Here is a 72,089-nt window from a genome sequence, read left to right as displayed (position 1 = left end):
GAACTTTATCTTCACTATTGATAGAAAAAATATACTTGAGAGAATCCATTTCAGGGTGACACCACAATGAATACATTTCCTATCACCAAAGTATGTGGAAATCTTAATAGTCTCTCTCCTATGACTTCCTTATTATTTTCCTGGTACATTGACTTCATAGTTTGTTGAGCATGAAATGCGAGATGGCCTTCACAATGAAAAGCCAGTTTAATTTCTGATTGGGATCATCCCTGTAGTAATGGGATGAATTATGTTTTGGAAATGAAAGTATAAGAACTCAACATAAAAGTAAACAACGGAAATGATCAGTTAGTCCATACTAAAGAAGAATTATACATAGGTTCGGAAATCGGTTTCTATTGCTAACAAACTATCTCCCCCGTTAACAAATTAATCACTAATATTTGTCTAGAAAAATGTTGAGTATCTAAAGTGACCATATCACAAGTTGAAAAGTCACACCAAAAAACTACTCTAATAGCGCAAATTAAAAAGAACCAAAGTTCATGCTAGGTGTGGTAAGTTCGCATTCCTAAGTAAAAAGAAGAGACTAATAATAGTATTATAAGGAGTTCCCAAGTGAAAAAGAGAGCATCTTTCATAGGATTTGAGTCATCTGAAGTGACTATCTCAGGAGTTGAGAACCTATAGACGGACACTACTCTCATGAAGTGCACACAGAGAGCCAAATGTTCATTACTTTTTTACAAGAAGGGTCAAATATTTTTTATCTGAAAAAGAAGGGTCAAATATTCATACTACTTAGATTTATATGCATGGTTTTGCGTATATCAAATTGGATTAAGGCTAATGCTTCAATGTTCCACCTTTTAACCAAGTGGTGTGCAAAATTATTCATATCTACGATGACTCTAGAATTTCAAGTCGTGGGGATGATATTCTATAATAAGAAAAGTTAACAACATACACTGCCATATAGGTATGTTAGGGGGTGTCATGGAGTCTCGCTTTGTTCCATTTTTACTCAATTTGTTATCACTTATGAGTGATAGACACACGAGATAAACCATTATGACTCATTAGTGGAGTTCACTTAAAAAAAGACCTATCTAACTACCACTTGTGTCTATCTCTATCATAAATGGACAACAAATAAAGCAAAGTAAATGAAGTAAAGCCGAATTGTATTCATGGGCAGAGCCGATGGAGGGGGTGATGGATGACCAGAGTCGAACGAGTACTCTAGGATGTGCATTGCTAAGGAAGAGAATTAGAAAACGCTAAATATTCTTTTAATTCCAGTGATAGTTAATGAAGATTTTCTATATATCAACAAAATACTTTTTAGCACTACATATTATTTATCAAATACATCAATGTTTACCGACTCGTAACTCTTGCTAAAAAGATTTGAGAAAGTGTTGTTTTAAGATTTTAATTGTGTCGATCAAAACTGTTTACACAAGTTTTGCATTAATGATACCAAACATAGAAGTACAGAGACAGTTGCCCAATAATTTGTCGACTAGATACACAATAAGTGGAGTTGAATCATCTCTAAAAATCAGGTTATTTCGTTTAGGCTCGTTTTTCTTTGGAAAATAATCATATTTGACGACGTATTTGATATCAAAATTTTGATGTGAATATATCATTTTCTACTTAACTAATGCTACAAGTCACTATATAGGATTTGCAACAAGAAAATGACTCATATAAAGTTGAATAGCAAAAGGGATTGGGTTATCAAAGATGTGGAAAACAATCATACCTTAATCTTTCTTTTTTCTTCTAATGAAAATGGCTCATTTAAAGTTGAATGGCAAAAGGGATTGGATTATCAAAGATGTGGAAAACAATCATACCTTAATCTTTCTTTTTCTTCTAATAATAAAGCCTATTTCTATTGGCCTTTTTTTTTTTTTTTTTTCTTTCTCATTTAAGGCAATTATTAAATAAAATACATGACCCAAAACTGATGTTTCTCTAAATTGAATCCTAACTGAAAAGAACACGGATACCGTGTGAAAAGAGAATCACACTTGAATTCAAAGGTTAGATTAATGCACAAAAATCCCTCTTGAGCTCCCAAGATGACAGCACCTCGACAAATATATAGATGTCCTAGCCTCAAAATTTCTACTCTTCGTCTTCATCGTCATCTTCGGGAGCCTCTTTTAGCCACTACAGACAAGAATAAATAAATGACTTACATAAGAAAGTAATGCATCTCATGGGATAGTTGAGAAGATGCAAGTAACATAATATTAGTTTTGTACGTGTGTAAAAATAGACGAAGATACTCACTTGAATTAATGGTTGAGCTTGGTTAACAAATACTTTATCCGCCTCATCCGCGCCTTTCTTCTCATCTTCCCAACTCAAAATAGCATCTTCTTCAATAATATCCTCGTTATACATGTAGTGCAATATCTGAAAGCAGTTAAGGAGTCAAAACACGAAGGAAAAGAGAGTCCAATGTAGTGTGAGAATATGAATCTATTGACTCCAATCATTTTACAAGTATTGTATATAGACAGCATGAAAATGGGAGATCTCAGTATAACAAAATAACTCTACTTTCTGTCAGCAAAGCAAGTAGGCGAGCGTGAAAATTTGTTGGAACTTCAATTGTGTTAGGCGAGCGTGAAAATTTGTTGGACCTTCAATTGTGTTAAAATTCATTTCACAACATTATTAACTCACTGGCTTTAGTTGTGATTCATCTTATAAGTATTTTCCTATGACCAGAGGATATAACACTGTCTAAAGTTGAGTCCATGTTATAGTTTTTCTTTCTGAGGTGCATAAAAACATCACGCATTAAGAAGCTTAATTCATGAAATATATAAAATTATTTTTAATAGTAACAGATGATATACAGCAACTTCATACTTAGATAACCTTTCTGACATGCTACCAACTGAATAAGGACAACTCAATAACCTAACCAGTAAAAGATAAAAATACCTTTGTGAACAATGGAGCAAACTCCTTCGCAGATTCCAAACACATTTCTTCAAATTTTAGAATCACTTCGATCTGGAGCAAAAAAATTGGACGTATGAGTTTATTTACAAAAGATAGTTTTTTTTCTTCACAAGCCTTATAATGAACATTGGATGATGTCATGATGATGAAATCACAATAAAAGAAGAGTGGCATAATCTCAAAAAAGATCCAGATTAAACTAAAAAATAATGCAATTGGTAATTCTTCAAATTAAAGAACACTACGCATATGAACATGAGTAACTTCAACAAGGAGAAAGAATTAACAGATGTACCTGCTCGTCCGTATCATTCAGATAGGATGCAAGAACCTTTTTCCACTTGGTAAGTACAACATGAACATTCTGAACCAAGCCATCTGAAAAATTAATCCCAGAGGCAATAATATAAATTAATCTCAAAGGCAATAATAAAATCATCAAGCAAACCCCTGAGAGTTCAAAATATAACTATATGACCAACATATATACATGTTGGAAAGTAAGATTGGGCATGAACCACTTAGCATTACCCCACTAGGAGGAGTCAGCTCCATGGATACTAACACCAATGTACTTGTCATAAACCAAAATTTCAGTAAAACCATATAGAGCAAGCGCTATTACAGTGGTTTCAGAGAACTCAAGAATGAGATAAAACTTGAAAAGAATAGAAGTGCATTTCTGCACTCAATCCTCGAATGAATATGATACAGGTAGGATGTAAGAACCTTTTTGCATTCTGTAAGTGATTTAGCTAAAAACTTATGCCAGTGGCACACAGTTCAGCACTTAGTTGAATGACTAAACTATAGATAATACAGTAGTTACAGTTAAATTATACTCTGATAGTGGTTTCTCTTTATATTTAATTAGGTATCCCTCTACCCCTTTCAATTTCAGTATCTTCTATTTGATTCAACACTTTCCTCACTAGAGACTCCCAGTTAATTCATGTAACCTGAACATTCTGCATAATTTGTTACTAAATATATCTGATAGGTTTTTCCCAAGATGCCAAGTTTTCCAACCATATCCCTCAAAAAAAAAAAAAATTCCAACCATATTCTATGCCTGATAAAAAATAAACGGGAAAGATTAAAAAGACTCTAACAACAGGAATATGGATGAAAGCTCACCAGCTGAACTATGGGGCAAGTCTACAGCATACTTCATCATTGCATAAAATAAAGCTCCAGCACAATCAGCAGCTATCTTGTTGTATGACAACCTAACACAAATAAAAATGTTTCTACAAATTAGTTCCTAGCGAATGCAGATTCAAAGTGTCATTAAATAAAAACAATCAACACATATGACGAGAACACCAGAGTCAAAGAATTGCAGTTCCAGAAAAATAATAGTTATGAATACACTCCATGAAGATGGCATAGCTTCTAGACAAAATTGAACACTGGTTCTTTAATATATTTAGATAGGGTCAGTTGAGGTTGGATGGTCTATGACTAGAGTAATGTGTGACTGTATGTAGTAAGTTTTGACTAGTGCCTGTGTTACAGTTATTGTGCACTAGGTTTCTGTTCTGTTTCTTTTTTTGAAGGGAGGTTTCTGCAATGTTATGTACCATAGTTCTGTTGTTTGTATCTAGTCTATTTTAAGAAAGTTAATATGTATCTATAGGATATTCTAACTCCGTTGAGTCGGTTAGTAGAATAACTGTCAACTTTGACAGTTATTATAAGTCTGTTAGCTGCTTGCACTGCCAGCTTTATCATGTTATTATTAGTTCGGACATGAAAACTGAAGGAAACTCAAGTATTTTATACCAAGTATATGATGCATGCATGAGAAATATGAAAACAACTTACTTTTAAAGGTTTAACACATTCAAAAATATGTTTAACATCCAAAATACAGAGGGATGCCAGATATATATCGAACACACATATTTTGATGCATGAAAATCAAAATAATAGACTCAATTTCAAATAATAGACATAAGTGTATTACATACTTCAAAGAATTGACTTCTAAAGTCAAATGGTTTTCTTGTATGTTTTCAAGCACAGCCCTCAGAAAAGTTGCTTCAACCTGCAAATGACAGAATATTAAAAAATGAATATCCACAAAATGCAACCGATGTAAGTTTATATGTCAAAAAACTCACCTCTTTGTCAAAGTCATCTCTTAAATCATCATTATCATCGTCATCTGAATCATTAGGATTAGGTAACAGCTCCCCAGAAGGTGGAAGAATACTGCCATCATGAATTAACTCCAGTTCATCTTCCATAGCTTTCACTGCCTCCAAAATTTTATCTTCAGTAATAGGTGCCACTGAATGCCTCCACTCTTCCTCATGACCTCCTTCACATTTTGGCCAAACATAACCAGCCCCACCAAAACCTAGCTGATTAAAAAAAGAAAGTAAAATAAGAAACAGTGAATTCCCTTTAAAATGAAAATTCTATCAATCAAATCTTAGTGTAACTAAACAGAACATCTCTATCACAGCATGTATCCACTACAATCATTTGCATGGTCCAGATGAATTGTTCACTAAGAAACACAAAGTATCAGTAAATTACTAGGTTGGAGTTAAGCAATCTCCAGATATATTGTTTATACACTACCAACGATACTTGAAAAATCAGATAAGATAATATATTGCGAATAAGTTTGTCGGTGCTCAGAAGAAAGACGTCTCTCATATATCAGCTTCAAACTTCAATCTATATGTCCTTGTGAGCTTAGCTCGGTTGGTAGGGACAATGCATAATATATGCAAGGTCCGGGGTTCAAACCACGGCCACCACCAAAAAAAAAAAAACTTCAATCTATATACTCATGATGAAAGAAAAAAAAAACAGGGATCACATGACAAAATCAACAAAGAGTTGAATTACAACAAGCACAGGGTGAAATTAAAGCTAGAGGTACTCCTATCCTGTGTAGATCTGTTAGTTTAAGTGCAACAGTCATAAACTAGCCCATCTCCCTCTCACATCAATGAAGAAAACAATGACCGAATAGAACACAGTTCTAACACAAACAGTTACTTAGTATCTTCAGGCTGGACAACTCAACCAAATAGATTTCAATCAAAAAAAAAAAAATTGCATTTGAACAGACAACATTTATCCAATGTTAAATGTAAATTAAATTCTACAATTTGGTTGACGGAACCAGAAAACTTACATCTCTAAAATGTTATTTGGCAGTAACAATTATATTAAATATCAACAGAAACAATATGACAGCAGTAAAGCTAAACAATGGTCAACAACATAAATTAAGAAGTTTTCCGGAACAAACCTCTGAAGCAGGGTTAAAATGTCCATCCAATAATTCAGAAGCAGTTTCTCCATCTGACTTATCCACTGTGCTGGTGATGGCTGCATAAATGAAAATGGTAACTGAAAGCTATATATATGCATTTAACCTATCTACATACAAAAAACATATCCACATCCACACATAGTATAAAGAAAATAAATTTACTTGCAACTCAATGGAGGATAGCATGAAAATCAAGTAATGTATTTTTTTAGGACCTAAATTTTTATCAAATACCAGTTACAGTTAAGGACCTCAACTTTATTAAATTTAAAATATATTTTTATAAATTAAATGATGAAAAGACAAAAATATCAAACTTGATAAATGAAAATGGTTTATAATAACAAAATACATGGTATATATGTCCTCCAATTCCCATTCTTTTTTTAAATGATAAATATTTTTTAAATGTTTATGCACTTATCGAGGATCTGAACACTTTTTCCACAGAAAAACTAGAGAAAGAGGAAGACTAAGAAAAATTGTGTGAGACCGTTCATTCAAAAGGACTCGAATCTATACAGCCTCTCTAAATTGGATTTTGAAAACCATACAAGAGAGGTTGACCCATGTACTCAAGCCAACAAAGTTAGAAAATGTTTCAATAGTGACTATTGCACTTTCAAAAACATACTGACTAGCCAGAATTAGCTAAACAATTACATCTCATTCAACAACAGTTTGACCAAAACACTTAAATACTAATGCAATAATCCAATTCTTTGCAAGAGAAAAATCTTTAGGCAAGCTGATAGAACCCATAAATTTGAAGGTAACTCTGTATTATTTAACTGGAAAATGATGAGCTCAAAGCTCTTACAAAGATGAAAACAGAAAACTGAGAGGATAAACCAGAGTTCAAAGAACTCCTACCAGAGTTAAGCTCCTAGATCAGAGAGAACTTCTCTCCTACACAACTCTCAGCAAACTTTCTGACTGCTTCACCGTCTAGGATTCCCTCTGTTTAATAACTGAAATTCTCCCTTGATTCCAATAATTATTCTAACTGTTTGTGTTCCCTCCCACAGCTTCTACAGGCTTCTAGAAGCTGTACTTGTGTGGTTTGGGCCCAGTAATTGGGCCAACACATGTACAGGAATTCAGGGTTCTCACACAAGCATTAAAGAAATTTATTCCAATCCAAAATATTTATAAAAGATTCAGTGTATGCACCTCGGTATCTCTTTTATATTATTAGAATTAAACAAATCAAGTCTTCTTTAAAACCAAAACATCTAATCAAGCTCAAAATACATATTTGAAGAATTAAATACCACCAATTCATTCAGTTCTAAGGAAAGAAAATTTTCCTCACTATCAGCCAGGCAATATTTCATATGCTAGCAGCAATATCTCATTTCCAATTGCTAATAATGTAATTCAATAATAATAGGGCACAGTTAAAAGCTTTATGAAAATTCGGCAATACCACTAGTACTATCAGCATATTCGAGCTCTTCGTCGCTATCTTCCTCAACCGGCTGCTGTAGTAGAGATACTTGTGAATAAGGAGGAACAACAAACTCCTGCCCAACTACAACCTGGAAACATGAAAGACAACTAAGTCCCTATATTTCCATCTTACGAAGAATAACTGGAAAAAAGTATCTATATTCCCATCTAATGAGAAAAAAAAACAGAAATAAACAAGCACAGAGAATTTCACAAACATCTTACATACACTTAGGATCATCAAACATGAAATAAATCACTACATTGTTATATGTACAGCAGCATAAGAAAGAAAATTATGACCACTACTAATGGTTAATATATTATAATAATACTAAAATACTAAACACACAAATTAAAGGCTTCAATTATTCTCAAGCATCAACTAAAGCATATAGTTTAAATACTTAGATTTAGTGACCACCTGAATATTGTGGTGAAGTGTGAAAAATTTCAAAGCAGTCCAAACATATGAGAAACATGAAGGATGGAAGTATGGGTACTAAAATTGTATCAAACCTTAAAAGACAGCACAACACCAGGTTCCAGAGCAGATCCTGATTTCATAATCACCCCCTCACATACAATGGCATGCCTAAGTTCACAGCCATCTTCTATGGTGACATTGTCCCATATATAGCATCCCTCTATGTGTACGGTTGACCCGATTTTGCATCCTACTCCGACGACGGAATTTAAAATCTTCGTGTTCTTGCCAATTTTGGTGCCAGATCCTATAACAGAGAACGGGCCAACAACAGCTGATTGTGCTTGCGAAATATCTGATAGGGGAGAAAAGAATTTGTCAAAACTTCATACATTCAATTAATGGAAACAACACAATAGGTAAAATTAGTTTTGACCCAGCAATCTACAAGGGTGATACGATAATTACTTTCATTATGAAATAATACAATAATTACTTGCTGACTTAATCATTCAAAAAAATGAAGTTTATATATAATGAACAGCATGAATTAAGCAAACAGGCAAACATATAACTGGAAACTAGAGCCAATATAAGCTTGCCATTTTATCATTTAATGTTACAAACTTTTCACCAACACACCCAATTAGCACCAAAACTTTCATCCATACCTGAGCCACGGTATATTCCCTGTCTTTCAAGCTTCGTAGCTGTGTTGCCAAAATTCATAACATCTGGTACCAGTGGATATGTCCATCTATGAATTATATCCTTGCTGACAGTGTCATAACTTCGGAAATTATCAATCCTTGCAGCATAATCTGCGCGGATTTCATGAACAAAAATTTTGTATCCCATTATCTGAAAGAAATATAAGGTAATGTTGATGAGGTGCATACAGAATGCTAAAATCAAGAATAAGTGCCACAAAAGAATATATTGGAAACATAAATGATGAGCTTTAGGACATGTGCAAAAAACAAAATATATTTTCTAAGTCTAAATGTCCAATGCAAGTCCATAAACTGTTGAAGTGTTTCAGTACTGATGTACAGTTTATCAATATGAAAGAGCATTCAATTTTTTAAATGTTCTCAACAAACAGGGCACCTCAGACGAAATGTAGGTCTGCCTGTAAGAGATAAACAAGTAGATCTTTTTTCACGCAAAAAAAAAAAAATGATTCAAAAGGATAAGCTTTTTCCATCTATTAAAAAGGATAAGCTGATTCAAAAGGACTTAAGAACTTCTGAAACAATAATTCATGACAGTTCAACATGTGGAAGAGAAATTACATCATCAAGAAGCAGTCCCTTGACAAAATGACGCCGAAGATGTTGGTAGTCAAAATTGTCTGTAAATAGGCTAAGGACTTCCGGCGAGCAGATGTCAATGTAACAATCCTGCAGAAAAGAAATCATTCACTTAATGACCTCAGAAAGTTTCATAGCTTCTCAGGAGAGAGATATGACCAAACAAAGTAGCATTAATAATAACAGTAACTAGCTCTGCAATCAACTGACAATAAACTTCAAATAGTAATAAATCATTGATTCATTTGGGAATCAAACAATCATTTCCTAGCATAGCCCAATCATGAGGTTGAAATGACAATAAACATCACAGGTATTTTTTTTTAGGAGAAAACATCACAGTTATTCGTGGTCATGAATATCTAAAAATAAATAAATACATGCATTTTGTCCGATAATAATTCGTTTACGAGCACGTAGCTGCAAACCAATTTCTCTTTAGTGTGAAGTTAACCTGAAAGCAAAGCAGAAAGATAGGAAAAAAGGGGCTCAACCTGCTTGTCATGGTGCAGAGAGAGGGAAGGATTATCAGCAAGCAATGAATTTTCAAGATGTAGAGTGCCTTTTGAGAAGTCTGCTTTATCCTCGTAATACAAAAGTTGCTTGGTATTAGGATCAATAGCCATGAAAATTTCATCGGTACCAAGTCGAGACTGATGGATAGCTGGATGAGTTTTTGACCGTTTAATAACCATGGTCATTACAGCATTACTATCTTTCTTCTTCCTTTCTTTATGTTCTAAAAGTGCCTGAGTAAGCGACATGTTGCTTACAGTATCTCCACTGATAAGGACAAAGTCTCCTTGTATCTTCAAAATAGAAAATAATCCAATAGTGTTACTACACAAAACTAAATTAGTAAAAGCGTGAAAAGAAACTACATTAATAATCACTACTCAGACAGTCACAAACAACAACAGCATGACGTGTAAACTGTATTAACTATTTTAAATAATGCACCAAATTATAAAAACAAATTACTATGACACATGTAAGGTTCTGATTGCTTCCTTGTTCCTTTAAAGAACCAATAGAACAGAGCATACATAAATTCTCATCATACAGCTATGCTGCTACTACTAATGAAACAAACAACAAGAGGTGAGAATGACTTATTATCTTTTACAAGACCAAAATCTGTTTATTACAAAAACAAAAAAAAGAGAACTCAATTCTAAGAAAGCCATAACCTTATCTAGACTAGGCAATAGCACCAATGGCAATAGCACCTTACAACAACAACCAAAGCCTTATCTCACTAAGTGGGGTCGGCTACATGGATCAAATGACGCCATAGTGTTCTATCAAAAACCATATATGGATTCATTGACCTCTAAATCTTTTCTAATGGTTTCTCTAATGGTTTTCTTAGGTCTTCCTCTACCTCTTCTAACCTGACTCTCCTCCATTTGATCTACTCTTCTTACAACGGCATCTACGGGTCTTCTCTCTACATGTCCAAACCATCTAAGCCTATTTTCTACCAACTTTTCTACTATAGGTGCTACCCCCACTCTCTCTCTAATGGTATCATTCCTAATCCTATCCTGTCTAGTCTTGCCACTCATCCAACGCAACATCCTCATCTCCGCTACGCTTACTTTACTCTCGTGTTGGCTCTTAACCGCCCAACACTCCGTACCATACATCATTGCCGGTCTGACTGTTGTCCGATAGAACTTTCCTTTCGGCTTAAGTGGTACTTTCTTATCGCACAAACTCTGTATCACATTTCAAAAACTCAAACCAAAAACAATGAATTCATAAATTCAACCAAAAATAATGAATAAACGCATCAAAATTCAACAATTCAAACAAAAAATAACAAATTCATGTTTATGAATGAACATTGCAAGAATCAACAAAAAAATAGAAATTACCTTGGGGCGTTCAAGAGTGATAGGTCTAAACTTGGTAGTAAAACTATCAGCCAACATAATCGCCTGTAACGGAACACGAACAAGCTCATCGTGGTCCTCTGAAACCCTAGCAGCGCTTTTCTTCGGTGCTCCCATTTTCTTGGTAATAAATATAAGTGACCCAATTAAAAATTTTAAAAGTTACATACCAAACCTAAACTAAAAAATAAGATAAGAGACAAAAAAAAATTATTTTAACCAAACTACAACTTTATTGCATAACTCTAGATATCAACTAAATAATTAAAACCAACACATCCTTAATCAAGAACATAGTCACATAATTCGTCGGTAAAGTGGAGAACCGCGAATTGGTTCGTGCGAACCGGTTCGCGGTTCTTTCGCGTATTGGTTCGCCCAAATTCGTTCACGAATTCGCAGAAACAAGCGCACCGCAGAACCCGCAAAAAAAATCTGGAAAAAAAACATACCGGTAAACCGAGGTTTTGTTTTATGAAGATGAAGAGAAGAAATAGATCCAAATCTCAAGTGGTGGTGAGAGTTTAGAGGCTTGAAATCGATTTTGTAATAGCAATGAAGTGTGGCATGTATATCTTTTCATCCTTCCATGTTACCCGTCTGGCCTTCTGTATCTGCGTTTTCTTCCTGCGGCTGCACGTGTTGCTAGGTTGAAGAAGAGAGTTGATTGGGCTGGGCTGCACATTTTCTGACCCGACCCATTTAATTGACTCTTTATGTTGGCCTTTTTTTTATTGTTTCTTTTCAACCATCAAAAAAAATTTGACCCACCAAAAACCATTAATCAAGTTGCACTTTATTTTTATTTTTTTTAAAATAATAATTTTATTTTTGAAATACTTATTTCAATCATTTACTTATATTTAGAGATTAGTAATAAATTTTAAATTTTGTTTAAAATTCTAGTAAAAAATAATATATTTTTTAAATTTATTGATAGTTTAGTATACTTAATTGGATAGTAATAGTACTACGAACCGACGCGAACCGAAGCTCTATACCCCAGACGTACCGAATTCTTCTGATGTCGCGTACCGCGAACCCGTACCCGTACCGCGTACCAAAGCGAATTGCGAATTGTGTGACTATGATCAAGAATAAAACTCATGCACTCAGTGTTAAAGCAGCTATCAAATTATATAATGTAAAGGCAGTGACGAATCCAGGAATTTTGGAAAGTGGGGCACCACGTATATATAAATTTGAAACATTAAATAAACATATATATATATATATATATATTTCATTTATATATATATATATATATATATATAGAGGATGTATATTATGAGAATGACTATTTTATATGAGAATGATGAGGATGATTATCAACCATTAGATCTGAAATAGATGGTTGAGATTAAAAATGGACACATGCACCTTAGCTTATCATATCAATTCTCATAAACTCATTTCCCTTTTCATCTTCTTCTCCCTACAACCCTTGACTCTCTTCTTCTTCGTTCATATCCCTTTCTTCTTATAAACACTATCAACATTATGTGCAATATCCACTAAACCGATTCCAGATTATAGAATACATTTATTTAGATCTAAACATTTATTTGGGAATTCTAATATTTTACCTTTCCAGATCTAACCTAATTTACCCCTTTTTGATATTTCTTCCTGTTGAATTGGAAGTGTATATGTTAGATATACTTGATGTGACCATTGAAGAAGAATGACGAAAACCTTTCCGAATTTTATACTCATAATTAATTAATTATCATTGTCTCGTTTTATGGTACAATTGTTCTTGCTTGACCTGTTTCCAGCATTAATTCAATTAACCTATGATAAGAGATGATTCACATGAATATATATAGGATGAAGCGGCCTTGGAAGGAATAAGAAACAAAAGGGTTAACAAAGAAGTGAGAAGAAGGTGGGATTCGTTTGCAATTCTCCAGGAGGATATAGGATATGTGATAGACTACATCAAAACATAATTATTAATTAAATGGAGTTTTTAATCTCAACCATCTATTTTTAATCTAATGTTTGATAATCATTCTCATCATTCTCATATAAAATAGCCATTCTCATAATATACATCCTCTATATATATATATATATATATATATATATATATATATATATATATATATATATATATATATATATATATATATATATATATATATATATATATATATTTCATTTTTAATAGCATAAATATACAATCTTCTTTTCAAAAATCTTTCCATTGCTTAGTGCTAGAAATCAAATAAAAATACCACAATTAAAATTTTGTGATCATTTAGTAAACTCATGTACAATAACGAATAACCCCAAATTCCTTAAAAAAAAAAAAACGAATAATCCCAAATAAATACTAACAAACCCTAACAATGGAATTTCCACCATTAAACAAAAATTCAAGACCAATAAATGAAATAAACAAATTAAAAACTACAAATGAACAAGATTGAAAATATAAAATAAGGGGGCTTACCTATTAGAATATTAACTATGGAGGTTGAAGAAAACAGTGGCAGAAAACTGAATAAGGGAATGGAGTGCAGCAAGTATGATGGGGTTGTCCTTGTTATCAGTGTGTTCTATTCGATTGGAAACATGCGGTATCAGATTCATGGATTTGTGAGTGAGGGAGGGTGATGGAAAAAATGCTGAGAAATGAATGACGAGAGAGAGAAGACAATTGAAATTGGTAAAGCATACAAAGATTGGAAACATGTGGGTCTCACTTCTTCTATCTACCCTCACGTTTCTTCCACTCCTTTCTTATTATACTATTTAATTATACTATTTTTTTATTTTTTTAATTGGAAATGGTTGTGTATGTGATGTTATGTTAAAGTGTGTGTTTATGTGTGGGTCAATAGAAAAGTGTTGTGTATTTTTGTGTGGGCCATTTAGTCAACATTTCAACTATAATTATATATTACTATATTTCTACCACCAAAAAAAAATTTCAAAATTTAGTGCAGGCACAAGCCCACACAGTCTTGTGCTTGCATCCGTCCCTGTGTAAAGGTCTAATCTAAAATCTAAACTCCATAAAAACATTAAAAAAAAAAAAACTTTATCACTGAGTGAGAGGCTTACGAAATGGAAGTGAGATTGGGAAGAGAGAGAGAGTGAGGATGGAATCGGAGAGAGAAGCAGCAAGAGAGAGAGAGAGAAAGAGGTTGGTGATTGAAGAAGAGTCAATAGGGAGGTGTTTGGAACCAAAAACGCTTAAAGCTTCCAGCGTTGTAGCCACTAGAATCGATTATGGGCTTTTGGGTCTACTATTTAGATTAGAGTATTACTTTCCCCACCCTATAGGTTTCTCGCGCGCCCTACATTTTTTCCAAAAATGCCCTTGTGCATTCCGGATTTTAAAATCTGGACAATTCTTATGTATAATCAACCATCAGACTCTCACATTTCAGCAGTTTTGATTTTTGCTTTTAAAAACAACAAAAAAACTAAGTAAAAATGCTAAAAACCTGTCAAATAAAATCATAAAAATATAAAAATAGCATCAAAAAATTCTAAAAATCAAATAAAACTAATGCAAATTTTTTCGAATTTTTCTGAGAATGTGAAAAATTAAAAAAAATTAAAAATGGGTCTAAACGATGAAATTTTGGATTTTGAGGGGCGGAGTCCCGTAAGAAGTCTCTTCTAAGGGAGTCATGGTCCTTGAATTTTTTCTGATTTTATGGGAAAGCTTCGGAGCAATCCGATCAAGTAGCCCGAAAACACGATTTTTGACTAAGAACAGGTAACAATGACCCAAAAACAGAATGATGAGAGTTAGGAAGATTAATATTGTCTCTAAAATGACTATCCATGTTACAAACATTTTTAGAACTTGTGCTGATACAGTTCGGATTATATAATCCGAACTGTTTTACCTTAAAAAAGGGTGTTTATGGGGTTTCCGGGTTATGTAATCCGGAAACATCATGTAACGCGCCCTATTTTTTGAAGTTTCCGGATTAAAAAATCCGGAAAAATCCGTAACTCCATTTTTCACCCTATAACAAAGGAAAACACCATTCCGGATTATGAAATCCGGAAACCTCAAGGGCATTTTTGGAAAAAACGCAGGGCGCGCGAGAAACCTGTAGGGTGGGAAAAGTAACAAATTATTGATTACATCCTCCTCTCAAAAGTCATAGCCATAAGATACAACAAATTATTGATTACATCCTCCTCTCAAAAGTCATTGTCATACGATACAACAAAACTCATACCAAAAGAAAAACACTTGAGAAAAAAAAGATAAGCATGCACAAGTTAATATTATATGGGAAAACTCAAGTTAATATTTCCGAAAATCAATTTTAACCTGTTTTCGAAATCAAATAACAGTATAACTGTAACTCTGTAACAGTAGAACAGTATAGCTTAGCAGACAGTTTATTTCCCATTCTCAAAATCACTCTCAAAATCAAGGCTGGATGATGATGCATTACATGTCTCACCCTTATGAAAAATCCAAACTAACATAGAAATAAGATCAACTGAACAGTGTAATTTGCAAAAGGGTTTATTAGGGTCATTTGGAAATTGAATGTGAAACCAAATCAAAAATCAAATTATTACCAGACAATAACAATAAGAGAAACATCATCAACAACAACAACAAACCAACAAATGGATTCAGGATTCTAAAATCGAAACGAAAAAGGAAAATCAAATGAGGAGATTGAAAAATAACTTACAATTAGGGTTTGTGGTTGTGCAACCGTGACGGACGGAGAGAGATGGATACAGAGAGAAGATGAGTAAGTATATGGTGAGCTTCGATGGAGAGATGGAGGGCGCCGCCGTGCCGGATTAGTTCAGAGAGAAGAAGGTCGAACTCACGCCAGACCAGATAGAAGAGAGAAGAGTGTTTCAGGAAAAAGTGACGGTGGCATGGTTGTAAATTTCATATTAACCCAAGGATATTTTGGCAATTTCCAAAAAAATAATGGCGGGGCCATGGCCATCCCCTGCCCCCACGTGGCTCCGCCAATGCAGTGTCAATCAATTAAGAATGAATTCTGGAAATTTTTTTATTTCTACCCTACTTTATCCACAAAAATACAAATTTACCCTACTTTTTCAAAAATTTCCAAAAATACCCTACTTTTTCAGAATTTTTTCTGATTTTCTGGGAAAGTTTCGAAGCAATCAGATCAAGTATCCCGAAAACACGATTTTTGACTAAGAACAGGTAACAATGACCCAAAAACAGAAGGATGAGAGTTAGGAAGATTAATATTGTCTCTAAAATGACTATCCATGTTACAAACATTTTTAGAACTTGTGCTGATACAGTTCGGATTATATAATCCGAACTGTTTTACCTTAAAAAAGGGTGTTTATGGGGTTTCCGGATTATGTAATCCGGAAACATCATGTAACACGCCCTATTTTTTGAAGTTTCCGGATTAAAAAATCCGGAAAAATCCGTAACTCCATTTTTCACCCTATAACAAAGGAAAACACCATTCCGGATTATGAAATCCGGAAACCTCAAGGGCATTTTTGGAAAAAACGCAGGGCGCGCGAGAAACCTGTAGGGTGGGAAAAGTAACAAATTATTGATTACATCCTCCTCTCAAAAGTCATTGCCATACTGTCATACCCCAAATTTTGACCATTTGATTACACCGACACGTGTCCTTTGACCCTGATTAGTCTTTGACTTTTCAGTCGAATTTTTGGCAAAGAGGTATTTTAAAATACCTCATATGTTGGTTCCGAGTCGGGCCCTCTTCTCTCAATTGTTTTTTTATTTTTAATTTCCATCTTTTATTTAAATACTTTTTAGTTTAAATAACTTTAGTATTTTTATTTTAGTTCGTTTTCGTTTTTCAGTTGCTTTTTTGATTTATTATTATTATTATTATTATTATTATTATTATTATTATTATTATTATTATTATTATTATTATTATTATTATTGTTATTATTAGTATAGTATTTTTAGGTCCATCCTTTGTTTTCCTTGTCCCTCATGCTAATCTATCTCCCAAACATTTGTCTGCCACGCCTCCTCCACTGAGTCTGCAAACTCACGCCTCTGCCCATGCTCAACCCATACCCCCACAAACGATGCTCATGCTTCACATTCCCACAGACAAGTTCACATGGGATGCACTTTGAAGTCAGCAAACAATTTCGTTGAGAAAGGACTTTTCTTGCTGCTTATAAGGACATCAATATACAGTTTCAAGGGGACGAATTTTTACACACACAGAGAAAACCACACAAAAAAACCTGCATCAAAATTCAAGTCACTATAACCAAACGAAACACCCCAATATCAAACCCCAAATGAAATCAATTCTAACACAACCGCACAGCAGACATAAACATCACAGACACAACCTTTTACGCACAATACACACAGCCATGCCATAATATAAACCAATCACAAATCAGTAACAATTTCAGCCAACAATCTCATAAACACACAAAGTTCATTCATAAACCAACATCAACAATACCAACCGAAAATCCTTCCTAAAATCAACCCACCAAACCGATTCAAAACATAGCAAAGAGGTAGTTTGTTTCTTTTGTTTGTTAGATCTAAGGTTTAATTTAGTTTTTATTTTGTTTTGTTTGTACAAAAAAGGGGAAACAAAAGAAAAAGAAGGAAGATGTAGGAAGAAGTAGAAAGAATAACGAGAGCAGGAAAAGAGAAACGTATGTGAAAATGAAGAAGAAAACCAGCCCATAAGCTTATATGTACATGTCAAACCGGTTCGGTTCACCTTGAACCAACCCAGGTTTGAACCGAACCGGCTCACTTCAGGCCCAGCAGCGCCTTCTCCCTTAAGCCCAAACCCATTTTATTTCCTGCATATCCTACCTTTTGATTGGACCCTGCATTGCATTCTTATTTTAGTTCATGCATTACTTTTCCCACCCTATGGCCTTCTCGCGCGCCCTATTTTTTTTTACCAAAATACCCTTTATCCGGATAATATATTCCGGACAATATTCGGAATGTATAATCCGGACCGTTTGAAAATCACCCTGTCTCGTGAGGACTTGCGAAACTTGGGGTTGGTCAGTTGAAATACAATCCGGATAACATAATCCGGACATAACAGTTGTATTCCGGAGAAGATATTCCGCACGCCCTGTATTCAAAACGAGCGGGAAAAAGTAGACGTTTTTTTTCCCGGAATATGTAATCCGGATAGCTAGGTTATATATAGTTCTCCAGAACCTAGCTGAAGTAGACCACCTTTATAAAAAAACACTCCCTACACCTCTAAAAAACACTCCATTTGGGCGAAATCTTGGTTTGGAGCAGCAATCTGGCCATCAAAGGGTGTTAACATCATCATTTTCGTCTGAATGCAAAGGGAATGTGTATATAAACCTTTCCCTAGTCGATTTTTAGGCGATTAAGATTTGATCACGTTGTATGATCTTCACTGTACTTCTCCGGAATACGTAATCCGGACTGTATTCATGCATTCCGGATAACATTTTCCGGAAACCAGCAGTACAGAAACTGTGTTCATTTTCTGACTCTGTTTTGCACTGTTTTCAGTTATGGTTGTTCCTGTTGATCCCCCGAATGATGATGTACCTCAGAATGAACCTCCTGTTGTGGAAGAGCTTCTTTTACTTGAATATGCGCATGATTCCGGAGATGCCAAATCCGAGAATCCCCCACCACCACCCCCGAAAGTAGTGGATGCTCCTCCTCCTATTCCTCCTGTTGTACCACCTCCAGTTGTTGCTGTTTGTATTGACCAGTGAGAACATTTTACCACCAAACACAAGTTTGCAACACGGAATGATTTGTTGGAGTGGGTTCGGGAGAAAGCTAGGAAGCTTGGGTTTTCCACTGTTATTGGTAAATCCGATAACGGTGGCAACGGAAGAAATGCATTTGTTACTTTGATATGTGAAAGGGGAGGTTCATACACTGAGTACAAGAGAAAGAGTCGGCGTGAGATAGCTGGTTCGGTTAAATGTGAGTGTCCATTTAGGCTGAGAGGTTACTTGTTGACTGGTGGTGAGTGGAGCCTCAAAGCTGCATCTGCACACGCTCGGTTGAAAAAGTATCTGAGTAGTAGTATGGGTGATTTGAGCACAAACTGGAAATCCGTTCATGCCATGCTAGAGCTGCAACATACCGCAATACATGCTTCGTTTCAGACGAGCATTATCATGCTTGAACATCGGTTCAAAGACAAGGTGATGTGGTCTAGGTTGATCCGGAACATTTCAAGGGAAGCTTTGCATCATCTCGTAGTGGAGTACAATAAAGCACTTGAAATTGGTACGGATAAATCAAGATGTGGTTGTTTGAGTTTGATCACATACGGGTTACCGTGTGCATGTATGCTAGCTTTGAAGATCAAGAACGGCACCGCCATTCGTTTGGAAGAAATTCACACCCACTGGAAGAGGTTGGGGTTCGAGTACGAGGTTGACCCGAAGCTTAAAAAAGAAGACATCTCTCTATTGCCAGAATGGGATATTCTCCAGGTATTTTGTTCAAAACTGTCTCTGTTTATGTTCTGCCCAGGATTTCTGTTTCTGTATTCTGTACTGGTGCAATCCAGATTACATAATTCGGACATAACAGTTGTATTCCGGAATATGTAATCCGGATAAGTAGCATTTACGCCCCATGCAAGTGCATTTAAGGCTCATGCAAAGGGTGTATCGGGAAGTTCCGGATTATACAATCCGGATTAGCTTGTCTATTTCGGATTGTATAATCCGGAAGTCACTAGTAGTAACAGAATGGCATGTTTCTGACTGGTTTTCCTCTGACTGTTTTGTTACACATTGTAGGCGCGGTTCAAGGACGCCGATTACAACATGAAAGTGCATTTGAAAGAACAATTCCGGCAATTTGTTTTACCGGAGACCACCTCTATGCGTCCACCGCCAAATAAGGTCACCACCAAAGGAGCTCCAAAGAAAGATAAGCAAAGCATTCGATCAACAAGGCGGTCCCCTTCCCTATGGGAGATTGTTGACTCCCAAGAGCAAGAAACACAGGGTTCATAGACACGGTCAACAGGGACAAGTAGAAAGAGAGCACGGAAAAGCAACATGTCTCCTACTCCTCCTAAGCCAATTCCAAAAAATCCCAAGAAGCCAACACCCGTTGAGGTCCACATACCAAACAAAGACCAAATCCCAATTTGGATGCATGGCTTTATTGAAAAGGTTACGGATGTACCCGGTGATGGCCATTGTGGGTTCCGAGCAGTTGCGGTCCTACGTAACTTGACTGTTGATGATCACGTATTAGTCCGGTACAACCTTTACAAAGAGCTTATCGGTGTAGAAAATGACCGCTATCGGAGGATGATTAATGATGATAGGCGGTATAAAGAGGTCTTGGACGCTCTATCCTACTCCGGTATTGGCAATGCACCACCGGATAAATGGATGACAATGCCGGATATGGGGTTCCTCATCGCACAGAAATTCAACCAAACTGTTGTTATGTTGTCTATTGGAAAATCAGAAACCTTTTTCCCTCTATGTGGTCCACCGCCGCCTCCAACTATCGATCCGTTGATATGTCTAGCATATGTGAATGACAACCATTTTATGGCCTTGAAATTGAAGGATGGTTGTCCGATTCCTCCCACTTCCGCTCTATGGAGACAATACCATCGAGAGGATGTAGACACATGGCCTGATAGATATGTCAGCCGGATGGCAGATTATAATGAGCTAAGTCGGGCGGCGGGTGTTGAGGTCATAGAAGATGATGAAGAGTTGTACGTTGTTGAAAATCTTGATCCCGATGAGAGGGTTGGTGCTGGTCCTGCTCCTGGTGTGAAGGTTGAAGTGGATGATAGTCCCATTGATCTTTCGGCGCCATAGATTAGATATATATCATTAGTTTAGTTGAAATGTATATCATTAGGTGAAATGTGTAATGATATAAATTCAACTTTTTTTTGGTATAATGATATATATATATATATATATATATATATATATAATCATTTTTTGATATAATATTTAAGTTAATTGTCTTTTATACAAACATATATAATGATTTATTGAAGAAAAAAAATGATAAAAACCACAATGACATGAAAATCTGTTTCAGTTCTGTGCACTGCTTCATTCCGGATTATATAATCCGGAAATCCCCGAGGGTAATTTTGGAAAAAAATAGGGCGCGCTAGGAAAGGAATAGGGTGGGAAAAGTAATACTCGCATTTTTATTCCTTTAATGTCTTTTTGTTTTATTTCCTCATGCATTTCATTTAGATTAGGTGTATTATTATTATGTTGTATATTTATCTGTTGCATTATTTATTTATTTATGTCATTTATCTTATTGCAAAAATTAGCATGTATTTAGGTTAAATGTAACACCATAAAAATGAGAAAAATAGTGTGTGTGCGTGTATTTTATTTATCGCTTTATATATTGCTATTAGGGATTTTATAGTGATCCAACGTCACTACAAGTCCACACGTCTTATTTTCAATGCTTCTGTTAGTTTGATTTTCACTCTATATTCAAAAACGACAAAAACATTCAAATATAATCAAAAAATCACAAAAATATTTTCATAAATAAACCTTGATCCTAAATCAAGTGATCGTCTTTTTATTTTACTTTCTTAATCAAATCATCAAATCATTTTAATTCTACTTTGAGTCTATTTTCTTTAATATAAAAAATACAAACAAATTCTAATTTGCCATTTGGTTTTTTCATTTTAAAACATTTTTCAAAACTATTAAAAAAACACAAAACAAATCAAACGTCATTTCAACCCCGAACTACGAGGTTTTGATCCTTCACGGGTACGTAGGCAGAGGATATGCTTCCTTTCAAATCAATAAAAAATGTAGATAATTAGGTCTCCATTTTCTTTATCATTTCAAATTCCATATTTTTTAAAAGCAAGCAAGTTTATAGCACAAAAGTTAAATAAAATCAAGAGGTTCTCGTAGAGTACTACGAATATTTAGCGTGCCTAACACCTTCCCTAAATATAACCAACCCCCGAACCCTTAATCCCTAAAAAACGTGGTATTTGAACCTTTTTCCACTTTCTTTTGAAAAGAATTAAATGTTCAGTCGTGAAATCAAAAGGGGTCTTCGACCGTCCGAAAAATGACGCGACAGAAATGGCGACTTCACTGGGGAATTAAAGTAAGAGGGTTGAGCCTAACTTGGTGTTATTTAAATTTTGTGTTATAAACTTGCTAAAAAAAATAAAAATGTTTTAAATAAAAGATGGAAATATATGTATGTATATTCTCATCTTCTTCTTTCTTCTTTCTTTTAACGTGAGTGGTGAGATAAGTCCTACACCCGGACTTGAGGGAAATTAAGATAGGACCGGGTATAATCATAGTTTCCTTGCCAAGAGTACTCTTCGGTATTGGTACATGTGATAACCCACTCAATGGAGGGATCTTGGAGGTATACTTTTGTCGACGTGAGTACTCGCGTATGGCATGTTACTTTCAAGTGACCGTCGAAGTTGATAACCTTTAGTCACCTTTAACCCATCTTGGCTTTTTAGGACGTAGTGCGGTGGCTAGTCGAGAGTACTCTCGTATTGGTCGTCACGCGATACTACACCCAAACGAGACTAACCGATGAATATTGTTGGAACGAGAGTACTCTCGTCACCTAACAAATATTCGGACGTGGTTGAAAACTTTGGGAACCTTGATAGGACCCTTGATACAAATGCAAATTAAACCATAGTCCTTACCAAATGACGTTGTTACACTTGGCTCCAACATTATGGACTTATACATAACCACGTTTTCACCGTTTGTGTAGCATAATCATGCATACATGCATACATGCATAAAAACTTTTCTCATCAAAACATCGAAGGACTTAGATAAGTTTTGTAAACATCAGAGATATTCTACCTGGTAAAAAGGAACACCAAGAAATACAAACTTTAAAAATCTTAACTAAGTTTTTGCTTTTGTTGAGAACTTCTTCCTTGGTTTCGTTCTTACCTTTTGAAATGTATCATTTGAACAATCATTTAAATGACAATTTTTGGGACACTTATAAATTTACAAAGAAAAATATATACTGACACAAAAATCAAAGCAATAGAGAGAGAGAAAGTAAAAAAAGAATGTGAGTTTGAAAGAGAAAATTGTCACAAAAATTATCAAAAAATGGTTGTACAAATATCATTTCTCTTTAAACTTATGTACGATTTTAAAAAAAATTATTTGTGTTAATTTTAATGGTAAAATTAGTATTATTTACTAAAATACTTTTATTAATTATAGTTAGTTAAAATTTGTTTTTATTTATAAGAAAATGTCACAACTTTTAAAGTATAATTATTGCTTAAGAGACTTTTCTACCCCTAATTTAATATTTGTCTTTTCAATGTTAATGGATGTATTTAATGTTTCGCAACTTTTTATAGGTGTATATTTGTGAAAATATTTAAAAAGTTATAGTAACAATTAATGATTGTATTGGTTTTCATGATTTTTTTTGTTTTTCTTCTTATAATAAGGACCGAAAGGAGTAGTTATTTAAGATTTGTTCACGATTTTTAAGAAAATGATTAATTGTGTTAATTTAAAGGTCTTGTTAACGAGTGCCATCGGGGCACTCTTTAAGGATTCTAAAAGAAGAAATTATATTATAAAAAAGTCAAAGATTTCGATTTCCGATGCATTGATTATACATATTTTTATGATAAGTTATAATTTAAAGCCTTAACCAGTGCCCGTTAACATTTCCCAATAGCAAAAGCTTCTCACCAAACAAAAAACATCCTTACATTTATAAAACAAGAGAGAATTTTGTTGCATGAATTTGAAGATGACTTTGTTTGAAAACTAGCATGAGTTAACTCACGCAGTTGTAAAATCAATTGGGTGACTTAACTCACACCGTGAGTTAAGTGACGCAGATTTAACATTAACATGAGTTAATTTACGGTGGAGTATTTTTGGAATTTCAGTTGGGAACGGGAAAAAACAGCCGGGTAAAGAGCAGAATTCATTCTTAATTGATTGACACTGCATTGGCGGAGCCACGTGGGGGCAGGGGATGGCCATGGCCCCGCCATTATTATTTTTTTGAAATTGCCAAAATATCCTTGGGTTAATATGAAATTTACAACCATGCCACCGTCACTTTTTCCTAAACACTCTTCTCTCTTTTATCTGGTCTCGCGCGAGTTTGACCTTCTTCTCTCTGAACTAATCCGGCACGGCGACGCCCTCCATCTCTCCGTCGAAGCTCACCATACACTTACTCATCTTCTCTCTATATCCATCTCTCTCCATCCGTCACGGTTGCACAACCACAAACCCTAATTGTAAGTTATTTTTCAATCTCCTCATTTGATTTTCCTTTTTCGTTTCGATTTTAGAATCCTGAATCCATTTGTTGGTTTGTTGGTGTTGTTGTTGATGTTTCTCTTATTGTTATTGTCTGGTAATAATTTGATTTTTGATTTGGTTTCACATTCAATTTCCAAATGACCCTAATAAACCCTTTTGCAAATTACCCAGACATGTTACTATTCAGTTGGTATTATTTCATGTTAGTTTGGATTTTTCATAAGGGTGAGACATGTAATGCATCATCATCCAGCCTTGATTTTGAGAATGGGAAATAGACTGTTTGCTAAACTATACTGTTCTACTGTTACAGAGTTACAGTTATACTGTTATTTGATTTCGGAAACAGGTTAAAATTGATTTTCGGAAATATTAACTTGAGTTTTCCCATATAATATTAACTTGTGCATGCTTATCTTTTTTTCTCAAGTGTTTTTCTTTTGGTATGAGTTTTGTTGTATCGTATGGCAATGACTTTTGAGAGGAGGATGTAATCAATAATCCTAAATAATAGACCCAAAAGCCCATAATCGATTCTAGTGGCTACAACCCTGGAAGCGTTAAGCGTTTTTGGTTCCAAACACCTCCCTATTGACTCTTCTTCAATCACCAACCTCTTTCTCTCTCCGATTCCATCCTCACTCTCTCTCTTCCCAATCTCACTTCCATTTCGTAAGCCTCTCACTCAGTGATAAAGTTTTTTTTTTTTTTTAATGTTTTTATGGAGTTTAGATTTTAGATTAGACCTTTACATTATATAATTTGATAGCTGCTTTAACACTGAGTGCATGAGTTTTATTCTTGATTAAGGATGTGTTGGTTTTAATTATTTAGTTGATATCTAGAGTTATGCAATAAAGTTGTAGTTTGGTTAAAATAATTTTTTTTGTCTCTTATCTTATTTTTTAGTTTAGGTTTGGTATGTAACTTTTAAAATTTTTAATTGGGTCACTTATATTTATTACCAAGAAAATGGGAGCACCGAAGAAAAGCGCTGCTAGGGTTTCAGAGGACCACGTGTTCCGTTACAGGCGATTCTGTTGGCTGATAGTTTTACTACCAAGTTTAAACCTATCACTCTTGAACGCCCCAAGCTAATTTCTATTTTTTTTGTTGATTCTTGCAATGTTCATTCATAAACATGAATTTGTTATTTTTTGTTTGAATTGTTGAATTTTGATGCGTTTATTCATTATTTTTGGTTGAATTTATGAATTCATTGTTTTTGGTTTGAGTTTTTGAAATGTGATATATATATATATATATATCGGACCCTGCATATGCGGGAGCTCTAGTGCACCGGGTTGCCCTTTTTTTATATATCTATGAAGCACTGACACTAAACATTGACATTGATATGACACTGGCACGACATCGATAATAATTTGAAAAGAAAATCACGTAATTCATTGTAATCATACGTTTCGGTGATCAAAAGTGTAGGTGCTACATTGTAATATCCCGCAAGTCAGCTAATGGAAATTTTATCTGTTAAATGTATCAGAGGACTAAGATTCATGGAAATTGAGTATGACAAAAATGTTAAGTACGAGGAAAGCTAATATTATGTGATATCAGTCAAGCATGGACTTATGTGTCAGTGTCAGGTAAACACGACTAAGGCGAAGGGCAAAGTGGTAAAACGTCGCAAGTGACTATATAAGGCCACAAGGGCCATTTTCCTTCATTTTTACCAACACTTTCTCTCTCTAGGTTTTGAGAGAAAGGATTTCTCTCCTCCTTCTCTCTAACGCCGCCCCATTCTTCCTTCCTCTAGGCATCAAAGTCTTCCAAAATCATGCAATTGGTGGCTTAGCAAGCAAGAATCAAGTGGAGGAAAGGATTAAAGCAAGGTTTGGTGAAAAGGGTAAAGATCAAGAATGGATCAAAGCTAGGGTTGATGCTTGGAAATTGCAAGGAACATGTTAGGTGAGTTCCATAGATAGATTACCACCCTTTGGGTTGTGTAAATTCATGTTACAAATATAGATTTATGTTTATGAGAGGTTTTTAAACCCTAATGTTCTTTTGATCAATTCTTGTCAATTACTTGTTAGTTTGCCATGAAATATGTTATTTAAAGTCAATATATATTGCTGGATGATTATGGTGCATTGCAGGATCGAATTTGACAAGTTTTGGGTCAAAACTGGAAATTTTGTACCACAGACCCGAAGAACTACGCTATTAGCGAAATCCACGCTAATAGCGAAATTCTTCAGGCATGCCACGCCCCAGGTGCGCTATTAGCGCAGGTCTCTGGATGGGCCAGCATGCTTTTGGCCCGTTGGTCCATTCCAGGGTCCGTGGTGCGTTCTGATGCTTTTCTTTCAACGTTTTACAACTTTATAACCCTAAAACAACATCTAGGCAATGCACATAACATCAAACGATTCTCGAAATGAAAATCATGGCAAACTTAATAGGAATGGCAAGAGTGAATCAAGAGAGTTTAAGCCGATATTACTCGGGTAGCAATGAATTAAGAAAGGGAATGAATGTAGAGCCTCGACATAGTGTTGAGAACTAGCAAGATAACATGAATGATAGGTATGGCAAGTATAGGACATGAATTCCTTGAATGATAAGACGCGAAGTGTATGTTCTTCACATATGATCAAGTATGTAAGCCGTGGATGGACTAGTTAATCTCTCCACCATGATAAGTATGTTTATGACCAAGTATAAGTTACCGCTAATCGGATCGATTAAGGTTCCGAGGTAAATAAGCAAGTATGTATATGTTTAACTTATATGCACGACAAGACCATGATTTAATATGTGTAGGTGACATGTCTCTTGATATCCACATCAGGGGGATACAAGGGGTTCTCATGATGAGAACGATTCAAGCCGTAAGGGACCCGCATGTCACTGAGTAAACAAGACGTAGGTGTTCGTGTCTCTTGTTATCCACGCCAGGGGGATACGGGAGGTTCTCGACCTAAGGGGAACGGTTCAAGCCGCAAGGGACCCGCACGACACCGAGGGAGTCCGATGTACGTACATCGGTCATGTATGGGATTGATCTCGGGGTTACTCCACCCAGGACTATCCGTAAAATGAATCAAGATAATGACTGTTTGTTCAACGCTAACCCAATGAATGAACTTAGATACGACTATGTATGTTATGTTTATGATTATGTTCATGATCAAGCAAGAATGAATCTATGTACGTTTATGTTTAAGAACAAGATCATTAGATGCTACAAGCAAGAACAAGTTATGTATAGAGCAAGTTATGAATATGATACCGATGACGATCTTAGGTTTCCCCTAATCATCCGGTTTAGAATCGTGCCATGATTATGTTATGTTTAGGCCTCGATACATAGAGTGTATTCTTGGCAATGCGGTCTAGGTTCCCTCAGCCGCCATGACACGTATAGGAAGTGAAGCCTATAACAAGTTAAGATAAGATTATGACGGCTCTAGTATGCACTACCGTCTAAGCATGCAAGTCCCCACACACGTATAATCAACCGTCAGGTTGTAATGTAGACACGTGGTGACCGTAGGTTTCCCCTTGAGGTTGCCTATAGCCTAGGATTTAGGGGAACTCACTGAGACATTATGTCTCATCCCAATCCTTATTTGTTTCAGATAAGCAGGATGTTTATGCATGTTCGGAGCCGGATGGATATTACTTCAAGGGTTCGTTCGTAAAGCTGCAGGACGATATGGACATCAAGGATGTATTTTTATGTATGGATGAGTTGTATTGTAATATGATTTATACGAACGTGACTTGATGTAAATATTATTCATTCGTAAAATTTTATGTTGTATATTTTAATGTATCCAGTACTAATATTAATGCACGTGCCAGACTTTCTAGATACGTCTGGTATGGGTGTTACAATTGGTATCAGAGCATGTCGATTCAGACCGTGCCTTGGGTCATTAAAGTACAACTAAGGTAGTGGGACCATTGGGTTCCAGGTAGATGTTCTATTTGTTGTTGTTAGTTGAGCCTGATCAACTCAATTTAGCATTCAACGATTAGAATGGATGCCTGAGAGCTGAATAGGACCCAGGAGGAACGAAGTATGTGATGAAGATGCACTGGAAAGTGTGAACTCAGAAGTAAGAACTCGGATAAGTATTAGTAAGAGTTTGATCGTGCCAAAAGGTGGTCGGTGAACTAATCAAGCACAAGTGAGAATCCTCCGGGAATGTAAGGCATGTTAAGAAAGAACGTTCCGACAAATTCGAGTATGATGTTAGTGATACGTCATGTCCGTAAGTGAAGAAGTTGAATATATATATATATATATATATATATATATATATATATATATATCTAAGCATGACCGAAAGTTTCGGTAGGAGTCGTTGCTAGAATGGAATATATATTCTGGAACATAAGTACAAGACTACAAGTTAAGGATAAGTTGATATGTGTTGATGGAGTTAATAAGCTCTCAGGGATTGAGATATGAGAATGGAAGATAAAGATTTATATGTTCAGCGAGAATAAGGTTCTAACAGTGGATGAAGTTGAAGTCTTATGTGAAAGTTTTATGTTAAGTGAGGTGATGAACAAGATATTAGATTCTAATGTGCCGTGAATTGAATGGATTGGTGTTAATGCTTGCCATGCAACAGTTATGAAATTATTATTTTTTTATGATGACCAGAATGAATGATGTGCACTAGATTACTTGAGAAAATGAGGTTTTTATGCCAAGTATGTTTTCTGGAAAACTAATTTTTAGAAAATACGCCAATAGCGAAAATTTCGCTAATAGCGAAATTACTCCAGAGGATTTCGCTAATAGCGAAACTGGGGCAAAAATTTTCAGTTTTTCCACAAACTGTCATTTCGTCTCTAGGGCCTTAGTAGCTATTGGGGGTTGTTTTCACAATCTTTTATGTAACAAACACTCTCTATAACATCAAGTATCGAATGCACATCACACCCTATGATTTCTAAGGAAGAAAATTCATGGACAACTATTAACGAAATCAATCCGGTTCAAGGTAACATTAGAAGTTAACGTGGCAAGAACTGGCGAAGAGCGTGGGTCAAGAGTTTTAAGGTTTCGACTTATGGAACGGATTAAATGGATGCAAAGGCATGAGATGGAAAGTAAAGTGTTAGAGAATTATGCGATGTCACAAGATTTTCAGGTTTTATGAAGTCATGAATACCCCCGGATCTATGTTTTGCTTAATTGAATTGCTAAAGCCCGTTAAGATGTTGAACTCAAAAGTTTACAAGATTTTAGAAAGGTAGACACATATGGGTGATTGGAGTTGATGTTTATAGATTTTAAAATGGAAATTTTGTAGGTAACGGTCGTTACGACTCACGTGGAGTGGGCTAAACTCACCGGAACTAAGGTTGGAAGACATAGTTGTGTTGTCAACTTATTCCGTGGCTCTAGAGCAACGACTGAGGCCAAATTTATTACATTTTTATATAAAGAGAAATCGTCAACGCCAATGACCCGTATGTTAAATTATGATGTTTTCTTAAAGAAAGAAATTAACGAGCAAGCATTAGTTGATTACGCAAAACATAGTACGCGAGAATACAAGAATACAATGAAGTATGATCAGGGAAAAGTATGTATGAATTTATGAAGAATCCCCTATGGGAATTGAGATGTACTCGAAAACAAGTTAAGCGTGATAAGTATATGTCATAAGGTAAACTCAACCAGTGAGAATGTAAGGTCTATCCCTAAGTAAAATAATATGGTAATGCGACAAGTCTACCATGAGATTCAACCTTGCAAAGTATTGTGAGGTGCATGTTTATGGCAATGGTTGTCATATGAAAGGTTTTGAGAAAGGCTCAAGAAGATGATGCTCATATGGGAAAAAGAATGTGAAGTTCAGCCGTCTCAATGGATTAAAGTATTGGTTAAGGCCAACTGGTGGGAATCAGAGTGGCACAACGAAAGTTAATTGGTGTAGTTGCTAACAGTAATCATGGAACATGGAATGCGATAGTAAGAGCCTTCGTTAGAAGCATTATGAAACAAGCGAGAAGTTCTCGAAATGTTAAGTAAGAAAGGAGACTTATATAATCAGTCATGCAAAAGGTAAAAGTATGTGGATGTGTCTTCATCTAAGTAAGATAGGAAAGGCTAGGGTCACAACAAATGAAGAATATGTACTATGATAAGAAAGATGTACGTAAGGGTATGTGTTATGACAAGAAAAAAATGCAGGTAAGAGTTGGAAGGTTCCTTTTTGTGACTCAAAGTAGAGATTGAATTATTAAAGTGTGGAATCTGTATTAAAAGAAGAAGTGTTATGCATGATAAGGGATAATATGTGATCGTTACCGGATATGATGTTTTGAAAATTCAAGTTTATTGTTCTTAGAATGAGATAAGGTTATGAGGGTCAAGGATCCTATATGATTTATGTTATGCAATTATGTGAGTCTCCCAGATATGTATGTAAGTCAAGGAAGAATACTAAAGAAGTTACTTTTGAAGTTCAAGAATTTCATTATGGATGGAGATAAACCATGAGTTATGCACGAGGAAGTGCATATATACTCTCCTATGTCAAACTTGTTAAATGATCACGATACTTGCTATGAAAATGGCAAACTATGATTTATAACTTTTAAAGTTAAAACGGGTAGTAAGGGACTTTGGAACGATGATTATTTTAAAAACATGATTTCATAATGTTTTCTTTTAAGTTATACAATTATTCGTTCCAAGGACCCAAATACCAAAGTTTAGAAAATTTTCTTAATCAAGATGTTAGAACAAGTATCGTTATTATCTAACAAGATGCGACTCTCGAGAGTATGTAGGACACCATGTAAGGTAAGATTTAATGAAGCAAACATCAGTCTTTCGAAAAGTCTTATGAGACGCACAAGTATATGTTAAGAGTATTCAAATGCAAGAGGTCTAGGTCGGAAGTTTTAAGAGTATGTAAGTTACAAGATGGGTTAATGAATGTTATATGTATAGGTGTAATTAATTTCACCTCTCTACGACAAGTTATATGAGTCATCCATGAATTCGGGTGCAATAAGAATGGTAATGAGATCGAAAGATTTCTTAAGACTCTGAAAAGAGACAAGAGATTAGTAGAATCATCGAGATAAGTAATGTTAGAATGAGCATATGTCTCCGGGTACAATAAGTAAACTAATGTATGAATTATATGTTTACCCGATAAGATTATGTATGCATGAAAAGATGTTTTAAAGTTACAAGTAAGCACTGCAGGGCAAACCTGGGATCTGGTAGGATTCCAGTTAAAAGGCAAATCCTGAGTGTTCATGTTTATGACAAGATACCTTTAGGAATGGTTTATGTTAAGTGGGTAAGTTACGTGTCTGAGACAAGAAGTTATGTGTAGCAAGGTAAGTTCCAAGTCATGATATACTAAGATAACTCTAAGATTGAGCGATATTGAGATCAAGAAGGCTATGTTCAGTTACATGTGGGTTAAGAAACAAGATGAGGACCTGATGCGATAAACCCTTTGGATATGTATGAATGAAAAAAAAATGTTTGACTTAGACCATAGATGATAAGTTTTTGTCATGAGGATTGGTAGTTGATCTCTAAATTTCGAGGACGAAATTTTTTTTTAAGGGGGGTAGAATGTAATATCCCGCTCGTCAGCTAATGGAAATTTTATCTGTTAAATGTATCAGAGGACTAAGATTCATGGAAAGCGAGTATGACAAAAATGTTAAGTACGAGGAAAGCTAATATTATGTGATATCAGTCAAGCATGGACTTATGTGTCAGTGTCAGGTAAACACGACTAAGGCGAAGGGCAAAGTGGTAAAACGTCGCAAGTGACTATATAAGGCCACAAGGGCCATTTTCCTTCATTTTTACCAACACTTTCTCTCTCTAGGTTTTGAGAGAAAGGATTTCTCTCCTCCTTCTCTCTAACGCCGCCCCATTCTTCCTTCCTCTAGGCATCAAAGTCTTCCAAAATCATGCAATTGGTGGCTTAGCAAGCAAGAATCAAGTGGAGGAAAGGATTAAAGCAAGGTTTGGTGAAAAGGGTAAAGATCAAGAATGGATCAAAGCTAGGGTTGATGCTTGGAAATTGCAAGGAACATGTTAGGTGAGTTCCATAGATAGATTACCACCCTTTGGGTTGTGTAAATTCATGTTACAAATATAGATTTATGTTTATGAGAGGTTTTTAAACCCTAATGTTCTTTTGATCAATTCTTGTCAATTACTTGTTAGTTTGCCATGAAATATGTTATTTAAAGTCAATATATATTGCTGGATGATTATGGTGCATTGCAGGATCGAATTTGACAAGTTTTGGGTCAAAACTGGAAATTTTGTACCACAGACCCGAAGAACTACGCTATTAGCGAAATCCACGCTAATAGCGAAATTCTTCAGGCAGGCCACGCCCCAGGTGCGCTATTAGCGCAGGTCTCTGGATGGGCCAGCATGCTTTTGGCCCGTTGGTCCATTCCAGGGTCCGTGGTGCGTTCCGATGCTTTTCTTTCAACGTTTTACAACTTTATAACCCTAACACAACATCTAGGCAATGCACATAACATCAAACGATTCTCGAAATGAAAATCATGGCAAACTTAATAGGAATGGCAAGAGTGAATCAAGAGAGTTTAAGCCGATATTACTCGGGTAGCAATGAATTAAGAAAGGGAATGAATGTAGAGCCTCGACATAATGTTGAGAACTAGCAAGATAGCATGAATGATAGGTATGGCAAGTATAGGATATGAATTCCTAGAATGATAAGACGCGAAGTGTATGTTCTTCGCATATGATCAAGTATGTAAGTCGTGGATGGACTAGTTAATCTCTCCACCATGATAAGTATGTTTATGAACATGTATAAGTTACCGCTAATCGGAGCGATTAAGGTTCCAAGGTAAATAAGCAAGTATGTATATGTTTAACTTATATGCATGACAAGACCATGATTTAATATGTGTAGGTGACATGTCTCTTGATATCCACATCAGGGGGATACAAGGGGTTCTCATGATGAGAACGATTCAAGCCGTAAGGGACCCGCATGTCACTGAGTAAACAAGACGTAGGTGTTCATGTCTCTTGTTATCCACGCCAGGGGGATACGGGAGGTTCTCGACCTAAGGGGAACGGTTCAAGCCGCAAGGGACCCGCACGACACCGAGGGAGTCCGATGTACGTACATCGGTCATGTATGGGATTGATCTCGAGGTTACTCCACCCGGGACTATCCGTAAAATGAATCAAGATAATGACTGTTTGTTCAACGCTAACCCAATGAATGAACTTAGATACGACTATGTATGTTATGTTTATGATTATGTTCATGATCAAGCAAGAATGAATCTATGTACGTTTATGTTTAAGAACAAGAGCATTAGATGCTACAAGCAAGAACAAGTTATGTATAGAGTAAGTTATGAATATGATACCGATGACGATCTTAGGTTTCCCCTAATCATCCGGTTTAGAATCGTGCCATGATTATGTTATGTTTAGGCCTCGATACATAGAGTGTATTCTTGGCAATGCGGTCTAGGTTCCCTCAGCCGCCATGACACGTATAGGAAGTGAAGCCTATAACAAGTTAAGATAAGATTATGACGGCTCTAGTATGCACTACCGTCTAAGCATGCAAGTCCCCACACACGTATAATCAACCGTCAGGTTGTAATGTAGACACGTGGTGACCGTAGGTTTCCCCTTGAGGTTGCCTATAGCCTAGGATTTAGGGGAACTCACTGAGACATTATGTCTCATCCCAATCCTTATTTGTTTCAGATAAGCAGGATGTTTATGCATGTTCGGAGCCGGATGGATATTACTTCAAGGGTTCGTTCGTAAAGCTGCAGGACGATATGGACATCAAGGATGTGTTTTTATGTATGGATGAGTTGTATTGTAATATGATTTATACGAACGTGACTTGATGTAAATATTATTCATTCGTAAAATTTTATGTTGTATATTTTAATGTTGTATATTCGTGCCAGACTTTCTAGATACGTCTGGTATGTGATATAATTATGTATTTGAAATGGAGAAGAGCCTCAGGTGTTTTGTGCGATAAGAAAGTACCACTTAAGCTGAAAGGAAAATTCTATCGGACAGCAGTCAGACCGGCAATGATGTATGGTACGGAGTGTTGGGCGGTTAAGAGCCAACACGAGAGTAAAGTAAGCGTAGCGGAGATGAGGATGTTGCGTTGGATGAGTGGTAAGACTAGAGAGGATAGGATTAGGAATGATACCATTAGAGAGAGAGTGGAGGTAGCACCTATAGTAGAAAAGTTGGTAGAAAATAGGCTTAGATGGTTTGGACATGTAAAGAGAAGACCCGTAGATGCCGTTGTAAGAAGAGTAGATCAAATGGAGGAGAGTCAGGTTAGAAGAGGTAGAGGAAGACCTAAGAAAACCATTAGAGAAACCATTAGAAAAGATTTAGAGGTCAATGAGTTGGATCCAAATATGGTTTTTGATAGAACACTATGGCGTCATTTGATCCATGTAGCTGACCCCACTTAGTGAGATAAGGCTTGGTTGTTGTTGTAAGGTGCTATTGCCATTGGTGATTGTTGCGATGATAAATTTCGCATTGGTTAATTTGAACATTTGTGTGGTAAGACTAGATGCGATAGGATTAGAAATGACAATATTAAAGAGAGAGAGAGAGAGTTGGAGTACCAACTATAGTAGAAAAGGTGGTTGAAAATAGGCATAGGTGGTTTGGGCATGTGGAGATGTCGCTAGGAGAGTAGATCAGATGGAGGATACCGAGAAAAATTATAAGAGAACCTATTAGGAGAGATTTAGAAATTAATAAGTTGGACTGAAATATGGTTTATGATAGAACATTATGGCGTAATTTGATCCATGTAGCCGATCCCGCTTAGTCGGAAAAGCCTTCTTTGTTGTTGTTGTTAGTTTCAACATTCATATTCATATATAAGAACAATTTCAACATTCATATATAAGAACATGGATTTACTTATTTGAGCTTATGTAATGACATAAATTTTGTGAGGCTGTATGGAAGAACTTATGGAAATAACTGATGACATGTTTACAAGCTGTTTTCAGCTTATTTTCATCAGTTCACCATGATAGCTTATGAAAACAGTTTATAGCTTATATAAAAACAATTTAACTTAATTTACTTTTGATATAGAAATAGGTTATACATAAGCGGTTATCATGTTTACTTTTGATATAGAAATAGGTTATACATAAGCGGTTATCATGATAAGCGCTTATGCTATAAGCTGCAAATAAGCTGTTTATCTAAACTAGGCCGTATTTGTTTGTTAATTTAAGGTGCTTTTGCCATTGGTGAATGCTTCGATTATAACTTACTCATTAACATTAATTCATTATTTTTATTTGAATTTTGATATATTTATTTGTTTCTTGATTTAAGGTGCTTTTGCCATTGGCGAATGTTCCAATGATAAATTACACATTGACATGGCTTGAATCAGCTGGTGTAGAAGAGGTTTTTGTTTTCTGCTGTGCTCATGCGAAGCAGGTGATTAACTATTTGGAGAAATCTGAGTGGTTTAATCAACCTAATTTTACTGTAACAACTATTGAGTCTCAAAATTGTGTCAGTGCTGGAGATGCACTGCGTGTTATATACGAGCGCAACGTGGTATGTATTTTCTTCATTTCGTTCTTCAATTTCAACTTATGTCTGAAAATTTCTAGCTATTGTAAATATGCTACATTGGTATTCACATGTATTTTAAGACTTAAAAAGTTGATATTATAATTTGAAGGCTAGTGACATATGTTTTTCACATCTATATCAGAATATATTATTTCTACTATGAATGTGTTGGCTTCGCTGGGTAAGAAATCAGATTTTAGAGAGAAAGAATCAAAGAAACACATGCAGGGATTTTTCTGCAAGGGAGAATTTCCCTTTTCCAACAAAATACAGTTTTTATTATGATCAATCAAAATGAATGGATCCCAAACATGGGGGTAACAGTATTTGTAATCTTCCTTGCTGCTACTAACTACTAATTTCCAGCCTTTCCCTCTCTAACTACTAACTGCTGCATAAACTTAGTGGTCCCTATTCCTTCTAGAGAATTTTGGAATCTCTTGGCTCCTAACAGAATGTGTCACAAAAAGCATACAATTGTGTCTGTATTTAGTATTTAGTAAAAAGTATTAAAGATGTATCTTATCTGGATGGCAATAATGTCTTTAGTTGATAATATGTTTCGAAGATGTACCTGAGGAGTATTGAGGGGAATATTTTTAGTAAGAATAAAAAAATTTGGATACTTTCTGGGTACATATTGTAGGTACATATCGGACCCATATCGGTATTAAATGCATGTTAGGAAACAATACTTTCATTTTTGGAGTATTTGGGCTTCCAAGCTTTTTAAGATGAGGTGTCTTCTTACATGTAAAGAACCCTAGCTACCTCCTAGTCTAGATAAGGTTATGGCTTTCTTAGAATTGAGTTCTCTTTTTTTTGTTTTTGTAATAAACAGATTTTGGTCTTGTAAAAGATAATAAGTCATTCTCACCTCTTGTTGTTTGTTTCATTAGTAGTAGCAACATTGCTGTATGATGAGAATTTATGTATGCTCTGTTCTATTGGTTCTTTAAAGGAACAAGGAAGCAATCAGAACCTTATATGTGTCATAGTAATTTGTTTTTATAATTTGGTGCATTATTTAAAATAGTTAATACAATTTACACATCATGCTGTTGTTGTTTGTGATTGTCTGAGTAGTGATTAGTAATGTAGTTTCTTTTCACGCTTTTACTAATTTAGTTTTGTGTAGTAACACTATTGGATTATTTTCTATTTTGAAGATACAAGGAGACTTTGTCCTTATCAGTGGAGATACTGTAAGCAACATGTCGCTTACTCAGGCACTTTTAGAACATAAAGAAAGGAAGAAGAAAGATAGTAATGCTGTAATGACCATGGTTATTAAACGGTCAAAAACTCATCCAGCTATCCATCAGTCTCGACTTGGTACCGATGAAATTTTCATGGCTATTGATCCTAATACCAAGCAACTTTTGTATTACGAGGATAAAGCAGACTTCTCAAAAGGCACTCTACATCTTGAAAATTCATTGCTTGCTGATAATCCTTCCCTCTCTCTGCACCATGACAAGCAGGTTGAGCCCCTTTTTTCCTATCTTTCTGCTTTGCTTTCAGGTTAACTTCACACTAAAGAGTAATTGGTTTGCAGCTACGTACTCGTAAACGAATTATTATCGGACAAAATGCATGTATTTATTTATTTTTAGATATTCATGACCACGAATAACTGTGATGTTTTCTCCTAAAAAAAATACCTGTGATGTTTATTGTCATTTCAACCTCATGATTGGGCTATGCTAGGAAATGATTGTTTGATTCCCAAATGAATCAATGATTTATTACTATTTGAAGTTTATTGTCAGTTGATTGCAGAGCTAGTTACTGTTATTATTAATGCTACTTTGTTTGGTCATATCTCTCTCCTGAGAAGCTATGAAACTTTCTGAGGTCATTAAGTGAATGATTTCTTTTCTGCAGGATTGTTACATTGACATCTGCTCGCCGGAAGTCCTTAGCCTATTTACAGACAATTTTGACTACCAACATCTTCGGCGTCATTTTGTCAAGGGACTGCTTCTTGATGATGTAATTTCTCTTCCACATGTTGAACTGTCATGAATTATTGTTTTTGAAGTTCTTAAGTCCTTTTGAATCAGCTTATCCTTTTTAATAGATGGAAAAAGCTTATCCTTTTGAATCATTTTTTTTTTGCGTGAAAAAAGATCTACTTGTTTATCTCTTACAGGCAGACCTACATTTCGTCTGAGGTGCCCTGTTTGTTGAGAACATTTAAAAAATTGAATGCTCTTTCATATTGATAACCTGTACATCAGTACTGAAACACTTCAACAGTTTATGGACTTGCATTGGACATTTAGACTTAGAAAATATATTTTGTTTTTTGCACATGTCCTAAAGCTCATCATTTATGTTTCCAATATATTCTTTTGTGGCACTTATTCTTGATTTTAGCATTCTGTATGCACCTCATCAACATTACCTTATATTTCTTTCAGATAATGGGATACAAAATTTTTGTTCATGAAATCCGCGCAGATTATGCTGCAAGGATTGATAATTTCCGAAGTTATGACACTGTCAGCAAGGATATAATTCATAGATGGACATATCCACTGGTACAAGATGTTATGAATTTTGGCAACACAGCTACGAAGCTTGAAAGACAGGGAATATACCGTGGCTCAGGTATGGATGAAAGTTTTGGTGTTGATTGGGTGTGTTGGTGAAAAGTTTGTAACATTAAATGATAAAATGGCAAGCTTATATTGGCTCTAGTTTCCAGTTATATGTTTGCCTGTTTGCTTAATTCATGCTGTTCATTATATATAAACTTCATTTTTTTTGAATGATTTAGTCAGCAAGTAATTATTGTATTATTTCATAATGAAAGTAATTATCGTATCACCCTTGTGGATTGCCTGGTCAAAACTAATTTTACCTATTGTGTTGTTTCCATTAATTGAATGTATGAAGTTTTGACAAATTCTTTTCTCCCCTATCAGATATTTCGCAAGCACAATCACCTGTTGTTGGCCCGTTCTCTGTTATAGGATCTGGCACCAAAATTGGCAAGAACACGAAGATTTTAAATTCCGTCGTCGGAGTAGGATGCAAAATCGGGTCAAATGTACACATAGAGGGATGCTATATATGGGACAATGTCACCATAGAAGATGGCTGTGAACTTAGGCATGCCATTGTATGTGAGGGGGTGATTATGAAATCAGGATCTGCTCTGGAACCTGGTGTGGTGCTGTCTTTTAAGGTTTGATACAATTTTAGTACCCATACTTCCATCCTTCATGTTTCTCATATGTTTGGACTGCTTTGAAATTTTTCACACTTCACCACAATATTCAGGTGGTCACTAAATCTAAGTATTTAAACTATATGCTTTAGTTGATGCTTGAGAATAATTGAAGCCTTTAATTTTTGTGTTTAGTATTTTAGTATTATTATAATATATTAACCATTAGTAGTGGTCATAATTTTCTTTCTTATGCTGCTGTACATATAACAATGTAGTGATTTATTTCATGTTTGATGATCCTAAGTGTATGTAAGATGTTTGTGAAATTCTCTGTGCTTGTTTATTTCTGTTTTTTTTCTCATTAGATGGGAATATAGATACTTTTTTCCAGTTATTCTTCGTAAGATGGAAATATAGGGACTTAGTTGTCTTTCATGTTTCCAGGTTGTAGTTGGGCAGGAGTTTGTTGTTCCTCCTTATTCACAAGTATCTCTACTACAGCAGCCGGTTGAGGAAGATAGCGACGAAGAGCTCGAATATGCTGATAGTACTAGTGGTATTGCCGAATTTTCATAAAGCTTTTAATTGTGCCCTATTATTATTGAATTACATTATTAGCAATTGGAAATGAGATATTGCTGCTAGCATATGAAATATTGCCTGGCTGATAGTGAGGAAAATTTTCTTTCCTTAGAACTGAATGAATTGGTGGTATTTAATTCTTCAAATATGTATTTTGAGCTTGATTAGATGTTTTGGTTTTAAAGAAGACTTGATTTGTTTAATTCTAATAATATAAAAAGAGATACCGAGGTGTGCATACACTGAATCTTTTATAAATATTTTGGATTGTAATAAATTTCTTTAATGCTAGTGTGAGAACCCTGAGTTCCTGTACATGTGTTGGCCAAATTACTGGGCCCAAACCACACAAGTACAGCTTCTAGAAGCCTGTAGAAGCCGTGGGAGGGAACACAAACAGTTAGAATAATTATTGGAATCAAGGAAGAATTTCAGTTATTAAACAGAGGGAATCCTAGACGGTGAAGCAGTCAGAAAGTTTGCTGAGAGTTGTTTAGGAGAGAAGTTCTCTCTGATCTAGGAGCTTAACTCTGGTAGGAGTTCTCTGAACTCTGGTTTATCCTCTCAGTTTTCTGTTTTCATCTTTGTAAGAGCTTTGAGCTCATCATTTTCCAATTAAATAATTTACCTTCAAATTTATGGGTTCTATCAGCTTGCCTAAAGATTTTTTTCTTGCAAAGAATTGGATTATTGCATTACTAAAAGTTCTGAAAAACAATTGCATTTAAGTGTTTTGGTCAAACTGTTGTTGAATGAGATGTAATTGTTTAGCTAATTCTGGCTAGTCAGTATGTTTTTGAAAGTGCAATAGTCACTATTGAAACATTTTCTAACTTTGTTGGCTTGAGTACATGGGTCAACCTCTCTTGTATGGTTTTCAAAATCCAATTTAGAGAGGCTGTATAGATTCGAGTCCTTTTGAATGAACGGTCTCACACAATTTTTCTTAGTCTTCCTCTTTCTCTAGTTTTTCTGTGGAAAAAGTGTTCAGATCCTCGATAAGTGCATAAACATTTAAAAAATATTTATCATTTAAAAAAAGAATGGGAATTGGAGGACATATATACCATGTATTTTGTTATTATAAACCATTTTCATTTATCAAGTTTGATATTTTTGTCTTTTCATCATTTAATTTATAAAAATATATTTTAAATTTAATAAAGTTGAGGTCCTTAACTGTAACTGGTATTTGATAAAAATTTAGGTCCTAAAAAAATACATTACTTGATTTTCATGCTATCCTCCATTGAGTTGCAAGTAAATTTATTTTCTTTATACTATGTGTGGATGTGGATATGTTTTTTGTATGTAGATAGGTTAAATGCATATATATAGCTTTCAGTTACCATTTTCATTTATGCAGCCATCACCAGCACAGTGGATAAGTCAGATGGAGAAACTGCTTCTGAATTATTGGATGGACATTTTAACCCTGCTTCAGAGGTTTGTTCCGAAAAACTTCTTAATTTATGTTGTTGACCATTGTTTAGCTTTACTGCTGTCATATTGTTTCTGTTGATATTTAATATAATTGTTACTGCCAAATAACATTTTAGAGATGTAAGTTTTCTGGTTCCGTCAACCAAATTGTAGAATTTAATTTACATTTAACATTGGATAAATGTTGTCTGTTCAAATGCAATTTTTTTTTTATTGAAATCTATTTGGTTGAGTTGTCCAGCCTGAAGATACTAAGTAACTGTTTGTGTTAGAACTGTGTTCTATTCGGTCATTGTTTTCTTCATTGATGTGAGAGGGAGATGGGCTAGTTTATGACTGTTGCACTTAAACTAACAGATCTACACAGGATAGGAGTACCTCTAGCTTTAATTTCACCCTGTGCTTGTTGTAATTCAACTCTTTGTTGATTTTGTCATGTGATCCCTGTTTTTTTTTTCTTTCATCATGAGTATATAGATTGAAGTTTTTTTTTTTTGGTGGTGGTCGTGGTTTGAACCTTGGACCTTGCATATATTATGCATTGTCCCTACCAACCGAGCTAAGCTCACAAGGACATATAGATTGAAGTTTGAAGCTGATATATGAGAGACGTCTTTCTTCTGAGCACCGACAAACTTATTCGCAATATATTATCTTATCTGATTTTTCAAGTATCGTTGGTAGTGTATAAACAATATATCTGGAGATTGCTTAACTCCAACCTAGTAATTTACTGATACTTTGTGTTTCTTAGTGAACAATTCATCTGGACCATGCAAATGATTGTAGTGGATACATGCTGTGATAGAGATGTTCTGTTTAGTTACACTAAGATTTGATTGATAGAATTTTCATTTTAAAGGGAATTCACTGTTTCTTATTTTACTTTCTTTTTTTAATCAGCTAGGTTTTGGTGGGGCTGGTTATGTTTGGCCAAAATGTGAAGGAGGCCATGAGGAAGAGTGGAGGCATTCAGTGGCACCTATTACTGAAGATAAAATTTTGGAGGCAGTGAAAGCTATGGAAGATGAACTGGAGTTAATTCATGATGGCAGTATTCTTCCACCTTCTGGGGAGCTGTTACCTAATCCTAATGATTCAGATGACGATGATAATGATGATTTAAGAGATGACTTTGACAAAGAGGTGAGTTTTTTGACATATAAACTTACATCGGTTGCATTTTGTGGATATTCATTTTTTAATATTCTGTCATTTGCAGGTTGAAGCAACTTTTCTGAGGGCTGTGCTTGAAAACATACAAGAAAACCATTTGACTTTAGAAGTCAATTCTTTGAAGTATGTAATACACTTATGTCTATTATTTTGATTTTCATGCATCAAAATATGTGTGTTCGATATATATCTGGCATCCCTCTGTATTTTGGTGTTAAACATATTTTTGAATGTGTTAAACCTTTAAAAGTAAGTTCTTTTCATATTTCTCATGCATGCATCATATACTTGGTATAAAATACTTGAGTTTCCTTCAGTTTTCATGTCCGAACTAATAATAACATGATAAAGCTGGCAGTGCAAGCAGCTAACAGACTTATAATAACTGTCAAAGTTGACAGTTATTCTACTAACCGACTCAACGGAGTTAGGATATCCTATAGATACATATTAACTTTCTTAAAATAGACTAGATACAAAGAACAAAACTATGGTACATAACATTGCAGAAACCTCCCTTCAAAAAAAGAAACAGAACAGAAACCTAGTGCACAATAACTGTAACACAGGCACTAGTCAAAACTTACTACATACAGTCACACATTACTCTAGTCATAGACCATCCAACCTCTACTGACCCTATCTAAATATATTAAAGAACCAATGTTCAATTTTGTCTAGAAGCTATGCCATCTTCATGGAGTGTGTTCATAACTATTATTTTTCTGGAACTGCAATTTTTTGACTCCGGTGTTCTCGTCATATGTGTTGATTGTTTTTATTTAATGACACTTTGAATCTGCATTCGCTAGGAACTAATTTGTAGAAACATTGTTTTTATTTGTGTTAGGTTGTCATACAACAAGATAGCTGCTGATTGTGCTGGAGCTTTATTTTATGCAATGATGAAGTATGCTGTAGACTTGCCCCATAGTTCAGCTGGTGAGCTTTCATCCATATTCCTGTTGTTAGAGTCTTTTTAATCTTTCCCGTTTATTTTTTATCAGGCATAGAATATGGTTGGAATTTTTTTTTTTTTGAGGGATATGGTTGGAAAACTTGGCATCTTGGGAAAAACCTATCAGATATATTTAGTAACAAATTATGCAGAATGTTCAGGTTACATGAATTAACTGGGAGTCTCTAGTGAGGAAAGTGTTGAATCAAATAGAAGATACTGAAATTGAAAGGGGTAGAGGGATACCTAAATATAAAGAGAAACCACTATGAGAGTATAACTTAACTGTAACTACTGTATTATCTATAGTTTAGTCATTCAACTAAGTGTTGAACTGTGTGCCACTGGCATAAGTTTTTAGCTAAATCACTTATAGAATGCAAAAAGGTTCTTACATCCTACCTGTATCATATTCATTCGAGGATTGAGTGCAGAAATGCACTTCTATTCTTTTCAAGTTTTATCTCATTCTTGAGTTCTGTGAAACCACTGTAATAGCGCTTGCTCTATATGGTTTTACTGAAATTTTGGTTTATGACAAGTACATTGGTGTTAGTATCCATGGAGCTGACTCCTCCTAGTGGGGTAATGCTAAGTGGTTCATGCCCAATCTTACTTTCCAACATGTATATATGTTGGTCATATAGTTATATTTTGAACTCTCAGGGGTTTGCTTGATGATTTTATTATTGCCTTTGAGATTAATTTATATTATTGCCTCTGGGATTAATTTTTCAGATGCCTTGGTTCAGAATGTTCATGGTGTACTTACCAAGTGGAAAAAGGTTCTTGCATCCTATCTGAATGAAACGGACGAGCAGGTACATCTGTTAATTCTTTCTCCTTGTTGAAGTTACTCCTGTTCATATGCGTAGTGTTCTTTAATTTGAAGAATTACCAATTGCATTATTTTTAAGTTTAATCTGAATCTTTTTTGAGATTATGCCACTCTTCTTTTATTGTGATTTCATCATCATGACATCATCCAATGTTCATTATAAGGCTTGTGAAAAAAAAAACTCTCTTTTGTAAATAAACTCATACGTCCAATTTTTTTGCTCCAGATCGAAGTGATTTTAAAATTTGAAGAAATGTGTTTGGAATCTGCGAAGGAGTTTGCTCCATTGTTCACAAAGGTATTCTTATCTTTTACTGGTTAGGTTATTGAGTTGTCCTTATTCAGTTGGTAGCATGTCAGAAAGGTTATCTAAGTATGAAGTTGCTGTATATCGTCTGTTACTATTAAAAATAATTTTATATATTTCATGAATTAAGCTTCTTAATGCGTGATGTTTTTATGCTCCTCAGAAAGAAAAACTATAACATGGACTCAACTTTAGACAGTGTTATATCCTCTGGTCATAGGAAAATACTTATAAGATGAATCACAACTTATGCACTACTGTTCTGTCTAAAGCCAGTGAGTTAATAATGTTGTGAAATGGATTTTAACACAATTGAAGGTCCAACAAATTTTCACGCTCGCCTAACACAATTGAAGTTCCAACAAATTTTCACGCTCGCCTACTTGCTTTGCTGACAGAAAGTAGAGTTATTTTGTTATACTGAGATCTCCCATTTTCATGCTGTCTATATACAATACTTGTAAAATGATTGGAGTCAATAGATTCATATTCTCACACTACATTGGACTCTCTTTTCCTTCGTGTTTTGACTCCTTAACTGCTTTCAGATATTGCACTACATGTATAACGAGGATATTATTGAAGAAGATGCTATTTTGAGTTGGGAAGATGAGAAGAAAGGCGCGGATGAGGCGGATAAATATTTGTTAATCAAGCTCAACCATTAATTCAAGTGAGTATCTTCGTCTATTTTTACACACGTACAAAACTAATATTATGTTACTTGCATCTTCTCAACTATCCCATGAGATGCATTACTTTCTTATGTAAGTCATTTATTTATTCTTGTCTGTAGTGGCTAAAAGAGGCTCCCGAAGAAGACGATGAAGACGAAGAGTAGAAATTTTTTGAGGCTAGGACATCTATATATTTGTCGAGGTGCTGTCATCTTGGGAGCTCAAGAGGGATTTTTGTGCATTAATCTAACCTTTGAATTCAAGTGTGATTCTCTTTTCACACGGTATCCGTGTTCTTTTCAGTTAGGATTCAATTTAGAGAAACACCATTTTGGGTCATGTATTTTATTTAATAATTGCCTTAAATGAGAAAGAAAAAAAAAAGGCCAATAGAAATAGGCTTTATTATTAGAAGAAAAAGAAAGATTAAGGTATGATTGTTTTCCACATCTTTGATAATCCAATCCCTTTTGACATTCAACTTTAAATGAGCCATTTTCATTAGAAGAAAAAAGAAAGATTAAGGTATGATTGTTTTCCACATCTTTGATAACCCAATCCCTTTTGCTATTCAACTTTATATGAGCCATTTTCATGTTGCAAATCCTATATAGTGACTTGTAGCATTAGTTAATATTAACATGCATAAAGTCAAGAATGAATACATGTTTCGTTATATCCTCGTGAAGACTTGTAGCCTTCTCTTGAAGATCCTCCTTCCAATGCCAGCAGGGAAAAAAGAAGTTAAAATCATCTCCTATATATTTGAGAAAAAAGAAATTCACCACATGTATCATACAACTTACAACAGTTAATTTTGGGAGCAATCCAGTTTTCACTTTTTTCCGTAAATCATCACAATCTTGCTGTAAGTAAAACAACACAATTAATACGTATTCCATGATAATAATATTTTCACTGCAAACTATTTACATGTACCCTTGTGAAATCTTCGTCAGAGAGCTCAGAGATGGAAATAGCTTTAGGCATGAGGGAAACTTGCAAGAGTATTCCATTAGACATTTCATCATGTTCAACACCTAAAAGTTAAACAAGAGAAATGATCAATCATTTAAAGTACATACATAGAACCAAATATTGCAAAATATAAAGTAGCTTTAAAAAGCTAGCAAGATCTATATGCAATTTATTATACCTATGACTCTCACAAGATGATATGAATTCCTTAGCTTATGATCATTGGAGTCTACTCTGGCTCTCACAAAAGTTCCAACCACCTTACTCACAAAGCTTTCAGGCTTTTTCGATAACTCGAACACCAAGCTTCGTTTTACGTAGATAAGCTTGATATTATTGGCATTAATGGGTGCAAAACATCCAGGTTTTATACATATATTACCTTTTCTCAACAGAGGTTGTCCTATTAAGCTGGACAATTGGCTTTCCAGACATGTCTGATCATCGATATCCTTGTCTGTCGAACAATTTGTTTTTTCATCTTGATTTTCCTTTCCAGATGAATCACCTGAATTTTTCGCAATGTGAAACTCGAGTAGAGAATATATCTGAGACTTCAACACAACTTTCTTTTTAAATATAGGAAACAACTTGTCATCAGGGAGGAATTTCTTCTTGTCTTTGGGATGGTAAAGATTTTTCTCCTTAATGTATTCATTTATGAGAGATCTTATTCCCCATCGCATCATTGGTTCCGTTTTGTATCTCCCTATGGATGCAAGGAAGCAAGATAGAGGTCTTGATGCCCATCTGACGAATTCCATTGAACTATACCGATTCTGTTTCTTCAGCTTATGCATACCTGTATATTCTTCAATATTGTTGGTATCATTTTGTTTCTCTTCTTCTTCTTCACCTTCACTGTGAATTTTATGAAGCTCGAGATCTTTACCCTTTCGATAGTTGGGCAGTGCAGCCGAGACATCGTCGTCAGTGAGCCCTTCTCTTTCTTTAACAATTCCCCAGTATTCCTTGAATAGACATTCATATGTTTCTCTGTCATCCAAGGTTATTTTGTTCTGCGTAGAACGGACAAATTTCATAGGTTAACATAGAGATCACATACATCTCCTTAAATATAAGTCGAATATCGTATAAAGTCCCCTCATTGGATGTGATGTGACCATAAAATGTGTTTATAAGTGGATAATTCCCACCTTACAAGCCGGTTTTGTAGGTCTAATATGACCATATACCAATACCAATTTGATTATATAAGTTTAGTTGTTTCAACCAAAAAAAACAGATGAACTTGACAATTTTGGTTCTAATTGTAGCAGAAATATATGAACAAACACTTCTTTTGTTTTAAAAATAGTCTAAGCTTTCACCATCTAGAATCCATAATATTTGGATAAAATTGCATATTTACATGAACATGGTTATGAGATGAAATTACTGATAAGTACATGTTTCAAAATCAATACGTAAATACTAGTGTCCTATGTAGGTACCTTGGGTGGTGAGCTAAGTGACGTAGAATGAGTTTTAAAAAAAGGAGGTAAAACTAACATAACCGCCACCTTACAAACATTCGCTTAAAAAAAATATAAAAACCAACAAAAACAACATTTTTTTTATGATCTAGAATAAAAAAATGATGAAAGTGCACAAAGGGTCTTTTAACAAGTTTGGTAAAAATTCTGAAATCCAAGTTATTATCACACCTACCCCCTCAGAATCATGGTCCAACTTTAGTTCTATAATCTTTACTATCTCCAAACAGTCACAGCACAGGCCTTGAACACCTCTAACTAATGTAAATTCCAAAGTGGAAACACACTTTTTGCATACAGCATTTGGACAACCAAGGCAACAAAACTTAGAGCGTTTACTGCAGTTGTAGCAACAATGCCTACCTGAAAATACAAATGCATGCAAAACGTTACTTTTGATCTCTACCAGTTAACCTCATAAATAGCATTTTCATATATCAATACATAATATAGAGAGAGAAAAATTAAAAACATAAAAAAAAACATGTGACAAATTAGTACCGCAATAATGTTAAAAATGTTGTGTTTCAACTTTCAAGTTTGCATGGAACCGGCAAGTAAATAAAATATTAATAATAAATCCAAAAAGATGAAAAGGCTTACCACAAACCCAAGATTCTACGGTATCAAAAAAGGAATCATCCTTTCCAACACAATCAGGAATATGGCTTTGGCCGTTCAAGTTTGCACTATTCTAAATCAATGGTTGTAAAATGGGTTGTTTTAGAAACTGTTCATGAAAAGAGTTGTAAATATATAAAAGAATAAAAGCTAGTGTTGGGATAAGACGTCATCAACTATTCAATCAATGTGTCTTCTCAATTGATTATATATTTTCTAAGATTCAATTACATATCCACCTCTCCCTCATTGTATGTTTCCATGTTTGGTATAAACGACACGAAATTCTTTATATCAATTGACTTCTAATGCGTATAATAGTCAATTGTTTCAAAGGAATGACTGGACATTGTGTGCGCATGTGAACATAGATCTATGTCTAGGAATTAGAATCTACACATTATTTAATCCAGATTTGTTAGATAAAAAGTCGATGTCTCGCAAATTTTAAATCAAAAGCTCGTTTTTCGATTGCACGTTGGAAAAAACACTAATTGAATTAAACCAAAGACATACTCCCTCCGTTTCAAAATGAGTGTCGTTTTAGATGTTTGCACACATATTAAGAAATGCAATGATTAAGAGAAAGAGAATAGTTATTTTACCAAATTATCCTTATTAACTATTGGTTAGTTTTAAAAGTAATACTTTGGAAGTAGTGTGCATATTATTAATTGGAGGGTACAATTGAAAAGAAAAAGTTATTATTGCATTGGAAACTGAAAGCGACACTCATTTTGAAACAAATTTTTTTGGCTAAAGCGACACTCATTTTGAAACGGAGGGAGTAACAAAGTGTGATTTATATATAACCAGGACGATAAGTATCTACATGAAATTCATAGCAACTAGACCTAATCCCAACTATAGATATGATTAGCTTCACAAAATACGAAACTAGAAGAAAAGAGATTTGACGCAGAAGTTGTATTACTCGATCTATCTTGTCATAGTTATCTCCCTCTCTTTCTATGTTGTTTCTCTTCTTTCCTCTCTACAACAGACCTGGTGTCTCTTGTGTATGGTGATATCTAAAAAAGAAAGAAATGTGAGCTTCTTGATATAGAGTCTGGAAATTGAAAATTGGCTCAGCGAGGCAAAATTAGTTTAGCGAATTTACCTTTCTTCATGATTAAGCCTTTTCCAGCTCAGAAACCGCCCAACGGATTGGTCTGATTATGAAATTTACTTAGCGAATTTCTGCTCGCCCAACGTACTTGATTGGATTCTGAATAATGAAAATTCTAGGATTTTCTACCTTGACTCGCTTTTGGATCGATTTGGCTCACTTAGAGGAATTGCTTAAACTGAAAATCTTAGTTCTTTTCCATCTCCTCAACAATTCAATTCAAAAGACCTACAAAAAGGAATGGAAAGTAGCCAAACTGGTATTATTTACATGATTTTTGAGGATTTTATTGATTTTTATTGTAAAACAAGTTAATCATTTATGTTAATAAATATGTAAAATAACTTAAATCATTTGTAAAATAACTAAAATCTAGCACTTATCAATCACCCCACGTTCAACTTTAGTCTCCCCTTCTCAGCGTGATCCATTGACAAGGTTCTTGGTGCGTAACTCCATTAGAGATCATGTATTCTCCCTCATTTCTCAAAGCAGTCAGTGGTGCTAAAAACATAGAAGTGGTTTTCTCGGGTCATTTTACCGTCCCACTTTGTTTTGACCCAGTTATGAGATTTTGACGATCCACGTATTGAGTTAGTGACCTTGAGAATGAATCAAATCCCTCATTCGACTACTTTAACATCGCCTAACCTTCGCTCAAGTGGAAGGCTTTCTTGCATAATAATCTGATTGCCAATTGATGAGATCGGCGATGATTATTTTTAGACTTAAACACTATATGAAATTGATGGAGACACTTTTGTGAGTCAGATGAGTTCCCTGATGTGCTGAATGGTGGAGACAAGTCTGATTTTCTAAATTCTTTATATAAGTATATGGCATCGACAATAGTTTTTGCACCACATCGTCTTCTCTTAATCCGTGTTTTAGCACCTTTCTTCTTTTATTGGGCCAAACAATTGGGCAACTCATGTTTACACAATGCAAGTCTCTATTCTATTAATCAAGAATGTATATAAATATATAACACACACAATATAAATAAACTACTATTTTCAATCATTCTATTACTAGGAAATGCATCAATAATGTCACAACTTCAGTATTAGTAATCTACTCAAACAATCCACTCGTTTAGTTGAACCAATGAGATGAAACATAATCTACATAAAGTTCCTGGTTAATGAAGAAATTAAAGGCATGAAGTCATGAACGCCTAATTAACTCAATAATTAAAAAGCAATAATTTATTTAAAATGACTCTAAATTTATCAATAAATTAACAAAAATAATCTAAATTGTTGTGAAAGTGACTCAAAATTGGAGTTTGGAGGCCAAAATTGATGTTTGTTGGAAGACCCAAAATCGGCGGCCGATTTTGGAAATCGGCGGCCGATTTTGGCTGCAGGTTGGAGCAGCTTGGTTCTGGAAAAATCGGCAACCGATTTTGGAAATCGGGGCCCGATTTTGCGTGCAGGTTTTTTCCAAAAACGTATTTTTGGGCTATATTTGTTACAATTTTATGGGAGTTACTTTTACTATAAATATAGGCATTGTATCAGTGTAAACCGGGAGATAGAGGGGGCTGAAACAAGGGTTTAGAAATCAAACTAGGGTTTGTATAGAGTTTGTCTCTTGGCAACAAACTAGGGTTTGAAGGTTGATTCACCTTGGGAAACACTATTAGGATTGAGTCTCTTGGTTACGGGAAGAGGCTGGGATTTGGGTAGAATTAGGCGGGAGACTTATTCTTGTAACCCATTGATATCCCTTTTGTAACGTTACTCATCATATAGTGGAACGGAGGGCTGCTCTCTCCCCCAGACTAGGTCGATTTGGACCGAACTGGGTCAACAGATTCTTTTGTGTTCTCTCTTCTTTTCTTTCGTTGTTTTTCTACTTTTGCGTGTTTAATTGCAATTCACTTTGATATTGGTTGCTTAATTATCCCTTGCTACACACATCAAGTTGTTATTGGTGTTTTTTCTCGTCGAATTCGCAACATAAATACTTACTCTAAAGACTAAAAAAATCTACGACATATGAGAAATTAGATCAAATACATTCAAGTCCTCATAGATTCATTCAATTGATCTGAATCTCCATAAGTTTCTAGTCAAGTTAAACGAGGATTGTAGGACAATTTCCGACATTGGATACAACTCCAAGACACAGAAATTCCCCCTTAGGACCCCAAGATCTAACAAGTAAACTTTCACTATCATGCTCTTATAGTTTGTCAAACCCTGCCTATCATTATGACATAAACATAACGCCAAACTATAAACGTATCACATGATAAATGAGTATTAAACCCTCACAAAAATATTGGGTATGAAACCCTCACATATCTCCCTCTCTTCGTCATCCTAGATCACTCCTTACATAATGAAGATCATCATGAACATAAGTCGAGTAACTTCGCATATTCAAGTTGACTACGACAATTTGGGAGATGATCCAAAAGATTCATGAAATTGAGGAGAATGTATTTTGTTAAGAGTTTCTATTTTCTTTCGGAAACACTAGTTTTATTTAGAAAAAGAGTTTAATTATGATTTAAACAAAACGTTTATACTACTACCTAGATAAGCTAATAGAAAACATAGTACACTAATAACTTATAAATCATAATCAAAACTACACATAGAAAACATAGTATATCGCTCATATTTAGGCACCGAAGAGGCAACGACGGATCCAGGATTTTTTTATAGTGGGGGAACTATATATAAAAAAAATTTGTAGCATTAATAATTGTCCTCTACGATTATTCATATTATAGAAACTTTGAATGATATGTATCTATAAAAATAATTAATCAATCATTTAATTAGTAATCCCCTACTTAATTTCGCATCTAATTCTTAATATATAATAACTTGAGATATATGATGATAAGTGTGGGCCAAAAGATAAATGATTTGTGATAAGTGTGATCTATGTGGTCAAAATATCAACTATTGATACATTATACTACCAAAAAAATTGTTTCTAAATTTTTTTGTAGACACAACCCCACAAATCCTACAACCTGCATCCGTCCCTGCGAAGAGGGTGAGGGGTGGTCAGGGGCGGAGCCACCTATTGCCCAGGGGATTCAAGTGAACCCCCTCAACTTTTTGGATTTACCCCAATTATCCTATGTTTTTCTCTGTTGAACCCCCTGAAATATAACCTTTGAACCCCCTCATTGCACCACCTCTCTAATTTGTGACCGTAAAAGCTGCACCTACACTTGTAAGTTGTACTCATGCCTGCACACCTAGCGACTAACTTCTACCTTTGTCCTTTAGTGACTACTTTTGTTGTAGAACACTGACCAAGTGTTTGCATCTTTTCCTTTTATTTTATTTGATTTGATTTACTAATATAATTAATTTCTTTGACTTTTCCAAGGTATTATTAACATCTTAATTTATTGTTAAATCACTAAAAAAAATACCCCAAAAAATGGCATGATTTTAATCAAGAGTCAAGACGTAAACACAGACAAAGGTGGTTATTTTGATAATAGCTTCAAGTCTAACATATATATTACATAATCCCTCTTAATATAAGAAAGGAATATGTTGTGGAAAACTTATTATTACCCTAACCTCATTGGCTGCCACATCCCACAATTAGGGGTAAAACATGTCTAAAAATTACTTTATGTAACTAAATGACCTCACTTAACTAATGTGATGTCATGTAACCGAAAACAACTAATAGTCTAGCTTATTTGCTCATGAGACTAATGTTTCCATTACATGCCAACTAAACAAAATGAAAAAAAAATTCTTTTGTAACAAAGGACTAAAAGTCAGATCTACATCAATCAAATACCTTACTCTTATTACATTTCCCAATGTCACTTCAAATTCAAATTTTTGTTTCCCTCCCTTCACTTATTTCAAATTTTCTATTCCTATAAGATACTCTCTTCTCACATAAAATATGTGGGAAGCTATCTTCTCTCCCACTTTTCATTATTTAACTTTTGTCTCTTTTCAACTTCTTGTCTTCAATATCTTTTCTTGTCTTCAATACCTCTACAAAAAGAAAAACAGGGTAAGTAAATGATGAAAAACGAGTAAGTAATTGATGAAAAAAACACGGGTAAGTGAATGATCCTTTTATTTTATTTGTTTTCATTTCTATTGGATTTAAGCAATGTTGTTTTCAAAAATCTATGTAACAAGTAATTTGTCAAAAAAAAATTGAAAGAAAATCTACACAAAATACATGTTTTGACATATTTCTACTTTCTTTCATATACATACTTTCTTGTGTTAAAAAACCAAATCAATAGTACACAAACACACAAATTCCTTACTGCACTTTTTCTTTTTTGTTAATCTCATTATTTGTCATTTTCATCTTCAACTTCATTTTTGTGATCATGGAAATGTTGTTTTTTCCAGGAAAGTTGAACGATGGTTTTATCTCACCAACAAACATCAAAGAAATATATGGATAAATAAATGATGAAAAAATAACTAGAAGAGTTTGATTATGAAGTTTTCTATGTAGCTATATATGTGTTTTTAACTTCTATCAGTTTGTAACAACGGTTGTTAATAAGAAAATAAATATATATGCAAAAGGAAGAAAATAGTTCAGTTATAGTTGTGCCACTTCCAAAGGTAATCCACAATGGATGGAAAACTAATTTTTAAAAATGATAAATTTTAAAGGTAACTCCTTTTGAAAATTTGATTTGAAATACAAATAGAGGAGAATGAGATAATGAGTAATGTGCAATTTTTTTTTTAAGTCACATGAAGGAGACTGGTTGTGGGTGAAAGGTGGTCGGTGTTGGTAGTACATGGTGGAGATGAAGAAGAAAAAGAAAACTAGAGAGGTTAAGTTGTTTTGGGTTCAGAGAGATTGAAAATGATAATGACTTTGTTTGGTTAAAAAAATTACTATTAATTATTATTAAATAATAACATTAGATAAAAAGTTTGTGTATTTTTTAAGAAAAAGTTGATGTAAAGAATATCAGTATATCACGTGTGAACAGTTGATAAATGTGATGATAAAAAAAAATTAAATTAAGCAATAGAATGTAATTTTTTTGTGTATAAGGAGTGGTCGAAAAAATTGTTGCAATGAAAGATGAAGTGGGAGATAAATCAATGCCACTACTGCCTTGTGATGTCTAACAGAGGGAGAATAAAAAATTTAAAAGTTTCAGATTTAAATTTAAATTTATGCCATAATTATAATAGCTGCAATGCCTCTAAAAATATAATAACTGCAATGAAGGGTAATAAATCAACAATAGATACAATGCCTTTAAAAAATTGTGCACACCCAGAAGAAGAAAATAGAAAACATGCATGTTCCAAACAAAATAAACAAAAAGAAGGAATATAAGATTTGTCTGTTTCAGACAAAGTTAATAGTTTAACCAAATAAATGAAGGATCTAAAAAAATGCATATTTACCAAAAAAAAATTCATATTTTAAAAATAGAGAAGGAAAAAAAAACAGTACCAAATTCTGACCTAGATTTGGACCAAAACATACAAGATGGGAGAAAAGCTCTTTTCCAGCATGGTGGTTGCAAGCTCCGGCGCGGTGGTCAACGACGAAGGTAGTCCGATCTTGATTTTTCTTAATGGGTTTTGTAGAGGAGATGGAGGGGACTCTTTTTATGATGATGATTTTTCAAAATCTTGTATGTGGTTGTCGAGATCTAGCCAAAAAGATGGTTGTAGGGATATTTAAAAACATCTTTGACCTGAAAATAAATTTGATAGAATAAAACTATAGATGAAAAGGAGAGGATGAAGATGGTAGAACAACAAAACGAGGCCGGAAAACACATTGAGGGAGGCCGTAAAATTTGTTGCAGCGGCTAGGGTTTGATAGAGGGTTGGGAGAGTTTTCCAGAACTTCTTTGGTGAAGAGAGAGAAAAATAACATTGAAATGAATATTGTGTGTGTTGGATAAAGTTAAATGAAAAATAATAATAATAATAAAAAGAAAATTATAAAAAAAAGACTCTTTGAACCGAGATAGAGAGGAGTATATGCTTTTTTGTTTGAAAATTTGAGAAATTAGTGTAACATAATAATAATAATAATAATAATAATAATAATAATAATAATAATAATAATAATAATAATAATTCAATTTACCTAAAAAAATAGTTTAATTAATGATATTTTACACATATGTCTAACTTTTTTTTTAAGGAACACATATATGGAGTGATTAAGGTTAATTGCGACTCCAATCTTCAGATCAAAGGCTGGTGGGGTTTAGGGGCGATTTGCCGTAATGAGGAAGGGCTGGTGATGGCTGCAGCAGCTTGGAAACGACAAGGAAATGATGAAGTCATCGTCGCTGAAGCTTTTGCTATGTTGGCTTCGCTAACGTTAGCTTTAGACTGTGGATTCAGGAAAGTCATCTGCGAGGGAGACAACGAAAGAGTTACTCTGATGATCTAAAATGAGAAAAAGGAGATTAGATCTTATCTTGGTGAGATTATAAAGGAATTCCGTCAAAGGAACTTCCCTAAAATGCTTAAAAAATGTCACAGGACTAAAAAGTGTGATTTTATTTTATAGGGACTAAAAACAAAATTGTGAATATTTATAGGGACTAAAAACTTAATTAACCCTTTAAAATATCAGCTCACTTCAATTTTGTAAAGATATTGAATCTTCGACAACTAAAATGTACGGGATACATGAGGTTTGTCTGAAGTTTTCTAAATAACTTAAATGCATGTCAGAATTGTGCATTGACAAAATTTTCAAACGTAACTCAAATACACGGGATACGTTGTCACTGACTAAACTAACTTTGTAACACAGGACAAGTTGATATTTACGAAAAAATTGTTCTTGCAAAAACGTTTATATTATTTAGAATATCACTGGCTTTAATTTTACAATTATATCGAACCTTCATCAACTAAAATGTGCGGGATAAGTTTTCATTGACTAAACTAACCTTGATTTACATGACAAGTTGTCATTTATAAACTATTGTTATTGCTAACACATTTAAACCATTTAGAATATCATCGCCTCACTTTAATTCTATAATGATATACAACACTTATCAACTAAAATGCACGGGATGGATGGACATTGACTAAAATTTCGTAGATAACCGAAATGCATGAAAGAAGTGGGCATTGACTGACATTTTTAAAGGAACGTAAATGTATGGGATAAGTTGTCACTGACTAAACTAACTTTGATACACGGAATAAATTGTTATTTATAAAACTTTGTTCATGTGAAAACATTCCGGCTATTTTTAATATCACCCCACTTCAATTCTATAATGATAATGAACCCTCATAAACTAAAATGAACGGGATAAATGGGCATTGACTAAAATTTCAAAAATAAATCAAATTCACGGGATAAGTTTTTCATGCTAAATCGTTTAAATTATTTAGAATATCATCACTTCAATTCAATTCTACAATGATATTACACACTTATAAACAAAAATGCATGAGACTTGTCGACATTGATTAAAAATGCATGTTAATGTCAAGTCAAACTAATTTTGATACACGAGACAAGTTGATATTTACGAAAAAATTGTTCTTGCTAAAACGTTTATACTATTTAGAATATCACGTGGCTTTAATTCTACAATTATATCGAACCTTCATAAACTAAAATGCACGGGGATAAATTTTCATTGACTAAACTAACCTTGATTTACAGGACAGGTTGTCATTTCTAAAAAATTGTTCTAGCTAAAACGTTTAAACTATTTACAATAGCATCGCCTCACTTTAATTCTAGAATGATATTGAACACTTATCAACTAATGATATTGAACTCTCATAAACTAAAATGCACGTGATAAACGAGCATTGATTAACATTTCAAAAATAAATCAAATTCACGGGGTAAGTTTTTCTTGCTAAAATGTTTAAACTATTTAGAATATCATCACTTCAAATCAATTCTACAATGATACTACACACTTATCAATTAAAGTACACAAGATAAGTCGACATTGATTAAAAATGCGTGGGAGAAGTGAGCATCGACAAAAATTTCAGAAGTAACATAAATACACGGGAGAAGTTGTCATTGACTAAACAAACTTCGATACACATAACAAATTGTTATTTATAAAAAAATTGTTCCTTTTAAACCGTCATGCTATTTATAATATCACCTCTTTAAATAATTATTATGCACATGACAAGTAGTCACTGCTAAAAAGTTAAAAGTAATTGCTATACACAGGACATGTTTTTTGAAGGAAAAAACTAAAAAAAACAAAAATACACGGGTCATGTTACTAATATAAATTTTAAAATAATTATGATTCACGGGATAATTCATCGCTGATACATATTATAAAATTATTGTTATATACAGTTAAAACTCTATAAATTAATAATGTGAGGACCGGAGAAATTTATTAATTTAGAGAGTTATTAATTTATCGATAAATTAATAATTATTAATTTAAAGAGTTTTTAAGTAATTATATTGTACATACCAAACAAAAGGGCAAATTAGTCTATGCCTCTTAGAATTACGTTGCAGCGAACCTTGGGACTCAACGTAAATTAGTAACTACTGTGTTCATATGCATTAGAAATCAATAATGACTTTTGAAGTACAGTAAATGTAAACAAGAGGAACAAATGTGTTCAATGTATTCTTGATATATTTTTTTTTTTCAGTTTCTTTGAATTATTAATTTATGATTTTCTTGAGACCGAAAATTATAAAGGGATCTCCCGAAATATTATTATCTTATTATTTTATCAAGTTTTTCAATTTTTTACACTGGCCCAAGTCGGGACCGGACAAATTTATTATTTTAGAGAGTTTATTAATTTACCGAGTATTAATTTAAAGAGTTTCTACTGTATATAATTATTATACAACATGTGACAAGTCATCGCTAATACATATGATAAAATTTATTATACACGGGACAAATTATCACTTCTTGAAAGTTAAAAATAATAATTATAACCGGAAAATGTTGTCATTGATAAACTTTTAAAATGATTATTGTACACATCCTTGAAAAAAATGATTATTGTACACATGACAAGTTGACAAACATATTTTAAATTTTTATAAGTCGATGTATTTTTCAGAAGGAAAATTAGATAAATTGATATTATTATTGTTTAAACCTGCAAATAATTTTTTTTTGAAATTATATAAATTGTTCGCACCGTGAATAATACCGACAAGTTAAGAAATAAATAATAAACGGTAAAAATTAATAATAATAATAATAATAATAATATCGACATTTAAATGGTATAAATATATATATATATATATATATATATATATATATATATATATATAATAAAATTAGTAATAATTAACTTTTAAATGGTATAAATTTAAACTATTTACAAATATTTAATGACGAGTTCAAACTATTAAAAATCATCCCCGATCAACCGGTACCCGTGCGGATGCACGGGTATTTTACTAGTTATTTGAAGAAAATGTTAAAAGTGTTCTTAGGCTGATTTGGTTCTTCCTCAATGGTACCTTTAACAAAACCCATTATTTAATGATCTCACGGTCTCTAATTTGTGTATATTCCGTTCCAAAAATATGTCATTTTAATGGATAAAAATAATTTAAACGAGTTGAACTCGAGTTAAAAAAATTAGGTTACTCGAGCAAACGAGTTGAACCTAACGAGCTAAACCGAGTTGTTCGCAAGCTTTAAACGAGCCGAACTCGAGTTAAAAAAATTGTTCGTATCGAACTCGAGTCGAGTTTCGAGCTGAGTCAATTCTTATCGGAACGAATCGAGCTCGGACGGGTTCAACTCGACTCGATTCATTTCCCGCTCTACTAAATTGTTATAAACATCTAACCTAAGGACAATATATGATATTTGACCTTTATAAAATTGAAAAGTCTGAACCCCTTGGTTCAGGATCCTGGCTACGCCACTAGGGGTGGTGTAGTTGATCTGGAGGTACGTTTCAAAGGTATCATTGTATTCTGAAACAATATTGTATATTTATCTTGTAACACCATAATAATCAAAATTGTTGTCATATAATCAAGGTGGTAAATACAATTGGACGAACTACATAAAGAAAATCGTGTCACATATTTTGTTTTGCAATTTTTCATTTCTTTTATTTTTCCATTACTAGTTGTTATTCAAGCAAATAATAAAACATATGCTTACATTATCGCTCTAAAAATAGCGGAAAGAAAAACTTGACAATTTTGTGCCCTAGTACATCTTAATTACTTTAAAACTGTTTTAAATGGAATAAAGTCAATAAAATTTTGGTTTTGTTTGTTGTATTTGTAGATATTTATATGGTATTTTCCTGCTCCACAATAATAATGTAGATGATCTCCACCATATATAATAAAAATAATTTAGAACCAAAAATCAAAATACAAAGTTTTCTAGGCACCAACCGTTAGATGGATGTAACTGATTAACTGCAAGGTTTGGCTATTATTCTTCCTTGAACAGCAGACAATACATTATTCTCCTATAGTAAATGCCAAACACCTTCACGTGACACATGGAATCTCCCAAGTCCTAACTCATGGATGGTGCATTGAATTGACCGAATAATCTTATCCCCAAAACACACTAGGGCAATTATTTGCCCGCCCAAAAAGTACATCTATTATATTATATATATGAGAAAACAAATGCCTACCAAAATTTCACAACTGTCCCTGCCATTAAATTTTCAACTGCACTAAATTTTCACTTTATCAAAGGGTAACATTGTAAAAAATTTTGAAATGGGAGAATTCTAGAATTTTTACCAATTTCGGACTAAGTTACCCTTCTCCTACATTCAACTTTCACTGCCTACCAAAGGGTAGACATGATATTTTGCCTCTCAATTTTAACTTCCCATATAACTTTTTCTACTCTCAACTTTTGGCTCTCAAATTTGAAATTCAAATTCAAATTTCACTTACTTCTATACAACACTAAATACTCCATTTCACTCCATTCACTTCATTTCAAATACTTCATAATATCTTCTTATCTTCATTTCACTTCATTTCTACTCTCAACTTTTTCTCCATTTTTCTAATCTCCATTTTCTTTTCTTATTTTCGCAGGAAATCACATTTTCATTGATTAAGAAGACTGATAAAGGAAGAACATGAGTAAGGTAGGTTGAATGACAACTATTTCCTTTGCAAAATTGTCTTCTTAATTTTTTGTTGTTCTTCCTGTCATCATATTAACAAAATAAGATTATTGTTCAAGAAGATGATGAAGAAGAAACATAGATCCAAAAACATCTTCAAGAAGAAAATCTTACACTTCTCTTGATATCTTCTGCAAACCTGGTATAGTTGGATGTTTTGATTTTTTTTATAGTTTTTGTGAATTCATAAAATCATCTGCATAAGAAACAATATACATATAAGAAAAAACAATTGATTAGAAAAATTGATGCTGTTTTTTGGTACTGTTATTATACTTTCTAAAATAAAAATAATAATCATGCTAAACTTATTTTCATAACACAACAATATGATTGTTTTTGCAGGTACAGAATCAATAACAAATAAGAAACAATTGATTGGAAAAATTTATCCTATTTTTTGGTACTGTTATTATACTTTCTAAAATAATAATAATCATGCTAAACTTTTTTAAATAACACAAAAATATGATTGTTATTGCAGGAAAGTTATTGCAGGAAAGTTGAATGAAGTTTTTGGCTATTCATCAATCTACAAACAAGGAAAAGAGAGACAAGTAAGTAAACGATGAGAATTACTAAATTACTAATTGGTTTAATACATAAATCCTCATCAAAATAAGATTATTGTTCTTTAAATTAAGAAGATGATGAAGAAGAAACATAGATCAAAAAACATTGGCAAGAAGAAAGTCTTACACTTTTCCTATTAAGTGTTTTTGTTCACTTTTTCCTTTTGTATGTTTTAGTAAGCTCCATTTCTGTTCTTCCACCTCTTTTTTGAAATAATGATTTATAAGTTGCTCTCCTACTGTGGAGAGGATGATCTGCAAAATAAAAATAATATGTTTTAATTTTTTTTCCAAACCAACAAAAAATGTCCACAAAATCTGGGTATACATACTTTTTACAGAGGAAAAAAAAAATTAACAGAATAATAATTTTTTCCTTTTGAGATGAATTATTAATTGAGTGGCGATAATTTTTTCGTTTTTTTCTTTTTGCTTTGTTTTTTTAAACAGAACAAATAAAGAAGAAATAAAGAGGCAGATACTGTGAAAAGGAAGATGAGTACAAGGATCAAAAGTAGAAGAGATAAATTTGTGATGGTCTGGGCAAGAAAACTTTTAAAGAACTTTGTGATGAGTTATTGGCAATAAATTTGTGTACACCAATTTATTGTATGATATTAAAATTTTATTTCTTTGTATTAGAAGAGATAACAAAAATTTATATATAAAATGAATCTGGTATTGTAAACATCTAACAATCTTACTTTTTTAAGTGTAAAAAAATAGTAAATGAAGCATGTCAATGGAAAAATAAGAAGAAAAAAATATGAGTTGTATAAGGTTGGTCAACTAATTTTATTTAGCAGCAACAACAAATTCTTGCTTCTTTCTACAAGTGTAAGTTCATTTTCTACATTAAAACATAAATTGATGAAAACTACTACCAACACAAACAAACAAAAAAAAAATATTCTGCAAAGAAATTGTAGAAGAAAAAATAAGATTTACAATAATACAAACAGAAAAACTTAAAATTTTTTTCAAAAACAAATAACTTAAATTTACTGATGAAATTATATTTTTCAAAAAGAGAACCATTTATATAAACCAAAATCAATATACATGATACATCTATAACAAATAAAAATTAAATTGCTCCAGATCTATTATTAGTATTTCTTTTTACAAAACTACAGATCTAATTAAAAAAACATATGACCCAAAAAATATATACATATACTGAAGGAAAAAAAATACCAGAAGCATATCTTCATACATCTCTAATTTTGTTGTTGCATGTATGACAAGGGTGGAGAAGAACAAGATCTCTTAGGTTAGAGGCCGTATCATGAAAATAATAGACCCAAAAGAGATATAATATGGTGAATGTTATAGATCTGGTGTTAACCTCAATGGATGAGCTCTCAATCAATCAGAAATGGAGAATTTTGGATGAAAGCTCCGATGAGATCTAATTTCGGTTGGTGGAGGCGGTCACAAAGGGGTGGAGCGGCTAGAGTTGTTTGAGAGAGAAGATGATCTCTGTGATTCTCTTTCTCTATAAGTGATGAGAGAGAAAAAAATCAAATAATGAAGATTGTGTTTGTTTTGCTGTCAAATAATTACGCTATTGCTAAAAAGATGAGCTAAAATTTTCTCCCTCCGTTTCAAAATACATGTCCAAGTTTTACAATGTATATTATTCATTTGACTTATTTTGACTATACTTTTTAACTAACGTATAAATACAAATATTAGAATGTAAGGTGTTGTTTGATTTGTCTCGACAAATATTTTCAAAATATTAAATTTCTATAATTTTTTACTTTAGACAATTCAAGATATTAACAGTCAAAATTGTGCATTGTTATATGTGAAATGGTTGACTTGGACATTTATTTTGAAACGGATGGACTATAAAAATATTACTACTATATAGAAAAAACTCCATATAAAATTTAATTTCTATATTTATCAACTCTTCATACACGGGAGTGAATTTGAACACTAATCTAATATATAGTAGTATTTTTATAACTTTTATATGGTGTTCTAACATAGACCGTCAAAGCGACACTCATTTTGAAACAAATTTTTTTGGCTAAAGCGACACTCATTTTGAAACGGATGGAGTATATGAGTATATGTTTGTTTTATGGGAACTATATATTGATAGAATACAAATGAGTATACATTAATTATGATTTTTCACTGGATGCTTATTAATATTTTTACAGTAGAACATATTAGTAAATAAAAACTATGATTATTTTTATTTATTAGGTTTTTAATATCGTCAATACTAAAATTTTATTAATTTCTAATTGTTTATTACTACCGATCAATATATACATTATTAATTGACATAATTTACATATTTTCACTATACCAAACACAGCCGAAACACGACACGCGGCGGAGCCGCGGCCATACAGCGCGGCGAAGCCGCGCTACCCGTGCTCAGCACGGGTATATCGACTAGTGTGATACTGTAATGATGTCAAGATTTCATTGGCTAAGATAAAATCTGGCCATATATTTGAAATTTGAAGATTAAGATGCAATAATGGTGTAGAAAATACGATGGTATAACAAGATTGACAATGACATTTCTCAGTCTTCCTTGGAGAAACAATGTAGGGAATGAATAGAGAAAAAAGGGGAAGCAAAGAGAATTAAAGGGAATAAAATATTTTAGAATTATTTGATTGATTGATTTTTTGAAACGGAGAAGAGAAGGGGAGAAAATTTGTTTTGACTCAAATTTTGCTCCACCATTTTTTGTTTGCTTAATTTGCACCCATGTGCAATCGTGCATGGCTTTTCACATGGAAAAAAAGAGTTTGAAATACAAAAAATTCATGGAAACTTTAAAGAGCTGAACTCTTTAATCTATACGATGATTCTTTTCATATAGAATAAATCAAGATCGAACCTCACACATCATACTTTAGAGCTTGAGTAATATTTTGATTGTATATTTTTGTTGTGTTCAAATATTGAAAATCTTTAGTAAAAAAAACAAATGAAAATCTTGGAGTAGAAATCACGAATTGCTAAGTAAAAATATTAAAAGTATTTGCTAAAATACATATATTATTTGTTACATATATATATATATAATTATTCAATTTGTTGAGTACATTGGTACTATACAATTTCGCTAAAAACAAAAAGAAAAGTGCCCTCGATACTCATATATGAAACATACTCCATCCGTCCCTATATGTAACCACCCTTTCCCTCTAATAAAAGGGTGTTTACATATAGGGACGGAGGGAGTATAAGCTTACAAATATTTAAATATTAGTGTTTGGAATAATTATGTCTTCGTATTTGTAACGTTGTTGACGTCAAAACTATTAATTAAAATAAATCATTTAATCCAAATCAGTACTCATCTAATTGTAGTTAAATATTTTATCAACCTTAGTCCAATATTTTTTTTAGGTAAAGTTAGTAAAAATAACATTTTATCAATCTTGTAGTCTAAAAAAACATTTTAATTAGATTAATCAGGGACGGGACGATGACCTAATATATATCTTAGGAAACATTTTAATATAGTAAGTTGTATAGTGTATAGAAAATGTTATTAAAAAAATATGGGGTGGGAGGACCATGGCCTCTAAAGTTAGGATATGCATTTATAAATTATCTCTCAACGTCATTGCGATATTATATACTTCTTAGCAAATGAACCTGTCTATATTCATTATTGTCGTTAATATTTTATACTATTAAGTTAATAATATCACTGGTTCACCAATAGGTAAGACATTATCACTCAAATCAATATCTAGCATACATAATATTTTCAAACAATTAATTAGATTCATTTTAATTTTTATGCCAAAGCTTCACTTAACGGAGCAGTAACTATGAATGGCAGATCATGTTTGTAAAGATTCATCTGCCATGTTATTCGATTGAAAAGTATTTCCATTGATAACCAAGTGGTTAGCTAGTTGTCGTTTGAAGAAAAGATTTAGAGGCGATGATTAATGAATATTCTAAAACAGTATCGCTCTCGCTTTGATAGGGTTTAGGGTTTAACAGGAGCACCGCTTCCCACCTTCCCATCATCGTTTTTCACTCATAATCCCACCGTCCGGTTTGAAATTTCCCGTGTCTTCTACCTAAAACCTCCCTTATTCTCTCCTTGTGAGATGTTTGTTGTTTAAGTCTCTCCTTGTAGGAAGTTATATTTTGTCTCTCCTTTGTGAGAAGTTTTCCGTCCCTTTTCTTCCTTTTTCATGGCAAAGCTCCTCTTTAACTTTTCACAGAAAACCACCACGACCCTTTACCCTTCTGTCATTGTATTTCATCACTTCTGCTGGAACAAGTCACATAAAGTCCCTCCACGGTCTTCTGGCCTTGCCAAGCGTGATTTTCCATCTGCAGGGAGGCCTCTGTTCCTTCCTCCCCCCACTATAAGCTCCATGACAGGATGGGTATCAATTTCATCACTAGTTGTCCGACCACTTCCTAAACCGCCCCCAAGTCACAAATTAACCAGTGATCTGATCCCGAGACGGCCCCCTCGAAAGCCACCATGGAAAAATTTTATTGGGGTTTCTCTGCTATCTTCCCGTTTGAGAGTGTGGTTTGGCTCCATGTTTTTGATTCTCTATTATTTTAGTTACTGTTTTGTTTGCTTTTTGTTATTGTTGGTTTATTTCAAGTTTGCATGTCATGTGTTTGTTGAAATGCTAGTGAAGGATTCGTCTTATCGGTACTTTGTTATGAGTAAGGAATTCATGGCGACAATCAGCAAACTCAACATCCTCTCAGCCTCACATAGGACTTTTCAACGTATGGTTGTATTGGTTATCACAGAGACCATTTATAGTCAATATGCACGAACAACAGCACAATCTTTTTTCCGGAGTTGGATGACATCAAAGACTGTGGATCTCAAAAGTTTGGTGATCTTGGACCATAGGTGGAAGGAATTAGTCTGGTTGTTAGGGTAATGTTTTTGGAGTATTGTTGCCTTTTTGTTTTCTGAACTTTATAGATGTATCGTTAGGATGTATCCTACTATCTTGATTGTTAGGTCTAATCTCAATTTATGGGTGTGGGGAATGTCCCAACTCTTAATCGGCTGTATTATTTTTTGCCTTTGATTGAATGAAGTTTTTTGACTGTCAAAAAAAAAATGTTTGTAAAATAAAAATAATAGTAACAAAGATATATCACATGCCATTTGAAATAATTTTTTTATTAAAGCGAGCCTGCACATTAATTTTCACACTACCATATAAAATAAAGAAAAATATAACTTTCAAAGTTCTAATTTTAGTTCTTTCAAAAAATTCCTCAAAAAAAAAAAGTTCTAATTTTAGCTCGATAAGACCAGTAAGCTAGAAAACTTGTACCCAAAAAAAAAAATCCAATAAGAAAACAATTGAAGTAAATAGTTCTTCACAAATTCATATATTATTTTATTTTTCTTGAAAAAATTAATAAATAAATAAATATACAGAGATATAAACAAAAAGGAAAATACCAGAACCCCAATAGTTAATACCAAAATTCTTGTCGAATTATAACTGATTATTACAATTGGCAACTTCTAAGGTGGAGTATTTACAGTCTCACCAAGATAATACTATCTACATCCTTTCAAAAAAAAAAAAAAAGATAATACTATCTACATCTCCATAAGATTCAAGCTACTCAAAAAAAAAAAAAAATCAAGCTACTTAAAAAATAAAATTAAAAGGCCAAAATCAAATGCAAGAAAGCAAAATTTGTTAGAAAGCAGCCAATTCTAGCTTATATTATACTATACCACATTAATAATAATAATATACACAAATTTCATATATGATTTATATTCATATATTATACACCACATTAATAATAATAATATACACAAATTTCATATATGATTTATATTCATATATTATACACCAAAAGTCCAGAGAATCTTAGGCATGACATTGATTGGGCCATGTTACCAAAACACGTGGCATCACTCCCCTTGCCATGACCAAACAATGTCTTTGAGAGCAGACCTAACATCTTCTTCAAACAACTTGACATATTCAAAAGTATCACCGGAAGATTTAGAAAATTCAACCACCGCAAGCTCCGGCGCCACCTCGTATATCTCGGCCGTCACCGCCAATTTTCCTTTTCTCCCTTCAATCAACCCTTGTAACCTTAATTTGAAATCTTTAACCTTCTTAACCTGAAACCTTAAACCTTTCGCAGCACTTTCAATTTTTGTTACAATTTCTGGGACAGAACACTTTGAAGTGAAAACCGAACCTCTTTTTTTCTTTTCTTCAAACAAACCTGAAAGATCAAATCCCGAAGACATCGAAGAAATAAACTCGAACGCATTGAAAAATTGCGGCGTTGAGTTAATCAAATTCACCTTTGATTCCAACTCCAAATCATCATTTGCAGTAGTAGTTGTTGATAAACATAAACCTTTTTGAAACCATATGGAACTTCATGATTGAAGCAATAGTGATTCTTCTTTCAGGATCCGCCACAAGAATCTTTGAGATTAATCTCTTTGATTCAGGTGAAAACCAAGGTTGAAATTGATATTCTTCTTTGAAAACTTTATTATACATGGAAATTAAATTTTCATGTTGAAAAGGTAAAAATCCAGCAAGTAAAGCATAAAGAATAACACCACAAGACCAAGTATCAGCTTTAAAACCGTTATAACCTCTTTTTCTAACTACCTCGGGTGCCACGTAAGCAGGAGTTCCACATTGAGTATGTAAAAGCCCGTCCTAACGAAGTTGTTCAGGCAAAGCAGAGAGACCAATATCGGAGACTTTAAGATTCTCGTTTTCATCGAGTAATAAATTTTCCGGTTTTAAATCACGATGAGAAACACCTCGACTATGACAATAATCTACTGCACTTATAAGCTGTTGAAAGTACTTTCTTGCAAGTTCTTCCTTAAATTTACCTTTTGCCACCTTCTCGAATAATTCGCCGCCACGTGCATATTCCATGACAAACAAGATTTTGGTCTTTGTTGCCATGACTTCTTTAAGGTTGACGATGTTTGGATGTTTTACTAACCTCATGACAGAAATTTCACGTTTGATTTGTTCCATCATGCCTTCTTTTTTCACTGTCTTTGTCTACCACCTTAATTCCTACACCTTCTCCGGTTGAAATTTCTTTGGCATAGTACACTTTTGCAAATGTTCCTTTACCTAGTACTCTTCCCATCTCGTACTTGCCAAATAACATGTGTGCTTTCACTTCTTCCATTGAAAAAAATAAAATAAAAACTTAATATTATCACTAATTAAGCTAGTAAGTATGCATGATTAGTTTTTTTGGTTTTGATTTGTGGGTATTTTTGAAGAGTGTTGATGAGTTATTAGGCTATAAGAAAGGGAAGAAGAGGGTAGAAACTTAGAGGAATGTTTGGTTGTGTGATGTAGGTTTGGTTGGGATTTGATAGTTAATAAAAGGGAGAGACAAAAACAAAAGGAGAGAGAGTGGTGGTTTGGCTGGTATCTATTGGAACACTTGTTGTTTTGATTTTCCTACATTTATAAGAGAGCACACGGAATTGAAATTTAATTAGGTTATATAGGGTGAAAGTGAAGGCCACGTTAAGTTTGGGAGCCTTTGTAGGGCCTTGGCATTTTGTATATTAATCATAGTTTTAAGAATATAGTTTAGGCAAGGTTGTCTACGTGGTCTATTTAAGTTTTAATTATACTCTTAGTCTTAATTATAGGCAAAAATTAATTAGAGAAAGTTGATAAATTTGGTTTAAAATTTAAACCAATACATCTTTTATTTTATTGAGTTTTGTTAACTAGTGCCTTGAGACACTCTTTAAGGATCCCAAATTTAGCAATTATTCATTCAAAAAAATCAACTATTACAATTTTCAATGCATTAAATACACAATTTTTCATAAAAAAACTTATCATTTAAAGTGCTTAAGGAATGTCCCGAGGACACTCGTTAACATTTCCCTATTTTATTTTCTCAATTTTTGCTTATATTTAAAAACAAAGTGATATTTTAGATTGATCCTTTAACTTTTGCTTAAAATGGTCATTATATTACATTCGGTTTGCGTTGTTAGTTTTTAAATTATACTTCTCTTACATTATTGTTCTTTATGATTAAATTATTCATTCGATTAGTTTTTTATAAGAGAAAATTTAATGCATTTTGTTTAAAACAAGAGTAGAGATATATGATGAAATTCGAATGAAAATACATAAGCTAGCATGACATGGAACTATCCTAGATGAACTATGAACAACTTTATTGGTTTGTCTCCTTCAAAAAAAAAAACTTTATTGGTTTGTCTCCTAATAAACTTAGCATCAAAGGTTGCTAAGTCAAAAGAAACTAGGCATCGACAATAATTAATGATCCAAAATCCGAGACGTGGAGTGTACGACCAACGATACTTTCAACCACCACCTTTGAGTCCATCTCAAAATCCATATTTGCCAGTTGAAGGTCACGTACTCACTAAAGAACAGACTATAGTCTGAGTGCTTCTTCCAAATCAATATCTAGTAACGGTGATAGCCACACCGTTTTATCCAACACAAAATGACTTCATCATCTCGAATACACATACCAAAGCAATTTTGTTGAATTCATAAGAAAAAGAGACATCCAAGATACTCCCTCAGGTCCTTATTATAAGAAACATTTGACTTTTTAGGTTCATTGTGTAAGTGATGTACCTAGTCTATATTTATAACAAGATACATTAATTAATCTATGAACTAAAAAAGTCAATTGTTTCTTATAATAAGGCCCGGATGGAGTACATTTATAGCAATCCACACTTGGTTTGTGTCATACAACCATCTTAGAGTGATGAGTCTGATTAAGGATGCGAGTCCTGATAAATTGGACATTGACCCAACTATTAAAATTCATTCAATTAGTTGTAATTTGTTTATTGTCATAATTAACAAAATGATACACAAATTAATCAAATTCTATTAGTTTAAGAGAGGTGTCATCATAATGATAAAACCTTGGTTTTGTAACTATGAACACGAGCGTTCAAATTCCACTTAAGACAATTGTAAAATAAACAATAGTATTATGTTATTAATAATTTATTTTAGCAATTCCTTTTTTAAAAATCAACTTTCTATTATAAATTTAAAAAAGAAATGTTAACAAGTGCTCTTAGAGTATTTATTAAAAAGCCTAAAGAAAAAATTTTGTCTTAAAAATAGTATACTCAATGAATTGAAACTTTAAAATGTAACATTTTCTACATAAAATTTACAAATTATTTCTATTTTCGAATTTTGAAACAGGTGTCTTAAGACACCTGTTAACAATACCCAATTTAATTAAAATAGTAATAATAATGAGATCAAAGAATAAAAAAATAATGATGATAGTGATTATGATAGTATTAATAATAGAGGTGAGAAGGTTTGCCGACTTGGCGCTCCGTGACTCGTTTTCATTGGGGCACTTGTTGTTTTGATTTTCTTGGTCCACAAGCACACAGAAAAAGATCTAAAACTGAATTATTTGTGGGCTATTTGTCCTCTCTTTCCACCTATCTCCCAATAAATAAAAACTGTGTGTCCTGTTTTTTCCTAATAATGATAAAGAAGATAATAATAATAATAATAATAATAATAATAATAATATTGTGTTCTTTTTTTTTTTTTCTCTTTTCATTTTTTATTTATGAACATTAAGTAGTTTTTTTGTCTTTAATCATATATCTCTTTTCATTTTTTGTTTATGAACATTAAGTAGTTTTGTCTTTAATCATTATTTTTATTTATTGATAATATTTTATGTCGACGTACTTTTATAAAATATATTTATTATAGAAAATATAAAAAGATGGAAACAAGGTATTTGATTTCTTCCTCTCAAAGAAAGTTTTTTAATTTCTTCTTCCCAATAAAAAAAAGATCTGATTCCCTGCTTTTCTGGTCTTGAAAATCTTGAAATCATATTTTCTTTTTCTATAGAAAAAAGTTTAAGTGAGTTGATTCAGAGTTCGTCAAGATTAAAGTAAATTTTAAAAATATGTTTATAGATCATCCATTAATGTATGAACACGCAGCAGCATAGATGGAACTCAGATGTTTGTAAGGCATGGTATTGATAGTTAGTTAGTACATCCCTTCTAGGCTGGTTGCATTGTTTTGTTTGGCTGGGACAATCTCGATTACTTATTAGGAAGTTCACCTAATTAAATAGTTTTAATTAAATAATTGCCGATATAAAAAAAACTCTCAGTTTCATTGTAATTGACATTATTTGACTAAATAATTTTTTTATTTTTTTTTGAAGGAAAATAATTTTTTTATTTATTAAGTATACGAGGAGTGAGCTTGAATGTTCTCAAGCGTCAAGCGCATGAAAATTGAATAGTTCTTTCCAAAATAAAAAGTAGGTTTATATGATTTTCTAGGGGGTCCAGGTTCATATATATATATATATATATATATATATATATATATATATATATATATATATATATATATATATATATATATATATATATAGGGTTGTTAACTTAGATCATTAGACCAACTTTCTTTAAAAAAAACAAACTTAAACCAATCTAAAAACATTAATGTTTAAGCTACCAAATGTGTATCTTTTCATATGACAAAAAAATATTCACTTATTACTATTCAAATAAATTTTAAACAATTGATTATTTTTGTAAATTTACGAAACAATTTTTGGAATGTTTTATTGAAAGAAAAAAAATGAGTGCAATTTATTAAATTATCCTTTATTTTAAATTGGTTTGAATGGGGTAAGTGATTT

At 33.5% G+C, this 72,089-nt stretch overlaps 3 protein-coding genes, 3 long non-coding RNA genes and 2 pseudogenes across 9 annotated transcripts; 3 read left to right on the top strand and 5 right to left on the bottom strand.

Annotated features, from left to right (window-relative positions):
- Nucleotides 1-1,776: 1,776 nt before the first annotated feature.
- On the bottom strand, nucleotides 1,777-10,274 carry LOC146952419 (uncharacterized). Its single transcript, XM_085701620.1, has 13 exons — nucleotides 9,937-10,274; nucleotides 9,425-9,532; nucleotides 8,801-8,990; nucleotides 8,222-8,484; nucleotides 7,680-7,791; nucleotides 6,227-6,306; nucleotides 5,079-5,321; nucleotides 4,926-5,002; nucleotides 4,090-4,181; nucleotides 3,248-3,330; nucleotides 2,932-3,003; nucleotides 2,269-2,394; nucleotides 1,777-2,145 (listed from the first exon to the last, which is right to left on the bottom strand). The coding sequence occupies exons 1-13, from the start codon at nucleotides 10,204-10,206 to the stop codon at nucleotides 2,101-2,103; spliced, it is 1,761 nt and encodes a 586-aa protein (XP_085557746.1). The 5' UTR covers nucleotides 10,207-10,274; the 3' UTR covers nucleotides 1,777-2,100.
- Nucleotides 10,275-18,861: 8,587 nt separating this feature from the next.
- On the top strand, nucleotides 18,862-20,337 carry LOC146952418 (uncharacterized). Its single transcript, XM_085739641.1, has 3 exons — nucleotides 18,862-19,053; nucleotides 19,135-19,806; nucleotides 20,119-20,337. Exons 1-3 carry the CDS (start codon nucleotides 18,862-18,864, stop codon nucleotides 20,335-20,337), a joined length of 1,083 nt encoding a protein of 360 aa, XP_085595767.1.
- Nucleotides 20,338-35,194: 14,857 nt separating this feature from the next.
- Nucleotides 35,195-45,985, top strand: LOC146952417 (uncharacterized; annotated as a pseudogene). Its single transcript, XR_015024498.1, has 15 exons — nucleotides 35,195-35,233; nucleotides 36,032-36,262; nucleotides 37,450-37,764; nucleotides 38,168-38,275; nucleotides 38,707-38,896; nucleotides 39,214-39,476; nucleotides 39,906-40,017; nucleotides 41,410-41,489; nucleotides 42,390-42,632; nucleotides 42,709-42,785; nucleotides 43,513-43,604; nucleotides 44,359-44,441; nucleotides 44,685-44,756; nucleotides 45,314-45,438; nucleotides 45,562-45,985. The product of XR_015024498.1 is annotated as an uncharacterized LOC146952417 (transcript).
- A 372-nt stretch (nucleotides 45,986-46,357) lies between these two features.
- Nucleotides 46,358-48,800, bottom strand: LOC146952416 (zinc finger CCCH domain-containing protein 44-like). The gene is made up of 5 exons (XM_085739620.1): nucleotides 48,777-48,800; nucleotides 48,520-48,610; nucleotides 48,092-48,279; nucleotides 46,599-47,439; nucleotides 46,358-46,482 (listed from the first exon to the last, which is right to left on the bottom strand). The coding sequence occupies exons 1-5, from the start codon at nucleotides 48,798-48,800 to the stop codon at nucleotides 46,358-46,360; spliced, it is 1,269 nt and encodes a 422-aa protein (XP_085595746.1).
- Nucleotides 48,801-53,439: 4,639 nt separating this feature from the next.
- LOC146952415 (uncharacterized) lies at nucleotides 53,440-56,026 on the bottom strand. 2 transcript variants are annotated; one of them, XR_015024637.1, is made up of 2 exons: nucleotides 55,112-56,026; nucleotides 53,440-53,661 (listed from the first exon to the last, which is right to left on the bottom strand). It is a non-coding gene; the product is annotated as an uncharacterized LOC146952415 (long non-coding RNA). The 2 variants fall into 2 exon arrangements; XR_015024643.1 differs by having other exon boundaries at nucleotides 55,123-56,026.
- Nucleotides 56,027-60,287: 4,261 nt separating this feature from the next.
- Nucleotides 60,288-62,926, bottom strand: LOC146952413 (uncharacterized). The gene is made up of 3 exons (XR_015006182.1): nucleotides 62,562-62,926; nucleotides 60,907-60,988; nucleotides 60,288-60,814 (listed from the first exon to the last, which is right to left on the bottom strand). It is a non-coding gene; the product is annotated as an uncharacterized LOC146952413 (long non-coding RNA).
- Nucleotides 60,615-62,054, top strand: LOC146952414 (uncharacterized). Of its 2 annotated transcripts, none has more exons than XR_015006185.1 (5): nucleotides 60,615-60,753; nucleotides 60,855-60,934; nucleotides 61,138-61,195; nucleotides 61,291-61,349; nucleotides 61,815-62,054. It is a non-coding gene; the product is annotated as an uncharacterized LOC146952414 (long non-coding RNA). The 2 variants fall into 2 exon arrangements; XR_015006184.1 differs by having other exon boundaries at nucleotides 61,277-61,349.
- A 4,133-nt stretch (nucleotides 62,927-67,059) lies between the features above and the next one.
- Nucleotides 67,060-68,571, bottom strand: LOC146952412 (CBL-interacting serine/threonine-protein kinase 25 pseudogene; annotated as a pseudogene).
- Nucleotides 68,572-72,089: the final 3,518 nt, after the last annotated feature.

Source organism: Medicago sativa, chromosome 1 (assembly GCF_051527215.1).
Source record: "Medicago sativa cultivar Bolivia chromosome 1, Bolivia_mono, whole genome shotgun sequence".
In the NCBI taxonomy this organism is placed as follows: Eukaryota; Viridiplantae; Streptophyta; class Magnoliopsida; order Fabales; family Fabaceae; genus Medicago; species Medicago sativa.
This window is presented reverse-complemented; position numbering and strand designations above follow the sequence as displayed.

Coding starts and splice junctions, on each gene's coding strand:
- LOC146952419 (XM_085701620.1), bottom strand. CDS start 10,206: ATGTCGCTTACTCAGGCACTTTTAGAACATAAAGAAAGGAAGAAGAAA. Junction 6,307..7,679: donor ATATGCTGATAGTACTAGTG/GTATTGCCGAAT, acceptor TCATTTATGCAG/CCATCACCAGCACAGTGGAT. Junction 5,003..5,078: donor GAGATGACTTTGACAAAGAG/GTGAGTTTTTTG, acceptor TGTCATTTGCAG/GTTGAAGCAACTTTTCTGAG.
- LOC146952418 (XM_085739641.1), top strand. CDS start 18,862: ATGGTTGTTCCTGTTGATCCCCCGAATGATGATGTACCTCAGAATGAA. Junction 19,054..19,134: donor TACCACCTCCAGTTGTTGCT/GTTTGTATTGAC, acceptor TGGGTTCGGGAG/AAAGCTAGGAAGCTTGGGTT. Junction 19,807..20,118: donor CAGAATGGGATATTCTCCAG/GTATTTTGTTCA, acceptor TACACATTGTAG/GCGCGGTTCAAGGACGCCGA.
- LOC146952416 (XM_085739620.1), bottom strand. CDS start 48,800: ATGGAAACATACAATGAGGGAGAG. Junction 47,440..48,091: donor TGGACCATGATTCTGAGGGG/GTAGGTGTGATA, acceptor CGTTCTACGCAG/AACAAAATAACCTTGGATGA. Junction 46,483..46,598: donor TCATCTTGTGAGAGTCATAG/GTATAATAAATT, acceptor TTTAACTTTTAG/GTGTTGAACATGATGAAATG.